The sequence below is a fragment of the Argiope bruennichi genome, chromosome 5 (genome assembly GCF_947563725.1).
Source record: "Argiope bruennichi chromosome 5, qqArgBrue1.1, whole genome shotgun sequence".
Taxonomy (NCBI): Eukaryota; Metazoa; Arthropoda; class Arachnida; order Araneae; family Araneidae; genus Argiope; species Argiope bruennichi.
In genome coordinates this window covers 73,875,843-73,947,931 of record NC_079155.1, presented here as the reverse complement: position 1 = coordinate 73,947,931, position 72,089 = coordinate 73,875,843, and the positions used below count along the sequence as shown (strand labels likewise).

The 72,089-nt window shown below is 29.1% G+C and overlaps 2 protein-coding genes across 3 annotated transcripts in view; both read left to right on the top strand.

Moving 5' to 3' along the window:
- Nucleotides 1–440, top strand: part of LOC129969461 (histidine-rich glycoprotein-like) — a 5,545-nt gene extending 5,105 nt beyond the window's left edge. For both annotated transcript variants that reach the window (XM_056084038.1, XM_056084039.1), the window contains one exon: nt 1–440. This exon is cut by the window's left edge and continues 848 nt beyond it. In XM_056084038.1, the coding sequence (XP_055940013.1) occupies nt 1–110 (110 nt within the window). In that variant the 3' untranslated portion in view covers nt 111–440.
- Nucleotides 441–14,533: 14,093 nt separating this feature from the next.
- On the top strand, nt 14,534–48,172 carry LOC129968544 (kelch domain-containing protein 2-like). Its single transcript, XM_056082543.1, has 10 exons — nt 14,534–14,866; nt 19,582–19,658; nt 20,346–20,576; nt 23,330–23,411; nt 24,417–24,485; nt 30,969–31,108; nt 32,571–32,683; nt 34,104–34,264; nt 38,012–38,064; nt 42,207–48,172. The coding sequence occupies exons 1-10, from the start codon at nt 14,762–14,764 to the stop codon at nt 42,328–42,330; spliced, it is 1,155 nt and encodes a 384-aa protein (XP_055938518.1). The 5' UTR covers nt 14,534–14,761; the 3' UTR covers nt 42,331–48,172.
- Nucleotides 48,173–72,089: the final 23,917 nt, after the last annotated feature.

The following is a 72,089-nucleotide window of genomic DNA, read 5'->3' as shown; positions in this document are numbered from 1 at the left end:
GTCATCACCATGGTCATCATCACCATGGCCATCATCATAGAAGAGCCGACATTCTTCAAAAGGGTCTTCATGATTTCGATGGTCTTCTTGGATTCCATTTCCGTCGGTAAAAAGTTGGAAACTTTGCCTGTTTCTTGCTATAATACCTTTTTCTTAAAATGTCTATCATATCTTTATTGCCAATGGAGTTAGGGGGTTCAATGCCTTCCCTCAGTTTTGTTGTCTGAAATATTTTTCTGGGGTTGCATTTCTAGTCAGTAGAAATCTCAAAATGTGAAGAGAATTCGGATTTTCTCGAAAAGACATTCCAAGATATTTTGAGTTTATCTATTGCATAATCGTTTTCAAATGTTTCACTTCTTTTTAAAAGTGACTGTAATTTTTATTTAGCCACTTTTAATATATTTATTTAGTTGAAAGTATAATTTATTTTTCTCTATGCGAATGTAATGTCTAAGATCAGAAATAAAAATTTTTATTAAATTAAAAATATGTCTAATTGTTTCTTATACCTGCAGTGCTCTCACTCATAGGAATTATTGAACACCCTCAGATGTCGATTAAATATTTATTCACAGAAAATACAGGGATATTTTTTTCCAAGTATGGCTTCAACATATTCCGGCATTTGAAAGCCCATATATTTTTGTAACTGAGTACCTGCTCAATATTTGATTGTTGAAAGTCACTGTTCAGATTTTTTCTGTAGCTTCATCATCCAGCCAGAGTTATAGCTACGTGAAGATAAAAACAATACCAAAATTCCATTCGCACTCCTTCACAGTGCATCATCAACACCACATCCGTTTATTTCATCCTTACATCTACAAAACAAGTTAATTTATTTTTCTCTTATGCTGTGTCAGCTAAACGAATGCATGGCATCTTTCGCGTTTTCTGATTGATATTAAATGATAGTTTATAACTTTTCTTTCGCTTCCTCCCCCCTCTCTGAAATCTTACAGAGTTTTCAAAGAGTGACTTGAATTATCAAAAATATTGCATGGACGTTTTGGAAACTAGTATCAAACTTTTATATAATTTGGAACAAAAAAAAATTATATTTTCATGAAATGCTACAAAATGCATCCTTGGAATTTAAGCTTCAGGATTTTTCCCATTCTTACCACCAAATTTGTCAACAAGCTTAATAATTCAGTTCATTTTGCGATAGTTTTGTAAACTGAAGGGTGTTGGGGATGTATTTAGTAAATAAGAGCTTTCCTATAAAATAAAAATTCACGATATCGGTACAATGGTAGTGGTTGGGAGACAATATTAACGTTCTTTTCTCTACGTAATGTATAATGAAGCAGTGTTTTGAAACTAGACTGAAAATGGAGAGTAATGGAGGGTACGCGATCATTGGTGATGCATCTAAAAGTTATAGACTTTCATATAAAATAAAAATTTGTGAAGACAGATCAGTGCTTCGAATCTGGGAGTTGTTTCTTCGATTTTTCAGTCATTTTAAATATATAGATATTTTTAATTCTTGATTAATTATAGGAACAATAGAATTTGAAATTTATTAAAAAATGTTGAAAATATGACTTTTCTAATATTTATTTCCAAAATCTGTTAACTTGCAAACGAAATAAGATTATGCTGTGCATTGCTAATTAGAAAGGGTATTAATTAATAAGTTAATAGGAGTAAATATATTTTAATAACTTTCCTTTTTAATCATATATTATTTTCAGATTTAAAGTATTTGAAACTCTCGTTGCGTTTAAAATTTCGGAAAAATTATACAAAATTAATAATTAGAGTTAAATAATTAAGTTATAAAATTTCACTGATTTATTTTAAGCACAGAATAGATGTTATGCAATAGGATAAATCTGTATTTTTTTAGGTTTTAGACCTTTTTGAATTGTTAAAGGTCAACTTTAGTTCAAAAAAAGAAATAAAATTCTAACGAAAAATTCAGTAAAAGAATATTTTCAAAAATTAACTTCGAAATGAACTCACAAAACAATATACAATTTTATTCCACATACACTTTTATACGATTATAATTAAAAATTAAATGAGAAAATTAAAAATTAGTGCCACTTGAACATTTCAGTTTTATTTTAAACTGGAATCTTTTTAATTTTTAAAATAATTCAGTTAAACAAAAAATTTTAGAAAATATTTATATTCAAATATATGTCTACAAAATTTCGTCACTCAAAATCAAAGTTAAAAAAAATATTAGTAGCATCCATCGTCCCTTAAAATAACTAAACACTTAATAAATACGTTCGAAAGGAAGATGTGTAATTTATAATGCGACATTAAGAGAGTGGTGAAATACCCTCTCCGGTTAACCCTAAATAAATTCTAAAAATAAAAGGCGCCATTTTTTCGTATAAACATGCCTGACGTAACAGATAAACATATTTTGTAATGAGTATTTTGAACTGCGTGGAGGTTGGCTAATGTCTTTCCCCTCAAACAAAGAAAAGGTTCAAGCGTCAATACCCGCCTTGGCAACTTCCCACTCGGGAACTGGAATTTTTCCAGGTACTTTCAATTCAACGGAATTTAAAGTTTAAACTGAGCTGCGTTGCTTTCGTTCGAATAGTGCAATCTTTTACTTGCCATGCAGTTGGAAAAACTTTTTTTTTTAATTTTTATTTTGAGACTCTAGGTAAGGACTCTTTGTGTGCCAACAAGTATAACATAAGGTTTACAAAACGTTAGTCAATAGTGGAAGGAAGTATCTAGGGGAAAAGATACAACCATACCATAACCGGCTACACCGACCCGCCCGAAAGCACACAGAAAAATCTGAATGATCGAACCCCCGTGACAGCAACACGGGCGGGAACTATGGTTGAGTCCTAAAGGTCATCACCGGGCACGGTACAACCCTTCCAGTTCGAAGTACGTCCTGTCATCAACAGGAGATAGCCAACCTCCATGGTTTCTACACCCACTAGGGTAGCGAGAACCAAGCACCATACTGGAAGCATCTCATGCTCATTTCTGAGGCGCCCTCCCGTTTGATGGAGAAAAGATACAAGCATAAATGCAAATCAAAAGAGAAAAGGAACAACAATAAACACAAATACTAATAAATACAAAACAAAATACAAAATTGCGCAAGTGCAAACAAAGACGTAACGTAAAGGAAGACGTAACTAAAGCTATAAAAAGGAAAACGTTAAAACATTCTTGTTAGTAATATAAATGTACACTAATAAAATTGAATTTTTATTGTTGTTTTCATATATATTGCTTACAAAATAACCATTTCATATAGAATCATTTTTAAATGTAGAAAATGAACATTTCAAACTGTATATCTAATACTATCTCTTCCTCAAGTTCCTCATATAATGCGGTGGTCTCTTAGGCAACAAATTTGTTGTTTATCAATAAAATCTTTTTTCTTTAATTTTTACAATCAAATACAAAATGTTTATTTTAGTGTATATCATTTATACAATATCAATATTCCAAAAAAAGTATTATATTAATAAATCAGAAATAAAATATAGAAGAAAAATTTAATTATATAATGAAACTTAACAGGTTCATCACAGGTTTTAAAAATAAAACAATTTGGTACCCAGTGACTTTGGCGCTTTTAAAATAATCTTATGTACAGGTATCGAATAAAAAAAATAGAAACATTAAAAAATTATGGAATAGAATTTTTTAAAAATTTGTACAGACTCATTGTTTTTACAAGCGATTTCATTTTAGCACTTAATTTTGCATTTTATATTACTATTTTCTAAAAAAACTCTAAACATCGCGAATATAGCCTATAAATTTCGTGAGCTTCCTTTTCTTGGTTCTTTGAAAGTGTTCTCATGTCTTTTGCTGCAATATGCTTTCATGCGAAAAAAATTATTCTCGTTTAGATAATAATAACATTTTCAACACGCGATTCTCAGTGTCCAACTAGCGATGAGTAAGCCAATTTGCAAAAGAAAGCTCAATTCCCGTTTATTCAATCTGTGTGCGCACGCGCTAGTAAATACGATTTAGTTTTATTAATTTTGATGGCGTTCAGTGTTGCGTAAAACAACCACTACGCTATTTTTTGGTTGTTCTTACAACATGGCAGATTGTTCCCATTTTGTCGATACAATCGACTTTAAGTGTTTTATAAAATAGCGTTCCTTCATGGGGTTTTTTTTAATATTTTGCTTTATTAATATCGATCGCTATTGTCCCTGTATCAATCACACCACTTTTAAGTGACAATTTTTTATTTTTGGAAAATTAAATTCCCAAATCTGATAAATTGTATTAATGAAACAATATATATGTCCGCGCGCATATTATTGCTATTCAGGACAGATCATTTCAATTGTAGTTAACAAATTTGGCACATATATGCTTTGAAGGATGGAAATGTAAATCTAAGAGAACTTTAAAAATTTTAATTAAGAGTTACGTTGAATTTTGGTTTCTTTTTCTTCGATAATTCTCGAAAATATTATAATGCAAAAATGATTTTTGCGCCATCTTCAATTTTTAAAAAAATTATTTTTTCGGTTATACAAATTTTGCTGCCGAATATATTTTTTAATCAATTTTTAAAAACCTTTTAAGCTTATTTTACAATAATATATTTCATTGTTGAAACGACACTCAAATTATCAATACTTCAAACTTTCATTTTTTGTTGTTGTTTTATCATATCGTAACATTCGACTCATTTTTTAATATTCAGAGGTTCAATGACAGAGTTAAGCAATTTCTGGCCCTAAATAGAGCAAGCACACTGTAAAACTCCTTTTTTTATATATAAACTATTAATCAGTATATATTTAGGAATGTAATTTATCTGAAAATATCATGGGAGAATTGACAAAAATAATAAAATTCTTGAACATAATTATCTGTTAAAAAAGACTTGCAAATAAAAGCATTTTATTTTTATGATGATTTATAACGAACTGATAACAATAAAATTTATTTCGTAAAGATTGTCAAGTGAAAAATAACATAAACAATTATACGAATATTTAATATTCCAATAAATTTATTATAAATAACTAATTATTTTTACTTTAATTAATTTAATTGAATAGTTATTTATTTTGATAATTCAATGTAAATACAAATTTCAGTCCTAATATTTTTCGAATTAGGTTCTAATTTAAAAATAAAAATTGTAAATTACAACCATTGAATTTATCTTTTATAAATTTATTGAGTTCATATCACCAGATAAAATACAGTTTCTTAATATAATGCTCGGTCCTTATTGTCGAAGCTCATCTTCTATAACGAATCTGTATTCATTTTTCGGCAACATTCTAACGATTTCATTTTACAGATTTGGAACGAATTTTGTAAAAGCTTGAAATTCGACTTTAACACCTGCTCTACCGAGTAAAACACAGACAGAGAAGCAGTGAATAAATAAATAAAATAGATCGTTTGATACGTGTATCAACCAAACCGTATTATAACCTTACCAAACGATTTCTTAATGCATTTCGATTTTTTCCCCTCTTCTACATTCCCCTTCCCATTCACAGTCGAAATAAAAATATGCACTTAATGATTCTTCTCAATGATGTCATATGTTTTTTTGTATCTCTGTTATTCTTTTCAATGCTGAATGGTATAAAATAGAGGGTATATGTTTTAATCAAAGGATCGTATTTTGATAAACAAAGGAAGCCAGTGATGTTTATGATATATTTTTTTTATCTTTTGCGTTGACGCAACTGATCATTTCTCATGCATTATAATAACAGTAGTCATAATCAACTAGTTCAAATCATTTACAGCTTAAAAAAAAGATGAAAATAAAAACTTCATATGAATGAAGTGAGCGAATAATATAGGTCGAACGATCAAATGAACAAATTTCTTATTTTTTAACTATTTATTCGGATTTTCTATGCTACTTTCCCAGTTGTCCTTTCTTTTATTTTTAAATTAGTAGTTAATTATAAAATTTAGAGAGATTGATTCTGATACGTTTTTTTTTTCATTTTTACTTTGCACAAAATTTAATTACTTTAAAGTTTCGTTCTGAATTCCTTTTAGTATTAACTATGATAGCAAGTACAAATTTATGATGTCATTATCGCAAAAGACTGAAGTCTCGAGTTAATCAAAGATTACTTACTTTTTTGGCCTTCTGGATTTAAACTCTTCCTCTATTTCTGCCTAAAATTTTAAATAAATTTGGTATCTTAATATAAACAGGGTGTTTTTAAAGAATATGAAAAAAATAATAATAAGGAGTTATAAAGAAATAATAAGGAAATAATAAGGAGACCAAGTTTCCATAAGTATATTAAATGTGTATAAGAAAATTACTCCTCGACCAAACAGCAATAATATTTCATTATAAATTAGTATCGCTTTCTTCATAAACAGACTCATATTAAATTATTCGGCTTTCATAGATATTTTAAAAAAACTATATATATTTTTTGTTATACAAAATGAGTCATTTTATTTTATACTAGATAAAATTGCTGGTATATGAATATCTTATTTTCAAGTGACACGAAAGCATTTTAAGACACGGTATCTATTTCTAAACCGTGATTAGATGACATCAGCAATCATTTTCCAAACTGCCCTTCGCGCCTCCCCCCCCCCAAAAAAAGTGTATTTTTCTATCTATAGGTTTAATGGATACGACGTGGTCCTTCTATTAACAACTGGACAATTTAATTTCAATCATCGTGTCAACGAATGATTTTATTTTATTTTTATTTTGATAAAATTGTAAAATTATAATGATTTTATTTATTTTTTTAATATTAAACCATGTAAAGGGAGATTAAAGCCATTTCAATCCTTAGAAAATTTAACCATAATGGTTAATTAATAATTTCTTGCTTACAAATATAAAATAAGGGAATATCTAATTATGAAAGATTTTTAAAAAATAATAAATTTCCAAAAATGCAATGTTTTAAAATTATTTCACGGATTTATCAAGTGAAATATAACATAGCGATTTAAGTAATAATTAACAGCTGCATGATTCGCCTCTGATTTACACTTACTATCTAATTAGATTCCGCGTCATAGATGTAAATTATGGCATTGAATTTGTTCATATTATAATATGCTATTAAAAATTCATCGCGGTGCCCCGGAGGCCTGGAGGCAAGCTCTCGGCTTCGGAACCGCAGGTTTCACGTTCGGGACCCGATTTCACCGAAGAACCAACATGTAAGCGTTTAACATGGTTACCGCTAAATCTACCGGGGCCAAACGCTCTCCCGCTTGTGGAGGGAAGTGGAAGCGTGTAGCACCATCTCAAGTTCGTCCTCGTCATCTAACCGTGATTCAAAATGACAAGGTCCGTCCCAAAATAACCCTAGTGTTGCTTTAAAACGGCACATTAATATGACTAACCTAAAACTAAAAATTCATTACTTATGATTTAATTAATGATTATAAATTTTTACGCATCTGCAATTGTAATATTTCATAATTTTAAAAAAATTATATTTCCTACAAATTTATTTATTTCGTGACTAGATTAATAGCATACTTGCATATTTAATCAACTTACTTGCTGCTTCTACACTTTCAATCCAAGCGAAGATTTCAGTATAAGCAATGCTTTCAATAATTTTTTTTTCCTCTTACGTTCAAGATATGACTTTATAATAATTAAGCAACGGTGAAACATTTTTCAAATGCTCTAAAGTTTGTTTTTGTTTTTATGCTGCTGCTCTTCCTTGTGATATAACTGGATATATAAAGACAAAAAAATTAAGGAAACACACATTCCATAATGAAAAAAAAAGCAATGTACGGTTTCTAAAATAGTTGATATACCTATCGGAATTTGAAGTTTACGAATATTTTGTTAAGGAAGCAGGTTGATACTAATTTACAAAGACAAAATGTTTAATTAAAATTTTTAGCAACCATTGATCTCAATTAGCCAACCGGTCGCCGAAGGAAGCAAATATGGGTGAAAATGAATTTATGGTTTAGCGAAAATTAAATGATACATCCGAATAATTTTTTAATAGCGCTAAGATGTTATGGAACTATATTAGAACGTTCTATATACATAATGATCAAAACTAGTGTAAAATTATTAAAATAGCAAAGCTTTAATATCAGTTATAAACTGAAGCGTACAAATACTTCGTTAATGGAGTCATAGACATCAAGTTATGCATTAACATTACACACAACTATATTCCGAGAGAACGAACTGATCTCCAAAGGCGGATAGTAAAAAATAATTTTTAAAAAGTGAGAAAAAAATATACTTGTAGGCACAGCAATCTGTCAGATTTAAATTGTATTTTCTGGCCTGGAGAAGTGGGAACTGGAGTCGAAAATTCCATACTCTATACTTCTTAAAGCTCCATGTGTCAAATACCATTTCATTTCTTGCGGGTCTCTTTGTACAAAGCGTGTTCAAATGAAAAAGTACGAAACGACTCTGTGGATATAAATGAAGACTTTATTCAAAATATACATCATAGACCTGAGCACAACGATCCCATTGATTAACTAGCAGAAGGATTCCTTGTGCCCAAAATTCATGTGGCCGTGACGAGACCCAGTCTTTCAAAGCTTCCTTGAGTTCGCCGTCTAAGGTCCGCTATTTGTTGAATTCCTTGAGCACAGAAGAACCATTAACTCCAATGTGTATTGTGAGACACTCTGAAGACTACGTAGGTCCATCAAGGACAAAATACCGGGGCTACTCAAGGAAGGTGTTGTTCTGCTCCATAGCGCGCGTCCACACGTCTCCAGGGTCGCACACGCGATACTGGCCAAGTTCAAGTGGAAGCAGCTCGATCATCCACCCTACAGCCCGGACATGTCGCCCTGCGATTTTTATGTATTTGGTCCCCTGAAAAAACATCTGAAAGTGAAGCGCTTAAACTCGGACAGGAATTATGGGAACAAGAATTCCTTCAGCTCGTTAATCAATGGGATCGTTGTGCTCAGATCTATGATGTAAACTTTGAATAAAGTCTTCATTTATACCCACAGTGTCATTTCGTACCTTTCATCCTATTATTCAAAATACAAGGGATGTATTATTCAAAATACATCCCTTGTATTTTGAATAATTAGTGCCTTTTTATCTTCTAATTATTTGATATACTTATTCTTTATATATATTTATTCTTAAAAAGCGCACTCTGATCAAATGAAAAGTTATGCGTAATTCATCAGCTAAGGTTCTATACGTGTTTCTAATATCATACCCATTACATAACCCATTTAAAAGTTTACTTTAAAAAGGATGGTTTATTATTCTTGTAATAGTTTTTATTCATTTATGCTGTAAATAAATCTTAAAATAATCATAAAAAAGCTTATGGTGAATAAACATAAAAATCATTGCAATATAAACACACAAAAAAGTAATCGAAAAATATGATTCGCGTTCATCAAAAGGAAAAGAGATAAAACCATAATTAATTTAAAAGTCTAATATTTATTTTTGTTCAAGGGAATGAAAGCTTTAAATTATCTCTAACGATTTTTCTTGCTGTTTTCTTGCACGTGACTACAGTGTGTATAAATATAAAAATAAGAAATCAAAATCATTTCATAAGACGCTCCATTAATATGCTTTGTTTCTTCTTACAGCAGCTTTTAATGCAAATAACGATATATCCATGTTAAAAAAATTATGATAAATAAGGTAAACAGGGAATTCTAAATGCAGTTTAAATTATTTTTGTGCAATAAATGCTCTGCATTAAGGTTAAAATTTTGATGAATTTTTAACATTAAAGTTAAACATTAAAATTTTAATGAATTTTTCATTTAGAATTTTATTAAAATTTTGTGATCTCTGCCCTCTTTTTTAATGATGGTTTCTACCCAGAAAGTAACTGCAAATTCCACGATCAACGTTCGACTAGCAAACGTTTTGAACCTTTTTTTTTTCTTCAGTGTAACATGATGCAATGTATAGATAGTATACTTGTTAACTGCAATTATAATGTTTTATAAAAAAAGAAATTTCTTCCGAAATGCATCATAGTCACCTAGTATCAATTAATGTTTTCAGATTGGCAACGGTGTTAAAATAACTGTGAACTGATGATCCAATGTGAACTTCGCACCATAATATCAGAATTCGACTAATTTAAATATCGTTTTCAGCTTTATTTAAGGAGAGAACGCAATAAATTTAACTTTTGTTTTAAATGAGAAAACAAATTCAATGAAAGTGAGGAACCACGCCACAATTCCAAGAAAAAAAAATGTTCTTTTATATTAGGAAACAAGCGGAAGTGGTCTCCCGAGACTTTCTATCATACTCTCTTTTATAGTAAAAGTGTTATCCCAGAGAACGCTGTAAATGGCATTGGCATATAATAGTTATGAATTAATTATCTTTGCAGTGAATTTAGTATATTTTCTGAATATATTGCGTGATTTTTTGGCGATTTATCGCCGCGTGCAATTAATATTTTCCGAAAATCGAATCTGTGTCTGAAACACGTGTTTGCCAATTTATTGAAATAAAATTTTGACACAGAACTGTGCTTGTTGTCACAAATTCCCATAACAAATTTGATAAATTTAAGTCTTTACTTTTTGAAAGTCATTGTCATTTTTAAGTCACTAAGTCAACATTATAAATGTCAAATCTATCCCCAACATTTTATCCATTTAGTTCTCTTCATTTTGTAATTATCGTGTTAATCAGACAGATAGACTTCTTCTGAACGAATTTTTCACAAAATTTAATAAAAACATATAAATTTCGAGTGAAGATAGCATACCAAATTTTATCCTTCTAATTCAAAGTGTTTTTCACTTATCTTGATCACAGATAGACAGTCATATTGCCAAAATAGAAAATTACATTTTTCGAATTCAGGGGAGAGGAATTTTCATTAAAATTAAAAAATAAGAAAATGTGTACCCTCTTTTATTTACTAATATTAGAACACTCTCATGTTTTTGACCGAAATTTCTTCCAAATCTCTATTATTTGTACTTAGAAAAGTTTACGTGTCTATGTGTGCTTGTCGCAATATTTCACAAAGCAATATCCATTTCACGAAATAAAAAATAAATAAATAAATAAAAAACTTGTAAAGCATTATTTTTTTTTTAGTGTTAATGTTTGTTATAATTTGATAGCTTTATTTTATGTTTTCTGGCTTTGATTTTACTAGCATTCATGAAGCCACTGGTAAAGCCGTACAAGTGCTGTTAGTAATCTATAATAGTAGTTAGGAAGCTATCTTAGAAATCTCAAATAACACTTGCAGATTTTCAAGCATCGTTATTAACAGATTAAATATCAACAGGAATAATTTTGTGCGTGACAACGAAATAAGCTTTTTTAATTTTGTCAGCATTAGTGTACCAATATGTTCTAATACTATTCTTTCCTCCGATTCATGTACCATCTTTGGTCATATTGGGGTAATCTGGAAGGAAAAAGAAATATTTACAATCTTTTTTCCAGCATTAGTAAAATGAAACTTATTCCAGGCTCAAGCAATGCGCTTGAAGAAGTTAAATTTTACATTTATTTTGTTTGAGAGAAATTGTTGGAAAATAGGCTTAAAATATTTGTATAAAAATCGATTAAAAATATAAAGTAAAAAACCATAATAATCTTTTTTACTCCTGTCGTTTTGGGTGTTTAAGTTTGTTCGCCAGAGATATCGTTTCCTTTATTTCAATTAAATCATTTCAATATAACTTCGTATCCGTGATACTGTGAAATTACCAGATAGTAAAGATGTGTTACTTTAATTATGTTACATAAACTTCTCTCATTGTGTATATGAAATTTTCTAATGGAGACCAGTCCCATGACATCATTACGCTATTAAAAATATAAATGTATAGCTTATCTATCCTTTAAATTTCATGTTTTTACACTTTTTCGTAAATCATGTAAGCTATACATATTCTAAACAGAAGCTGTCTTTATTAATTTTCAACAATGGAAGAAGATCACGCAATCTGATAATGGATGGAACAATGAAGATGGTTTAAATTTCGCGAATTCGCAAATTGTACAGACTAACTCTATCGCAAAGGATACCGACGTGCTCTGATTGGTTTAAGCCTTGGCATCTTTTTGGAAATGTTTGGCACTCATAATAGTATAGTTATCGCTTATTTGGCTCAAAACTGTGCCAAACTGTTTCCGGTCTTTGTTGATATTCTCGAATCCATTCCTAAAATATGTGTTACAGAAATGCAAGCAATAAGTATTCAAAAGAAATGTATAAACTATTTATATATTTATAAATCTTAATATTAAGTTAATAAAAAATATCAAGGTTAATAATTAGATTGTTAATAACTATATGAATCTAAATATCTTAACAAATATAGCACATTTGCAGATAGACATCTTATGGTAATAATTTGTATACGAAATTAATAAATACCTACTTATTTTATTTTGCATGAATATTCAATAAGAATTATAATGATTTCTATTCCGTTTAATGTCGTCTAAATATCTTAATAAATATAGTATATTTGCATATAAATATTTTATGGTAATGATTTTAACGTGAAAATTTAATAAAAAAATTGGCGGATCATTTCCCGTAAAATAAAAGCTTAATTTTCAAGTCTTATTTTAATAATACTTCACAGAAAAATTGCTACCTGTGCTAATTCTTTATTTACAAGATCTGAAATACGAAAAATAGCTCTATTCTCATCAATCTCAATTATTTTATAATTGTATTTCTCTGGAAGATTTAATTCCTCCATTTTGAAAAATGGCAGGCAAAAAAATACGTTGAAAACAAACAATGCAACAGGGTTGCAACAGACAGCATAGAAAGTCTGTGCGAAAGTAATCGACCAATCAGAGCACGTCGGTATCCTTTGCCATAGAATTAATCTGTAGAATTTGCGAACTCGCTTAAATTTCAAGGCAAAATGTAATCTATTGTTTAAAATTAAACAAAAACTATTTTTAAAAAAATTGCCAAAATTCACTAAAAATTTGCGGGAACATTAAAATAGTATCTTTAAAATTTCATTTAATTTTGAGACAAAGTAAAATTTATTTTTCTGCAATAACATTTTTTGAAGTTACCTCTAAAAAAATACCAAAATTTCCCTTAATTTTTAATTAATTTGTATTCTAATTATTTTTAAATCACTTTGAGATGTCCTCCATGTTGTGTCGCAAATCAAAAATTTCAAATTGCTTTTATATATACAATCGTGGTATGACCTAATCCATTATCAATTTTGAAACCTTAACTAGGTATTCTTTCTTTGAAATCACAATATTGAGATTTCAGATACATATGCATATATAATGACAGAGATAATTTGCAATGGCCTTGTGGAACAAAATCAAGGCTTCGTGACCAGTAGCTTAATGGGTTCAAGATCGAAGATTCCACTGACAATACGTTGTGTGTATGGGAATGGTCTAAATTTGCCGTCGAAAGCCTTGATGTCGAAATGTTCATCGCCTTGATTTCGAAAAATAGTTGAGAATGTGATATGTTTTTGAAGCTGTCTTTGTTCAAAACTTCTGGGTTCATTTCAAAGTCCCCTAGTAGCTTCATAACAGAAAATTAATCCAATTAAATTTATTAGTACTACATAATAATATATTTGAGCAAGATTGTGAATACCGAATATCAATAGTATCTGACAATATTAAAGAAAGACTGAAATATTTAAAAATATTGCTATCTTAAAATTTAGGCTCAAAAATGTCTTTTTGAGCTTAGTAATTTATTTTATTAAAGCCTTATTTCAAAAATTAACCGGAACAATTTTCTATAAAAAGAGATACAGAGGAACTTCGTTTGATGATAATTTGTTCATGAATCTTACTTGTAATACGAAACACTCGCTAAGAGATACAATTTTTTTCCATAAAAATCCAGAAGTAAACTAGGACAATGTATTCCATTAAAAAATATATAAACATATAAGAATGTAATTCATTATTTATAATGCATGGCCTTTTTACAAGAATATTATCTAGACATTTTTACTTTGTCTACGTTTTAAAAGTTGCCGAAAATGAGACACAGCATTATCATTAAATGAATTTGTAGCGCGTACTTATGATATTTCTCAACATATATATAATAATTTCTCCTTTTTTTTTAGCATCTTCCTTACGTCATTGGAAGGTTACTGCTGCGCTACGTCTACTACTTATTCCTCTCCTGATCAAATCTTCTCTACGTCTTTTACTGTGACACAGAATGTAGCTCTATAAGTTTTTTGGTAGTTTTGGCTATGTTCGAGCATAAGATCTTCCACTAGCTCACCGGTTTCATTGCCATCCATCTCTAACTCTTGGCCAGAGACGAAATCTCGTCATTTAAGGCTCCATAGAGCCTTCCTCAAATCTCCCAGAATTTGCTTTCCGATCAAAACTTCTTACCTTAAGCAGATTTAAGGATTTTCTTCAAATAACTGAACTTCAACTAATAATAATTCAGATTGATACAAGCCAATCCAGCATGTGACGCCATTATGTTTCCTCTCCACTCGCTATGCGAAACAACACTTATTCAGCAAATCACCTTTTTACATTTTTTTTTTTTTTTTTTTGCTGGTTATTCGAATCACTCGTTATGGGAGGTCCTCCTGAAGGCACCTCTCATAACGAAAAAATCGGCAGAGAAATAAATATTTGATAAATGCAAGCTGGCAACAGATTTTTCGTTTCTGTTTAAAGCGGTTATGGTTTTGTCAGAAAAAAAAAGTAACGCAGTGTCTGTTTTTGTTTGTTTCTGAAGGCGCTGTTGAGAAGAGAATAATGCGAGTGGTACCTGCTTTGTGTTATGTTTTGGCAGCTCATTAATTTGCCGTAAAAATGGTGCTAAATACCCATGGTACGTTATGTGGTACACCTCCTGGAAGAACTGGACATGTTGCTGTTAGTTACGAAAAATATATGCTCGTTTGGGGTGGTTATAGAGTAAGTTTGAACTATTTTCTTTAAAATTAAAATTTGTACATATAATTTCCAAATTCCCTAATTTGTTTTTTACGCATTGTACATTCGTATATTAACTATTATTTGGTGGTATTTACATGACAAAAATTGAGAACACATTTTAATTGATTTTTGGATACGAAAGGTAATTTGACAACCTATTCCGTAATACTAAAACGTACCTGTAAAAAACAACAACAAAAAAGACTATGGTTTTTTTTTGTTTGGAATAGTTTAAATATATTACGTTATGGTAATCGCTCCTTTTTTTAAATTTTTGTTTTACTGAACACTATTTTTACACATTACAAATCTAGTTTTCAGTTTAACTCGGTGATTCAGTTTTTAATTAAATGTTGTTTTTTTTTAAATTTGAAATTTCAGATAAATTTCGTTGCATGAATATTTAAAAATATAATAAATATTTGGAAAGGCGGATTTGAATAATATAGACTTATATAAAGATAATTTTAATATATATAGTAATATTTAATTATATTTTTAAAACCTTCAGAGATATTTTTAAAAAGCCTGGTAAATTTGTGTTGTTTTAAAACTTTTTTTTTTTGTCTTTATATCATACATTACATCATCCTTGGAGATCTTTTTGCTGTAATTGAGTATAAATGCTGAAAGTCTATCGGTAAAAATATTTTATTTTATCCTTTATTGTAGTCTGACTCTATGACTTGTTAATTTGATAGTAAAATGTCCACTCAAGAACAAATTATTCACTTGTGTTATTACTGAAAAAAATCCAAAGAAGCTTATAGATTAGCTTGAATTTTAACAAAAAATACTTAGTCATTTTGCTTGAAGCTGCATTTTTGTAATTAGACTCACTTTGAAGACTGTAATTATACTCTCCTTTTACTATATAGTAGATTTTTTCCCCTTATATGTCTTGTAAATATTAGAGCAAACAATGCTTCAAATCTGTTAAGATGCCAATTATCTTATAAGAGATAATGTTTGTTCTTAAATCATCCTAAGGATATTTTCATTCTTTCCTTCCTAAACATTGCTTCATACTGAGTTAATTGTTAATGAAAGAAGATGTGAATTGAAAATGTTCAAAAGAAGTAATGTTTTCCAGTGATTTTGAAAAAAAAAAGGGGGGGGGGATTTTGTTCTGTTTGTTATTGCTCACCATTTTTAAAAGGGGCAATTTGAAATTTAATTCCTCTGTCAGTATATATATTCTCAGTGTAGAGAACTCTTTACTCTTATATAATAGTAAACTCATTATTTAGTTTTTGTAGATGACATTATGACTTTCTAATTTTCATTGAAATCTTGCATATTTTAGTCAATAAGCTTTGAAATTATATGAATTCTGTATCCATATATTTATGCTGATTGAAGGAAAATAATAATAAATTCTCCTGTGATCTTTTTTTTTTTTTTTTTTTTTTTTTTTGAGAAAAATTCTAACAGAAACATAAAATTTAATTTAAATGTATACTATTTTCTGAATGAGAAATAATCTTAGTTTGAAGTAATTTAAGTTTCCTGAATTAAGAAGTAGGATTTATGCTTTTATAATGTTTTAGCTTTGTTTAGCATCAACAAACTGCTATTCAGTAGTATATGGTGGTTGCAAATCTTTTCCTTGGTTTAAAAAAAAAAAAATATTATAAAAAATCTATTATGATTTGGCATACAGTGTTTTAATTTATTGTAAGACATTTATAAAGTTCTTGATAAACTACTTATGTCAATAAATTTCGAAATATGCACACTTGGTAATTTGAAGAATGTTAAGATAGTATTTTAATTCTCAGTACAGTATTTATAATTGATACAATTTAAACTTTTATTATTTATAATTGAACATATTAAACTTTTCCCTTCATTGATACTATTTTTACAACTCAAATGCAAGTTATTTCTGAATTAGTTGTGCTATCGGATTAAAAATATTCAATAACACGACTATTCCATGATAAAAATTTTATTGAATTATAGTTAATGATTCTTTTATAATATTTTTTGTTTTTATATTTAAGGAAGGATTTTATATTACATATGTTACACAGAATTTGATGATCATAACATTTAATTTTAGAAGGCACAAATTGCTCACAAAACTGTTTTTTATTCTTTACCACAAATACAGATTTGGGGAAACAATTTTTAAAGTTTAGTAAGGTTAGATTTATTATGATATTGATGCAATATTATCGTCCTGATAATTTGGAGTCGTATTAATTTTATGCTTGCTTTGGCAGTTCTTGGTGCAACTGATAACCCTCTAAAATTAAGATCTTGTAAAAAATATAATAGCTCATGAAGCAATTTATTCTGTCTGTGTCCACTGTAAAGCGATACTGAAATTTGTTAGTATCGCGACAGGTGTAATTATGTATTGTATTTTATTTAAAAGAGCTTGAATTCTTTTATTTGAATTTCTTATTGCCACCTTAACATTAATCAAACTTTTTTTCCAATTCATTTTGAAACTTTATCCTAAGAGTTTCTAAAATAAATCTTAGAAAGTTTACAAAAGAGCATTTTAATAAGATTTTGTGTAAGGTTTTGCTTTATGTTAAAAAAACAAATATATATAGTAATAGTATTCCAGTATCTAAATCAAACACCAAATATAGTGTGTTCATCTTTAAATTTTTAAGCACTTAAGTTTAACAATACCTAAATTTGTCATTGAATATAGCAGAAACTTTATGTGGGAAAAGTGATGAAAAGGTGCTGATTTCTTCATATTGGGGTATTGTGTGTGACAAACTTGCAGCTGTTTCTCTTATTTGGCAATTATATTTCTTGTAACTATTTTATCTAGTGAAAACTGTTCTGGAGTTAATGGAGAAGTGGCATGTTTTCTTTTGATGCTGACTGGCATTTTAAAAGTAATTTTGAAAAGTTATTGTTACTGTCGGTATAGTTTTTTAAAGGGTTCTAAATAGACGAATTACTTACTTTATCAAAATAAGATAATTTCTAAAAGCTTTTTAAGCCATGCCATCGAGAGAATATGGAAAATTGGAAAAATACAGGGGATTTAAAAATCCTCTGAAAACATGGGAAAATGCAGAGAAATTTGAACTTCTCATAAATACAGGGAATTATTACATTATTTTTTTCCAAATCTCTAAAGATTGCAATAATTATTGTAGTCATAGCTTCTAAAAACAGAAGAATACCATTTGCGATTGTGTAATGTGGAAACTCGCCTTTTTTTTTCTGTATAGATCATTTCAGTTTCGATTTGCAAGACAGTTGTTCTTTTTTCTTGAGATTTTAAAATTGTAGCTAATGAGCATGCATGAGACTTCTGTAATTCTGTGAAAAATTAGAATATATTTCTCTGTCAGGATTAACAACATTCAATCTGCGGAAGCAGTGCAGTTGCTTAATCAACCATACATTAGTTTATTGAATGGTTTATTTATTGTTTGAGAAACTGTGAGCTTATTCAAAGTAGATTACAGAATTTTTTAAACAATAAGCTGTTCAAAATATCTAATACAAATTGTAATTGTAAAATATGTAATTAATACAAATTGAATGGATAAAAAAAATCAATCTAGATTTTGCTGAAAAGATTCAAAGTTCCACAAAATTTATTTATTGCGTATTGCTTGTTTTACCAGAAGATATAAACCTAAGTAATATGGGAAAACAATTACTTACTAGTCATACTAAAAGAGGAAAATATACAAGATTGTGTGCCAGTTCAAAATAATCATCATTGATGTTGGACTTCGTATCTTAAAGGAATGATTCATCAGATTCCTAAAACCTCAGATTTCATGTCCAAAAATAAATCAATTTCTAGCTTTTTTGTTAAAGAACAATAATTTAAAGCTGAATTTTTATGAGCATTAAAACTTGTCAGATTCATCCTGTAATGCATTCAATGATATATCAGAAATATTTTCACTGAAAGTGATATAGTTAAAAAATGTTTGTTAGACTATACAGAAATGTTGTACCTTATTTGTTACGGATTATGTTCATTAACTCCATGAAACTGATGGATGAAGAATCTGCAGAAATTGATGCCAAATATTCGGCAAAATAAATAAATAAAAGTAGTAATTTTGCTTGTAATGTTTTTGTTAAGTAATTATTAAATGATTTATATCATGGTAATAAAATTGTTTTATTTATTATGTGATTTACAATGAAAGAGCATGAGAGGTAATATATTCTCCCTCTTTAATATATAAATTTTGTCTTTTTAAGTTCTAGATAATAAATAAAGAGAAGTTGATTATTTTTTTTCTGTATGGAATTATGAACTTGTAATTTACTATTATTTTGAATAATGTTAAACTGTTGCTTCTCTTTCCTTGCTTTTTTTCACTCCTTAAAACCATATTCTATTATAACTAACACAAGTGTTGTTTGCATATTTCTTCTTATCTTAAATATACATACTTGGGAAAAATAGGAATTAAAAAAAAAAAAAATCAGATTTGAGTGCCAACCCATTTTAAAATTCCTATAATAAGTGTTGAACAACTGGGAAAAAAAATTAATGTGTTATAGAAATGTTTGCTATAGGATAAAATTTTTACTGAAATATTTATTGTATAAATTCTATTGTGTATGAAATATAGATATTAATCATACTTTAATCCTTAGATATATTGCTGTTTGTCTATTAGCTTTTCACATTGAACAATTTGTTTTTATGTTAAGAATTAAAATTATTATTCTTTATTTACTTTCAGGAAAATCCAGGAGCTTTAGCTAGTACATATTTTAGTGGTGAAGAAATATGGATTTTTAGTTGTATTTCTGAAAAATGGTAAAATGATTGAAATCTGTAAGCTTGATTTAATTAACTGATATCTGAAAGTTTGATATTTTTATGATTCTGCATATAGTTTGATTTAACATGCAAGCTTTAATATCTGCTTTTTAATCACTGGAGCAAATTTACAATTGAAAATAATTTTTACATCAATTGTAGCTATTTCAACAATTTATTATTTAAATTATGGCGTGTACTAAATAGAAAGAAGTATTGTGAAATAAAGATCTCAGATAATGATACTATTGTATTCTTACTAGTGATTTTATTTATGAATGATTTACATTAAAATGCAATACATTAAAAATTTCAAAATAATACATTAAAAAATGTGGGTACTTTATCAGTAGTTAAACATGAGCCCAAATGTTGGTACAAGCTAAATCAGATAATAAAATTTCAATTCATGTTTAGGGTTGCTGTTAAGTTGATTTTAATTTCTGAAATATTTATAAGAAAATGGTTTGTTAGACTTTTGCTTTGTCAGATGATTTCTGCACATTAACTTAATGAAAACCCAAAAGAAAAGTTCATGTTTTATGATAATTTAATAAGAATTAATCTTTATTAAGGCACATTGTTTTTAATTATTTCAGGTTATTTTTAGCACCTATATATCAATTACTTGATTCTAAAATTAACTATTTACTTGATAAGTTTAACTAAATTTCTCTTGTGCAGGTATTTAAAGACAATTCATGGAACAGGTCATCCTCCTGGGATGTCTGGTTCTACAGCAGTTGTGATTGATGATTCCATGTATTTGTTTGGTGGCTATGGATATAATGGAGAAGGCTGCACAAACCGCCTCTATAAATTAGACTTGGACAAATTCCAGTGGCAATTACTGGAGCCTTCTGGTACACCACCTATTCCTGTAGATAAGATGGTTGGATGGACGTATAATAAAAAGTGAGTGTTTCTGAAAAAGAAAAATAGACGAAAGAAATTTTATTATTCTTTCTATTTTGTTTTTAACACTTTGATTTGATTTACTTGATTATGTAAGAATAGAATTTTGTTACCAATTTTCCCATTCATTTTCTTATATGCTAAACTTTTGGTTTTGAACATACTTGCTGATAATGCACTTTAAATATTGTTAGTTTTAATAACATTTTAATTCCAAATTAATAGTGCTAGTTTTAAGTTTGAAAAAAATTAAGATTCTATTATGCTTCTATTAATAAATTGCGAATTGAGGTGTAAAAATTTGAAAATAGTTTTTAAAAGTGTACTTTTTAGTACATTTAAAAAATTGTTTAATTCTCCCCCCCCCACCCATTTTATGATTGCTTAATTTTTACTACAGTTATAAACTGTAATGCATTGTTATAGGGTAAGAGTGATTTGAATGAGATGTTACTTTTTTTGCTAAAAATAGAAATGAATTGTGCTGACCGACTAACTTTCTAAAATACTGTTTACTTCTTTATTACTTCTTCCAAATTATTTTTATTTCATTTAATTATTTTTGAATAACAGTGTTAGCTTTTAAAGGCTCATTTTGATATCTGGAAAATTTCCTTAGTTTCTGAAAACAGTATTTTGCTTTTTATGTTTTAGCGATATGTTTGCTCTTAAAGTTTTGCTTTATTTGTTGTTTGTAGTTGCTTATTGTCTTTTTTGATACATCATTTAATTGACTTAAGCTAAACAAATTTTAAAACTTAGATAAGCAATGTACAGATGTGAAATATATGTTTGTTGATACACTTTTTGAAATTTCAATATTTTTTCTTTACTGGTGTGACAGCCCCAAATGGGCCTTGGCCTTCATCAGGATTCCAATTCATAAAATCCTATTCTTTGCTAAGGTTTTTCAATTTGTCACCTTAATAGTTTTATATATATATACATATATTTTTTATAGCCAGTCAAACCACCTAAGTTTTGATCTTCCTCCTCTTTTTGGGTGTCAGATTGCTTAGCCCAAATATATATTTTTCGTGTTCAGTTGTCATCCTGTCTTATACTTCATTATTTAGTAATTGAAACAATAGTAATCTAGAAAACATTTTCTAATCAAAATCTGAAAATATTCTTTCATTATGGTGAGTCATTAATCAATCATTATTCAATCATTTCATTAACCAGTCTTGTAATTTCTGGTTTTTCTCAGAAGTAACAATTATTTTTTATACGTTTTATTTTAATTTTTTTATTATAAATTTTATAGAAATATTATATTTAATTTTTTAAATGCTGTCTGTGCATAGTTAAAAGTTTATTAGACAATCTAATTTATATATTTAGAAATTGGGAAGTAGGATTTTATTGAATTAATTTAACATTTCTAATCTAATTTAACATTTTCTGTTGGCAATTTCTTGATAATCGTCTTATTTTAATATCTTCTTATGTGCTTTTGTTTCAGAAAATATTTAAAAAAACTAATTATATAATCGAGGTTGCATTTTCTCACATTGTTATTTTGCAATCTTTTTAATATTTTATCCTAAAAAATATTTTGTTTGTACTATTGAAATGCATATGTTTTAATTGTTACTTTGAAAATGTCAAATGTTGCATGCTTTCTATTCAAATATTAGTTAGACTTGTAGATGAGTGAAAGAACTTAAAGTAATATTTTTAAAAAAAATATTAATTGTAACTGTGAATGATTTGTAAGCTGTTATTGTTTATAAAGTATTATAACTATTACTTACAAATACAGAGTTATTTACCTTTAAATATCAATCTATTGGTACTGTTTTTTAATCATTAAACTTTGCTTGATGTGACCTATCTCAAACAGTAAAGCTGTTTGGGAAAAGTTGAAGCTGATGTGGGGAAAAATTCACATCCACCATTTATTATTATGAGGAAAATAAGACTGTCGTGCCATCTTTAAATAAGTATGTACTCTATCATACCAAGGGAGGGAAGCAGTGCTCATTTTCCTAGTGTATGATACAAACAAGAAAAGAGAAATGTTGCATCAAAATTGCTAATATCTAAAAGTCAGTAAGAACAATCTCAAGAAATCAATGTATAGAGAAATAAATTACATCTTACATAGATCTTTCATCTCAATTGCTTCTCTTATCAATTTTTTTCAGATGTCCTTGAAACTTATGTATAATTTCTGAGTGCATTGCATTTTTGTGTTGCAGTGCTTACTTCTTTTAACATCATTGCAGTAGATCTGCTGCTAATTTTTGCATTAAATGGTTTAAATTATATTAATTTGGTCACTGGTTAACTTGAGCCTAGCTTAGAAGCTGGAAGGTTGTGGGCTGAGAATCCTGTCATAGGTCTAATGCATGTAAAATTTGTCATTGCTGTCCTGTTGATATGATGTAGATGTTTAGAAAGTTGATGTTTCTTCAAATGTCATTTCATGGACTAATGCCATCAAGACTGTTTAAAATTCTGAAGTCTATTCCACAATAGTTTTTATGTTGCCTTGAAATAAGACATTAAACAGAATATAAAATGGATAGAAAGAGGAAAAGGGCTAAAGGAAAGTAACTGAAATAAATAAACAAATTGAATAAAATTGCTAAGATTCATTATCTTAACTATTTTAAATTCATGAATACTATTGTTAAATTTAACTGAATTTTTCTCTATTTATGTGAAGACACATAGAATATATTGGTTTTGTCTAATGACTCAATTAATATTTTACATTATTCATATTTTCTTTTTATTATATATAGGTTTTATGTATTTGGTGGTTTTGGGAATCCTGATTCAGGGCCACCTCACGATTTTCAGTTTGTTTTTTATCATTTGTTATGGGTACGTTGTTGATATTTTTCATTATTCTAAAATAATCTAATGAGTAAAAGTAGTTGCACATGATAAAAATATTTAAATAAATGACTGAAAAACTAAGTCATATTTCAGACATAATTTTTAATATTTAAACAACGTCACTTTTAAAATTTTAACTTGCAACATTGGTTTAATATATTATATTGAATGTAAATGAATTTTGATATAGGATTTTTAGGTTGAGAAGTATAAAGCCATTATTTTTAAGTAGTTATGTATTAATTATTATGCATTCAGTAATATTAGATAAATACTTTCTGAAAATGGAGTGCTATTGTAAAATTTCTAAATTTGTAATATGTAGTTTAGAGAGATCATGTGTACGTTCCAAACTAATTTTCTTTGTGTGCTTAAAAGTTATTGGAATAATGAAAATTTTTAGTATTGAAAAGTAAGCACTAGAATTAGTTACATTCTAGATTATCCCTCAAATCAATTTTTTTATTTGTAAATTACTTTTATACTAATATATATATAAAATTATTATAGTTATGGATTGTATGTGTTGACTAATAAGAAAACAAACACATAAGATTAAAAAAAAAAACATTAGGGAAAAGATCTGAAAAAAGACATGGCATTTCATATTTTGGTGACTCCATTAACATACATTATAAAATTAAATTATAAATTGGTTTTGATATTTTTGTTAAGATCTATTCAAGAATTTTTGTGGCTGCGTGAATGATAAATGATTTAGAAATTCAGATACCCTAATACATTTATTAAGTGATTTTTGCTTTCTGCCAAAATAAAAATACACACAGGAAACCAGAAAGTAACAACCATGCTGTATTCTTTCAAACTTTTTGACTAATGGCAGAGTTCTTGTAATAATGGAATGATTATTAAAATTTAATGGACTAAGGATATTATTAAAACTGAGTTGATTAGTCATTTACGTTTGGTAATGACATTATGACTTTATTTATGCATTTTGTTTGCTTTCACTAATTTCTTTATTTCTAGCGTGGTTGGACAAATCAATTCTTTGAATATGATCCTGCAAAAAATCATTGGAGCAGGCCATTTAGTACAGTAAGTTACATTTCATTACAACACTAGACTTTGCTTTTATTAGCCTATATTTTGAAATGGATTTTTTTAATTTAAAATATTGGCTAGTTGATTTTCTAATTTCCATAATGGTTTATAAATGAAATTTTCTGTTTATTTTTTTATTCTAATTATAATGCTACTGGTAAGCAATCATTGTTTCAACAGTTAAAAAAAATTATTTGAAAATTAGTTGTACATTGTAATTGCATCACATGTGAACTTTTGATATATCATATTACGAGATTTATTTTTCTGTGCATGAATGTTGCATGTGTATAGTTATGTGCTCTAAGCAAATATTTATATTTTAACAAAATCAATTTTATTTTAAATAATGTGGTAGTTCTGTTATAAGTCAGAAAATATGTCATATAATTTTCTCAATTAGGAAATATCATTGTGGAAACTTGTAATTTTAAAGAATGGATTTTTACATTTTTTTTTTCAAAAATACAGTTAAGCATCTTTTGAGAAAAGAACATATTTTGAAGAACAAAAAGACTTTTAATAAGTTTATTTTATCTAAAAATAACTAAAATGGGAGGGGGGAAAAAGTCTGCCCCAAAGTATTCATTGGTGCATTAACCTCCATATGTTTTCTTTTATCTGAAAATTCTAATGATATAAAATAATAAAATTGAAACAATTAAATAAAAAGTATACAATTAAATAAAAGGAAAACAAGTTATATAAATTTTTAAAGGGATATGGTATTTGGGAAACAGCAAATTTCCTTCCTTCAAAGAAATAAAAGTATATTAAGAAAAATGGAAAATCTTGCCTGTGTCAAAAATTTTATATACAGGGTGCGTAGCATCAGGAAAAGTGCGTAAATTTGAAAACAATTTTTAAGTACCTTAAAAGTGCCTAATTTTGAAAAAAGGGTCCTTAAAAAGTGCTTAATTTTCTCCAGAAGAGCATACAGCCTTTTGTTTCTGTACTCATTAAATACGATAGTTCGAAAGCATAATTGTAAAAGATTGTTTATTAGATGCATCGAGAAGGAGGAATTCTGACAGCAGATCCGCACATATTAAAATTCCTTTTTTTTCCCATTCTTTCTTTCCCCTTTCCCCTCTTTCTTCAACAATGTGCATTGCCATTTATTGAAATATTGAAAGTTATCTGAAAGGGGCAGTAAGAAATAGTGTTTGAGATACTCAAGAATTGATTTAAATTTTATCTGATGAGTGTATGTTTAACCTTTCATGTGTTGTGTGTGAATGCTGCTAGTCTTTTCTATTAAAAAATGTTTTTTAAAAACTTATTTAGAACATGGCTTTGATCTATTGTCAATTTCATGATATTTTTATCAGTCTTATATTGGTAACCATTCTGGAATGCTTAGCTTTATAGGAGTCTAACTAACATTTTTAAATTTAGTGAATTAATGCAGGAGGGAATTTACATATTCTATCCCAGCTATGTTAAATCTTATTTGTTGCTGCATATTTAAAAATCAGTATAAACTGTTTGGTCATGGCATGTTTCTACATCAATGGCAGCATTTTTAGAAATGATTATCTATTTAAATAAACTGATAGTTTGTTATTTTAAGAAATATTAAAAATTATCACAGATCTTAACTGTTAATATTTTAAAAGTTGATTTAAATTTTTGGCATTGATAGCTTTTTCATTTTTATGATACTTTTTAGTTTTTGTCAAAACCAAAAAGACATAATTTGTTTTACAATAGAAGACTTGCAAATACAAAATTAAATATTAAAATTTAAAAAATACACATTTAAAATTAATAAATTTTTTTAATAAAAATTATGCATTTTAAAAAAATAGAAAATAACTTATGCTTAGAAAATGCTCAGGCTTACGTATGCTTACATGTACAAATGTGCTTAATTTTTTGGGGTAAGGTGCTTAAAAAGTGCTTAAAAGTACTTAATTTTGCAACAATTTCTCACTACGCACCCTGATATAGTAAAAGAAATTTCTTTTAATGTGTCAAATTTCTGAATAATTTATTATTCTTGTATATTTGAGTAATTAAGTAAAAAGTGTACTTAATGAAAATTCATTATAGATTTAAACAATTAAGTTTATACTAGTTATTGCAAACTTGGTAGAAATCCAATTGCTCAAACGTAGGCATGGATTGTATTTAGAAAATTGCATCTCCTGACATAATATGGAATCAGAGATAACATTGAGCAAATGTCATTTATCAAACATTTATATATATTTAAAACTTGCATAGATTCATTACAGTTCAAGAAATATTTGTTAATTTTGTTTAAAATTAATTTAAGTTCAAAGATGTTATTAAAATGAAAATATATACTTATACTTATTGGAGTATTCTAGTTATATTCTTGCTTAAAAACAGTCACAGATTTTTGATTTGGTAAACTGGCTAGTTGCCTCAAGCTGCTAGACTGGGGAAAGGGGCACAAGCAGGTCAATTAAAAAGATATTATTAACAAAATATTTGAATTCTATGAACTGTTAGATATTAGATTAATATCAACATTTTACAAAGTGTAATTGTTCAGCTTCCTACCTGTTTCGCTATTTTTTTTATAGTTGTATTTATAAAGACCAAGCAATCAATATATATTCAACTAACATTGTGTTGAAATGCAGATGTCACATTGTCCTAAAACTTAATAATGAATAAAAAACATGCATTTTCATAAAAGTTATTAAAATAAAAAATAAAATGAATCATTACATAAGTTACAAATACATTCCAGCATGATATTAAATGGACCAATTTATTGAGGGAGGGGTGGGAGATAAATTCATGATGTGCACTGTCTGATTATATACAGATTCATTATTATATGTAGAATTGATTTCCTTAAATTAAAATTTACCATTATTTAATGACGATAATGTATCTAGGAAAATAGCACCATTTAAAGTCCTTAAAAGCTGCTTATTTTTTATAGTCCTCATGTAAGAATCTTAAGTGCTTATTTTTATCTTATTCTTCTGATGGGAAAAAAAAAATCATTACTACTTGATTATAGGCTGTTTTTTGCGATGTTGGATCGTTCAATGTTTAACAGATTTCTGTAACCAGAGTTCATTAGAATGTGGTTTTTTTAAATCTCAATTTATGGAAAAACTAATAGAATGGGGGTAAGATATCCTATTCATTTAACTCTTTTTTTCACTTTGTTTAAATAAGGGAAAATATATTCCTTTCATTTACTTGACTTTCTTTTTGCTTATTTAAATAATGGGAAAATCCTTTCTTTTTAAAGATAATTTTATATATTCATGTAAAACCATGAGTGTTGGTTTTTAACAGTGACTTCAGTTCATTGTATCTTTTCTACATTATTACTCGTTAGCAGAGTATTTGTAATAATTCAACTTCATTTAATGACTCTCCATCAGTGAATTATTTAAATATTTTTGCTTCAAGTATTTTTGTGTAAAGGTTTAGAATTTTATAACATTATGACGGAAAATGTGCATTTCATTCTCACACTGAATGAATCAAAGGTTCTAAAACTTAAAATAAAGCAAAATGTTTATGATGCTTCATAGTTACTTGAGCCAATTGTTATTCCTGCCAAAATATATCAAAAATAAGTTAATGCTAATAAAATTGTTTTTTTTCTTTTTTTGTACTCAAACTATTTAAAGAGAGTTATGATTGCCAGAAAATTCGAACACAAGATTCTGTCCAATCTCCATGATTCAATCTACAGAATAACATATTTTTGGAATTATATCTGTTTATGAATATGATAAAACTGAAAATTGCTTTGAGTTGGAATGTCTTAAAATCAAATTTGCAGATTTCTACCAAATTTTGAATGAAACTCATTTCTATGAAGCATTTTTTGCGTAATTGTCTGAATACAAATGAATAAGGTAACTTTAAAACACAAAATGCTACATTGATAATTCAGAATTTTGAACCTGATCTGTCAATGAGTTGATCATCTAATGTTCTGTATATTTCAAACTGTAAAAAAAAAAAAAAATGTAGTTGTGTCATAAATTTTGGATTGAATTAGCTGCCCCAAAAGTTTCAGAGTAGCTTGATTTTTTTGCTAAGTTTTTTTCTGGGTCTCTGAAAATAAAATTTATATACTTGTGGCATTCACAGCTTTACTCAGGGTCCCTAATTTTTATGCCAGAAGGAGAGTGATAATACCTATAATAAGGGGTATGCAATGAAACATTCTCAGCTTGGGGTATTAAATAAGGGGTATTGAAACATTCTCAGCTTGTTTTAAATGCATTGCAGAGAGTATTAGGCTATTTATTCATATGTATCCGAGAAATAACACATTTTTACCTTTTTAAGCATTTGATTTGCATAAATTAGTAAAAAAAAAAAAATTGTTTTTAAAAGTTTTGAAAGAAAATTTCTTAGTTGAAATTATTTTTTCAGTAAATTGCTAATGCTGGTATAAATTTTGTAACAATGTATCTTATTCTGCAATTAATAAAATGAGTGGAGGCATAAGAAGGAACACGTTATTTTTTGCATACCATAAAAACAATATGCAATAAAGTTATATGCTTTCAAGCATGATTATTAGTAGCCTGTTTTTTTAATTGTTGGAATGTATAATGAATAGAATTTCATTAAACATTTCATCAATAAGAAGGCTTGTTTTGGCAAAGAATAAGAAAGTGGGATAAAAGAAATGTATTCTTTGTTGTCCTTTCAGCAGAAAGGATAAAAAGATTATTCTCATGGAGTTTATAGATTTCCTAGTCAAATCATTTTTACTCAATTTTGATATTTTTTTTTGTTAGGAAAATGAGACTGGGTGAGGGTTTATTATTATTGTTTGAAGACCATAAAGTTGAAAAACTATAGTTTTTTTCTTCTTTCTTTTTCATGAGCAAGCATTTGTTGAAAAAGGATTCAATATTAATTAAAATATTGAAGTGAAAAATTTGAATTAAAAAATTGCATGTCTCACCGTATGTATTCTATAACTGTATGTATTCACTCAATAAACATTACTAAAGAATTAAGAATGTTAGCAACATCAGCCCATTTAAAATATTGCTTACTTTTATAACAAATGTTCTACCAAAATCTGTTTATAATTGAAATAGGCATGAAAAAAAATAATTGTCAATAGCATAAAGGAAGTTAGACTTTGATCTCTTTACAGAAAAAGTAATTACCTCTTATAAAAGGATATTACTGCAATTGAATATCAAGAAAATACATTTGTCAGACAAAATGGAAACTTTTCATTACTAACAAAATCTAATGAGTTGAGAAAAGTTATTAGTGAAAAAATTGAACAAATCAAATTGAAAGTGTTTGGAAAAAATCTCTAAAAAGAAGCATTTTATTTACACATTTAATAATATCTTATCTAATTATATAATGGTGTATTATATCTAATAATTAAATTATTTCAAAATAAATTTCAGATTGTTTCAAATTTTCTTTGAATTTATAAAATTTCCAAAATAGTAAAAAATACTTAAAAATGCATTAATTTAATCAAAATGATTTTATATAAATCACCTATCTTGTCAATAGCCGAGCATATCAATATAGGCTGGTCTAATACTACAATATTAAGCATTTGTGCTTTACATGCATGCATTATCGTATTTAAGTTTTGATTTTTTTTTTTTTTTTTTTTCTGAGAGCAGCTAATGTTTATTAATTAAAGCAGTGATAGGAAAACTATGATACACATAGAGAATCCATACACTTAGCTAGATATTTTAGTCCTTTATTTACTGAATTATCTTGCCTTCAGTTTTTTCATTTTATTTTTACATCATCAATCAAGTTTTGGTGCAGAATTAAGTTCTTTTTATAATTAATTAAATTAATAATTGAAGTTTTTAAATTTCTACCTTCAGCTGATATCTACTTCTTGCTATTACACTCTTCATGATCTTTTGAATACTGTCAGAAAAAGTAGTCATAATATGAAAATATCATTTTGATTTAAACTGCTATTAAGTATTGTTGGTAAATAAAAGGCTAAGATAAAAGAGTACAATAATTTAAAATAACAATATAATTAGCAGAATCTAATTTTGTTCTGAGTGTGAAAAACTTTTAGAAAAACTGTCACAGCTAATGCATAGTGTTAGAATTCAAGAATTTTTTTATATGATGTATATTTTTTTAAAATTCTGATTGAATTTTAAAATAATAAGTTTTGCACTTCCAAAAAATAAAATCTCTGGGCTGCTTCTTAAAAAGTTTGCAAAACTTACTTTTAAAAAATCATTTATTGGCATAGTAATTTTTGAAAGTAATATGTATTCAAATCTAGTTTCAGAAGAATTTTGGGTAGAATGAAATTCACTAAACATTATGAAATAATGTTGTAGTTCATTTGATGTATGTTTCAAGTGCTTTACACAGAAAAATAATTAATTCTCTTTCATTCTTTTGTTGCTGTTCCATAGTTTTAATATAAATTAACAATATTGAATTAATACTAATTACACAGATATTTTTCATTTATATATTTTTTGGGTTTTTCTGTAGGGTACATTACCAAGTGCTAGAGCTGCACATGCTGTAGCAGTTATGCATGGAAAAGTATATATATTTGGAGGACGCCACGACGTGTTTCGTATGAATGATTTACATTGCTTGGACATGACAACAATGAGTTGGAGTGGAGAGTATGAGTGTTTTTAAATCCTGATCCTTTGCCCTGTGAATAACAAAATCAAAATTTCCATTTAATAAAATATCTAAGCAAAAAGTGAAATATACTAAGTTTTATACAATGCTGAATTAAATGATTTTGGATTAAAAATATTGTTATAAATACATATGAATATTGGTGCATTTAATCGCTTCATCTGCCTGATTTAGTTAGACAAATTTTCTTTTAGTGTCAGGTATGTAATGTCAAATAATAATTATTAATTTTTACATCGTATATTATAAGTTTTTAAAGCATTGTTGTAATTTTTAAATATTTTCCATTAACTCATTGCAATAATATTTTTGGCTGTTAACTGTAAATATAACTCTATTTGTTGTGTAAAACGTGCTGGCGTGCGGATTGATTCTGCCGTTGCTGTAGTAATCTGTAAGACAGTGGAGTCAGCAATTTACTGAATAATACTTGGAATTTAGCTAAGAAATAGTGGTGGGAATTATTTTTATTCTAATTTATATTGATTCCAGATATATAATGATATAACTGACACATAATATGATTACCAGTTTTCAGATATGTTTATGCTTTTAATAACAAAGGAATTATATAAATTTTTGAAAGGATGTAAGCATCAAAGATGAGAAGATTTTTATAAAGTCAAATTGTAATAATTGAATTGGAAAATTAATTTAATTATTACATTCTGTTATTGCATTGAGGTAATGCTTCTAAAAAAAATCTCAATTTTCAGAATATAGTATATTTAAACCAGATTCTTCCTCTGTGTGACTTTGTTGCATTTAATGATTAAATCAAAATATTTTTTAATTAATGTTTTTCTAGCATTTTTTGTAATGCTGACAATGCTTGGAATCAGAAAAAATGCACATATTATATATTGGTGTATTCAATTTATTATTTTATTTTTGTGCAAGTTATAGCTATTGTAGAATTTAAAGGGCTGAATATATTATTAGAACATCAAACTAGTCAAAATGATTGGTTGATATCTGATAGTTGTAGTGTTAAGATGACTGTAATTTGATCTAAAATGGTGCCTAACAAAACTTTCTGTTTAATAAGGATATTTAACATTAGAAATAGAGTTACTAAATATTATGTATTGTTGATTTTCAAAATATTGAAAGGATCTTTTTAAAATAGAAAATTTTAGTGTAAAATTATTTTCAATTATTAGAATATAGCCATACTTTTATCCTAGTCTGCATTTTGTTATTTTTCCAGTTATATGCAAGATAAAAATTTTTGCATTTTAAAAGAATTGGTGATATAATTCTTATAGAGATGAAACTAAACTATGTGACCTTGGATTTATATGAATGAGATGGCTTGAAATCTATTTTATCTATTGTAATTTGAATGCAAGGTTAAACAATTTTACTGATATTAAGTATTATCATGACAAGAAAATTCATTTAAAAGTATTTATTAAAATATATTTCTTTTAATTCTAGAATGGCTGTGAAAGGTCCTGTACCTGTTGGTAGGTCCTGGCACAGTTTAACAGCACTAGCTGATCAGTATTTAGTTCTCTATGGTGGTTTCAGTCAAAATAATGTTGCCTTAAGTAAGTATTTTTTCATTGTCTCAGTCATCTTATTATAAAAGCTATTTTTCTTTAAATGTAATTTACAGAAAGAGTAATTTTTATTTTGAGTGAAATTTTGTGAACACTTATCTTTAGAACTCAATTAACATATGGAGAAGGAAAGAAATCTTCAAAAAATCTTTTGTAGGAAAAACAAGTAAAGACTGCAAAACAACCATCTTTGACTGATATGTTTAAGCAGCATATTTTAATACTTTTCTCTTATGCTTTGTGTTTCATCTGTTCTGAACTGCTCACAAGTTTTCTCATGTGGTGCGTCCCTTTATACTTGCTTCATAAATAACGAAGTTCTGATTGTGAAATGTACAAGTTTGCCCAAAAATGTGCAGTCCCGGACATATGTCGGTATGGTATGGCGTGGGGAGGGGGGTGCCAGCTCAGGTGTCGTCCTTGTCATCTGACTGCGGTTCTGACTAATCATTTGAAGAAGAGGATATCTGATCAAACCAACCTTCTTTTTTCCTCTTTAACAGTTAGATAATATCTGAAGCAAAAAATATTTTCCACTTTATTTTTCACCACGAGAATAATATTTTTCTACATTGAAGGTCATATTGCTATTCAATTTATTGTAAGCAAATTTATTCTATTATTAATTTAATATTCTATCTATTATTCTATTATTAATTTTATAATTTTTTTTTTTTTTTTTTTTTTTTACATTTACTTTTCTTTTTTCTTCCCAAGCTCACCCTTTCTATCATTTCCCCCTTATTCTTTCTTTTTCTGTCCCTTTTTGCACTCAGTATATATTGTCTAATGTCTTTGTTTCTTATTTTACCTTTCAAGGTTTATTTTTTTCAGCAAAATTCTAATTTTTATTTAAAGTATATATTAATGAGATCTTTACCAGTGGCACACACTATATTCATTAGTCTTATTTGTCACATCGTGTTCATGGATGGATTTCTCCAAATGAGACTATAAATTTTCTATAACATTTAAGTTTGGAGATGGGAGTGGTTATTAAGCTATTGCTTGATACAAAAAGTATAACAGTCTTTGCAGTATGCTTTATATCGTTGTCTTGCTGATAGATGAAATTTGGAACTGGTCACAATTTTATGCCACTTTTTGCCAGGTTTTTTTAAAATGTCAAAATATACCAATCTATCCATAATGCCTTCAATGAATACTCCTACTTTATTTGTTCCCCCCCTCAACAATGACGAGTTTTGTACAATATTTTTGCAATTCTAGAAAATATTTTTACTAGTTCTGTGAGCATTCTATTAAAATAACAATTTAATAAAAAATTAATTAATTGCTTTTGTTCTTAGTTTTTACATTTCATTTTTTTATTATTATAGTTAATTTGTTTTTTTTTTTAACTATATGTGTTATATTTTTGTGACACCAGAAGTTTCTTTTTTTGTAGGTGATTGCTGGTTGTTTGATACAAAAGCTGAAATCTGGATACCAGTAGAATTGCCTTTTCAAAAACCTCGTTTATGGCATTGTGCTTGTCTTAGCATATTTAACGAAGTTCTTATATATGGAGGATGTACATCAAATATCTTGGATCTTGATAGAACACCTGTAAGGATTTTTTCTTTAATTTTTTTAAAGAACTTTTTCTGAGATATTTATATTGTGCCAGATAAATTTTGTTCAGAAAATATTAATACAAATACAAATATTGAATTGGTATTAATATTTTCTGTTATTAAGATATTATTGAAATACTTTCCCCTTTATCCTATTGTGATATGGTCATATTACTGTAAAAGATGAACAAAGAAAGGGGATATACCAAAAAGAATGAAGAATAGTAAGTTCTTCAACAAGCTCATTAAAATAGTAATCTCAATAACTCAGAAAATTTTTGTCTTTCATACTGTTGAGATGAGAGTTCAAGAATATTTTTGAAGATTTCAAAATTATTTTTATTCTCTGAATGCTTAAAAGGAAATTATGTTTACCGGGACAAAAGGGGAAAACATGTCTTATGGTTTTGCAGTAAAACAACATAAATAAGTATTTTTTTTTATTTTCCAATATAAATAATTAAATATCCATAAAAATTAGTTATTAAACAAATATCATTCATATTTTCCTAATTGATAGTCAATTTATGAACAATTCAAGTAACAAACATTGCCTTGTAATAGATTATACTTATTAATTATACTAGATTACACTAGAAATTATTAATACTACTATTAATATTACTGCTTCATGTTAAAGCAAATTGCACTTCTAATTTAGTTTCTAGCTTTGAATATAAAATTCATGTTATGCTAAGAAATGTATTTTTATATTTCATCGCTAGTTTATATACATATATAATATAATAATTATTTACCTATTTTCTGATGCTGTGAAATTTCTGATCAACAGTTTTCATATCATTTTTTGCTCCACTTTTCTAGATTCATTTTCTAGGAACTTGATTAAGCTTGTATGAACTACTTGTATTTTGTAGATAAGATCAACATACTATATATATATATATATATATATATGTGTGTGTGTGTCCTCTGAAACTGAGCAATTTTTGTCTAGATTTAGAAGGCTAAAAGAATAATGATTAATATGAATATATTTATTTGTATTCATTTCTTGTATTTTTTTAAGGTGAATATTAGTAAATTTTGGGACATTTCATCTTATATGAATAATGAAATATTTATTATAAATTAATCATAATACTAGAAATTAGCTTCTGTGTGTTCCAAAAATGTGCATTGTTAAAACTTTAAATATGATTGTAAATAAAATATTTCTTTATCTCATCTTGTTTGTGAAGTTTAATAACCAATCCACTGTACTTGTTTTTTTTTTTTTACTTTCATTTTTATACAATTATTAGTTTTAAATTTAAGGTTTTTTTCTATTCAAAATTTAGACTTTCAGACTTATTAATATAATGATTGTCTGGTGAAACTTATTCAGAATAATTTAAATTTTAATTATTGTAGTTTCAGATTCATCTAGAAAAGATTAATGAATTTTTTATTTATAATTTAAAGAAAAATGAATGTACACTGGTGGACAAAATTAAGAGATGGAAGACATTTTCCCAAATATCTCCAAAAATACTGAATATAAATAAATGAAATTTGGTATGGATATAGCTTATACCATGATAATAAAGAATGCAAAACAAAAATGAAAGTGCCATTCACTGGAAAAGCCTATTGCCAATAAATACAATGTAGTCTGAACTTAAGGATAAAAGATGACAATAAAAGTGAGGCTTGTACAGTGTGTGTTGCCTCTAGTATGGTGTATGGTCACCCCTGACAGACAGACAGCATGCACAACGAGTATGCATGCTGTTAATAAGGGAGTTAAGGAGGGGTTGTGGAAGACCCTCCCATTCTGCCACCAGAGCAATTTTTAACTCTAGAATGGTTCTGGGGGGAGGTTGGCGCATCACAATAGCTCTCCCAAGAGCATCCTAAGCATGTTCAATAGGATTCAGGTCAGGGGATTTGGCTGGCCAATCCATTCGTTGAATGTCCTCGCTTTCCAGATACTCATCAACCATGAGAGCCTTATGTGGTCGCGCATTGTCGTCCATAAAAATGAACTCAGGGCCAACAGCGCCCCTGAAAAGACGCACATAGGGCTCTAGGACCTCCTGCCTGTACCTCTGGGCATTCACGGAACCATTGTCAAACACATGGAGCGGTGTGCGGGTATCTTGCATGATCCCTGCCCAAACCATGAGTCCTCCACCAGCATAATGGTCCCTTTCGATAATGTTGCTAGGATGGTATCGGGTTCCAGGTTCCCTCCATATCAATAACCGTCCAGAATCAGGTTGTAGACTGAATCTGGACTCATCGGTGAAGAGAACATTAGCCCATTGAAGCTGTGTCCAATTCTGATGTTGTCTGCACCATTCTGCACGCGCTCTTTTGTGGGAGGGAGTGAGTGGGATGCAAATAGCAGGCTTCCTGGCATACAGCCCTCTTTCATGGAGTCTTCTGGAAACTGTCTTACTCGAAATTGATGTTCCTGTAGCAGCCGCGAGGTCCCTAGACAATTGAGTGGCTGTAGCCGTCCTCTGGCGCTTAGCTGAAACGAACAAATACCGGTCTTCATTGGCCGTTGTAGCCCTCGGGCGACCTTGTCCTGGTCGTCTGCATACTATCCCACTAGTTTTAAATTGACTCCACAAATTGGAAATGACGCTTGGTGTTATATCCAATTCCCTAGCAACCTGAGCTTGGGACTGGCCTGCCTCAAGTATACCCATAATTCTCCACCTCATACCGTCGTCTAAACGATGATGTCCACTCATTCCACCTAAAAACCAGCAAGAAACAACACGCTTATTCAAAAAAATGCACTAAAATCTGCAACTGTGTTGAAGAGTGGAATGAGCTGAACAGCTCGATGCGGACTTTTATACCTCCTTCTGGCTTAGCAACGCCCACAAGAATACGTAAACTTATCTCAGGGCCAATAGCGCTACAGTGACCATATATGGCAATCAACTGTCCTGGTTTTGTGCGGTATTTTTAGAGAAATGTGCGAAAATGCTTTCCATCTCTTAATTTTGTCCATCAGTGTAGAATCCAGAAATAAATGGTTAGGATGATAAAGATAGATTGTCATAATATAAATATATGTTTGAAAAGACTTATTACTGTTATCTTTTTTTAAGAATTCATGTAAGATAATTGTGAGGTTATAATATTAATATGAAAATGCAATGAATACATTTTTTTTTCAAAATATGTTTTTTAATAAGTGAGTGAAACTTTGTCACTAGGATATTTAGCTTACAGTATATATTTAAAATTTAGATTCAGATATAAGATTTGGCAGACATGAAATTTTACAAGAAATCATTAAAAATTCTTTTGCTTAAGAAATAGAACATTATTCGAAGTAGTGATTAGTAACAAGTGATAAAATGGATACTTTAGTTTCTCCATAATTCAAATATATATAGCTTTTTGGTATTTATCTTCTTTTTTATGTTTGTCTTAATAAAGCACTTTCAATACTTTTTATATTTAATAACTTAATTTAAGCCAAGTATATAATTTGTTGATGATCAGTATTAGTTTTTTTTTTCTTTGTTTAAAAATATTTGTCTTTAAATATTTCTATTTCTGTTAACCAAATATTTTTTATTATTGTTATATCTCTTATAAAATTTTAATACCTTGTTTATTATAATGCTTTTATAATGTTTTCCTGATAATAAATTCATTTGTATTTTTTTTTCTATTTTTATTTCTTTTTATGATAAACTTTGAACATTAAACATTATTTCTTGTATATCACTTTCAATATTAATTGTATCTTCTAATATTTACTTTTCAGGAACAAGCTACTGACATAGTTGAAATAAGGATAACTCCCAAATCACTCTACAGGTATGTAGAATATTTAATTTTTGTCTGCTAATTAATTTCTAATTGAAGTTAGTGATAGATGTGAAATTAGGATTATCATATTTTGATATTGCAACAAGCTTTACACTACGTTACAATTTTTAAGAACTTTTTTAAGGCATAATTATTTCAATCTGTTGCATCTACTTGAAGATATTGAAAAATAAGCAGATTTCTTATAATAAATTCAGACTTTATGAATATATGGAAGTTATTATAGCAATAGTTTGAAGCAGAAAGTGTACTGAATACTCTGTACTTTGATTCAGCTGATCTATTCAGGATTAAACAATAATCAGTATTATAAATTTTAGTCCTAACTATTATATGAAATTTGCTTTTAAAATGCATCATAGCATATGGGTAATTAAATAAATAGTAAGTCAGAAGTCATCATAAAAAGAAATTTAATACTATGGTTACAAATGATCTATAAATAGCCTCGGGTGAGAAGTCCTAAAAGAAGTGGACACCAGAGCTCTAAATTCAAATTAAACAGAATGCAGATAGCAATCTTGGAACAATGAATTGTGAATGTGAGCTCAATATACAAGATATAAAGAAGGAATTGCATAGTGTTGACTCCAGTTATGATGATCAGTGGTGTTAACAGGGCGAACAGGAAAAACTGGAAAAATACAGGGTATCTAAAATTCATGTAAAAAGCAGGGAAAATTTAGGGAAATTTGAAAATATCGTAAAAATGTTAAGTTTTTTCCCCCCCCCCCTTCTCTTTTTTATGTACAAAATGAGGATTTCTAAACTTAGCAAGTTAAAAGCTATAGCTCGAAAAAAGAACCAACACCATTCACGACTATGTACTCATGGAAATTTACCCCTTTTCTACCGATTACCTTTTATTTCTAATAGATCTGTCCAATTTCAATTAGAAAGACAATTGTTCTTTTTCCATGTGATTCTCGGATTGCAGATAATGTGCGTGCACGAAACTGCTATAGCTGCTTGAGAGTATAGAATAAATTTGCTAGGAAAGCAGCATTTAGTGTGTAGGACCATTTGGGTGGTTTCTCACACTTGACATTATTGAATAGTTTATTTATTATTTGAGAAATTGTGAACTTATCCAAAGTAGATAAGTATTTAATACAGCATTGAATGGAAAAAATATCAATCCTGATGTTGTGGAATGGGTTAGAGAAACTCCGTAAAATCCATTTGCAGCTTACTGTTTTCTCTCTTCGGCACTTACTAATCATGCCAAAAGAGGAGAAATGCACAAAATTAGATGCCAGTTCAAAAAAGTCATAATGGATATTGGACTTTGTCTCTAAAAGAAATACGGGAGGAGATGGCATGTTAAGCCTGAACACATCAAATTTGATGTTGAAAATAAGTCATTTTCACATTTTTTTAGTTCAAAAACAATTATTTAAAGTTGAACTTTTATGGACATTAAAACATGTTGCGTCATATTCGTCCTTTAATGCATTCAATAATTTATCAGAAATAACTTTCAGTGTGTTCACTAATAATGAAATAGCCAAGAAATGCACACATTAGACCACATAAAAATGTTGTGCATTATTTATTACAGATAACTCCATTTTTCAACAGTCTTTAAAGAATAAAAAATTTGTTGTATGCTCTGATGAAGTTTTGAATCAAATTTTACAAAAATACCAAATGGATCTTATTGTAAGATATTAATATGAATCGTCCAGTTAAGTCTTTACAGCATATTGGAATTCAATATTTTTAAGGCATACCACTACTCAAAAACTGTTTGAAAATTTTAAAGTAATTATATCAAGGTTGCACACACTTTCACAAATTAGTATGGATGGACCAAATGTAAATTTAAACTTTTTGAAACACGTGAAAGAAAATATTTTGAGAAAATGAGTAACATTTTAGATTTAGGCACTTGTGGACAACACATAATAGATGGAGTGTTTCAATCTGGATATAAATCCTCTGAATGGAAAGCTGATTCTACTCTAAGAGGAGTGTATAGAATATTTAAAGTTAGTCCAGCTAGACATGCTAATTTCCTGGAAGTTACAGGTTCTTCTGAATTTCCATTGAAGATTTGTTTTATCTACTGGGTAGAAAATGTCAGTGTTTATGAACATACTCTAAAAGTGATGGACAAAAAAGAAATACATAGATTTCAGTAAAAAATCTATGCCTCGATCTTCCACAAGTGATATTATAAATGCTTGTCAGAATAGATTCTGGCTAAAATTAGCTTCTTGTATATTGCTAATATTTTTCAGCCATTTCTTTAAAAGAATTTGACACCTGAACCAGTAAGGCATTTCTTATATTAAAATCTTTTAATTTTTGTGAAACAGTTATCGAAACATATTTAAAAAAACAAGCATATGTTTAAAAAAATAAGCATAATTGAAGAAAACAAACATTTTACAGTTTTTTTTTTTTTTTGATAGAGTTTGATGAACTTAAAGCCCTAGGATTGAGAAAAAAAAAATGTTTATATTGGAGTAGTGACTACAAACTACTTGATTTATTAGTGGTGCTACTGAAGTTATAAAAAAAAAGTTTTATATTTGTGAAGAATAGTTTAAAAAAAAAAAATTGAATGCATGTCCTGAAAAAAAAACTAAAAAGCGAGTGCAAAGAACTGCTTAATTTATTTAATGAAAATTTTGTTTAGATGATTTTTATTCTAATGTTTTGAAGTCCAAAGAGTTTAATGATTTGGGGGGGGGAGTTGTAAGAATTATTCTTGTATTATCACATGATAATACAAGAATAATTCTTACATTGCTATGGAAAGAGGATCTAGTATCAATAAGAATATTCTTTTTGAAAATCTGAAAGAAGTTTCTTTAAATTGTCCAAGGCTAATGGTGTCATAGACTTTTATGGAGTTGCTGTAAATGTTTTAGTTTCAAAAGATTTGGTATTCTGAAAGTAAAAGGTGAAAGGGATTCTGAAGCTTTAGAAAGGAAGAAAAAAGTTAAGAGAAAAGAAAAGGAAAGAAGCTAAAAAAATGCAAGCAGCATTGCTAATGAAATTGTTGCAAAAGAACAAAATGTAACTGATGACTGAAAAATCTGTAGAAGCTGATGCCCAAATATATGAAATGACGAAAATAAATGTTTATGCTAATTATGTTTTTTGTTAAGTAATCATTAAATGGCTTGTATTATGATAGCATAAATTTTATTTTGTGTTTTGTTTCATCCAAATCCTTAAATTTGTGTGACTAACAATAAAGAGCATGATAACCCAAATATCTTCCCTCCCTCTTCAATGTGTAAATTTTATCTTGCTAAATTCTAGGCAATAAATAAAAAGAAATTGTTTTTCTTTCTTTGTGTAAATGTACAATTCTTTTAATATATGGTTATTATGAGTAAGGTTGTTTTCTTTCCTGGCTTTTTCCTCTCTTTAAAACTGTGGAAGATTGTTATTCCACTATAACTAGTACACGAGTGCTATTTGCATATTTCCCATTAAATTGCATATATGTATAGGGGAAGTACAGGGAACTTCTTTTCCAGATTTGAGTGACAACTCTATTTAAGGAAGCATAATTGGGGTCAAGGAGAGAGCATTGTTTCTTCATTTTGATGTTTTGTCTTAAAAAATGACTGAACACTCCAAAATTTATTCTTCTTTTGGCCTTTGCTTTTTGATAACCCTTTTCCTCTTCCTCACCCCCAGCCACATTTCATTAATGGAGAAGAAAATAATCACCCAAAAAATCTTTGGATGATTATTTGTTGAATGTTTTTCTGACAATGTTCGGAAAAATATGACGTATTCAAGTAGGAGTCTTCAATCATTTCACTTTACAGTCCAAACCTTTTATCTATTTTTTTTTTAATTTAGTAAATAAAAAGTTTTGAAAATGCAATGATTCCATTCAGACGTTAACCTAAAGGAATTGGCTCAGCCATGCTTATCAAAAATATTCCAGGAGATTTATGAGTACCCTAGTGTCCGATTACTACGCATTTAACCTCGTGAGATGAATGTCTCTAATTACTGTGAAAAATTTTCATCTACGTTTAATTTTTAGTCTTTAAGATATATTGATACATAGTTTTATTTAAAGTTGCTTACATGTGTAATTATCATATCAAATTATACTAATTAATTTAATAGAAATTAATATCTAATTTCTTTTTCAGATTATCTGTGGACAGAGTCTTACAATTTCCTCATTCTTATATTCTTAATCATCCACTTCCACGTAACGTACTTCACCTACTTCATCTTCGTTCAGATTTGTTTAGAAATATAGATGGTTCTTGACAATTTTTTTTCCCTGTAAATAGCTATGGCAATTCTGTACAGATCGAATAGATCCAAGAAATTTTTGTGTATTCATCTGACAAATAAGACTTATCATCTGTATGTCCTCATGATAATAAGCAAGTATAGTGGAGGCCATTTTTCCGCAGTTTCATTGTTACATAATCATTTGAATAGGAATCATTTATGAATTTGAAGAACATTGTTAGGAAACTTTTGGAAACTGAAAGTTAAAATGTAATAAATACTGTAACCTTTTGGGAAAAAAATTTGTAAATAGTATTTGAAAAATCTTAAATTTAACATAAACTCTTTCAGTATGTAGCATTTGAAAAAGTTTGGTTACTGTTTCAATTATTATTTTTTAGAACATTTCCTCCTAAATTTTAAGCATTTTCTTAGATATGCTCTCAAAAACAATAAGGTAATTATTTCACAATATACTATGTTAATTTCAATTCAAAATTAATTGGAATATATTTTTCTTTCTATTGTAGTAGAATAAAGTACTTATAAAAGTAAATATAAAGTCTTTTTTAATATCTCAATTTATAATTTTTATATTGTATGTATGATGATTCATAAATCTTTCTCTCATTCCTGAATGAAAAATGTAGTATATGGATTGTTGTGCAATGCAAGTTTAAAATGTGAAATAATTATATACAATATTAATTTTATTTCTGTAAGTTTTGCATTTCAAATTATTGACATACATTTAAAAATTTATAATTATAACCAATGAACTATTGGTTTTTATTCTCATTTTTTTAAAATTATCTGGAATGTTTTGAAAATTCTTTTTAACTCAGTAGACTTCTCAGAAATATTTTAAATATTGTATTAAGCAAAAGATTGCTTACTTTTCTTCCCCGTGATCTGGGCATCCCGGGTTCAAGTGCCGGTTTGGGCATAGTTGTTCATCTGTGAGGTGTGTGAATGTGCCCTCCTGTAAAAAGGGGTTGTGCAAGCGAATGTGTGAGTTTCATTTTCATATGAGCTAGAAGTCAAACTTCTGCCCTTGGGTGCTCAGGAGTCTACCCTCAGAAGCTACTGCATCCCCTTTCGGTGATAACGTGGACACATCATCAGTGCTTACTTTTATGGAAATACATTTTTCTATACATTGTGTAGATTCATTAAATAATTTTGATTTCTTTGTTTAACTTGTATATTTAGTATTTTCTTGTGTGATATTTTCCAAAATTGTTCAATTAATGGACGACTTTTTTTTTGTGGGAATTCATATTTAAATATGAATTTTAAAGTTATGCTTTCTGTATTAGTATTTTGTCCCGAATTTAGGTGCAATTTAGACGAAATATCTTCAGTCAGCAAAGAAACACCTGGCATTTTTTTTTTAAATCCATGTGAGAACATGATGTTGTTTTGCTTAAGTGGTTTGAAGCTCGAAATCGCGTAGCAATGAATAAAGCATAAATGGGGCATTTTAAGCTTTCTCCTGATGAAGCCCTGAAAGCCCCATAGTAATCCTATGGATTAATTAAAGACCCCCCCCCCGCCTCATGGAGTCATCTACTATGCAGGCTCAGATGGTTTTCGTTATATCTGTTAAATTATGAGCTAGAGACATGGTTTTCACCATAGTAATCCTACGGGACTAGAGAAGATCCGCATCGTGGAGTCATCTGCTGCGCATGCGCAGATGGTTTTCATTATCTCCCAAACTATATGTTAGAGACATGGGGTTTTCACTTAGAGGTACCCCGGGGAGTCCTCTAAGCCCCCCAAAAGAATTTTTTTTGGATCCATTGCGCATGTGCAGTACGGATTTTGCTTAATATTGGGCAAATCAATGTCGGATCGATACCACAGAGTTATGTTGGGTCTCGGAATGTCGATATGAACTTTCGGTCAGAACGGAAAACGTTATATCTCGGCTTCTATGCAACATAGAGACAAGTGCGACCTGTCTAAACACTCCTCTCGATGAGTAGAGTCGAATGACGTTGTTACCGATACTCGGGTCTCGAAATTTAGAAATTCGAGTTGCATTGCATTTGCTCGTATCGTTGTATAGTACTCGACGAAATGCAAGTAACGATACGAATTTCACGCTGCTACTCCAAGTGGTTTGCGAGATACAGGCTCTCAAAGTTGTAAAAATTTGAATTTTCGAGCGAGGTTTTCGACCTCGTTTTTGCACAAAATCTCCTTACGACTAGCATCGATGCACTCTATTTGATGTCCTCTATCGAACGATACCACATTTAAGTCGCTTTCGTTATTAGGAGCCGAAAGAGGGAAAAGAACGCGACGGGGCGGTTTGAAGCTCGAAATCGCGTAGGCAATGAATAAAGCATAAATAGGACGCCCTAAACTTTCTCCCAATGAAGCCCTGCAAAGAATAAAAAGGAAGGGAACGAAAGAGCAAACAGTGGCCGGGACGAAACCTTCAGAGACAAAACCTTCAATCAACAAAAACGAATGATGAAAATTTAAAATTTAGAAGCTGATCGAATTGACCATGAACGTAAAATAGCTTTACAACGGGAACGAAGAAAGCGTAAACGTATGCAATGTGTTGCAGATTCCCACAATCTGCAACACACTGCATAGTTGAGTGTTACGATTGCACACAGTGTAACGTGTAAATTTGGATTCTGAATTAGAACCATCAACGTTTAACGCAAAACGTCTTCGTTTTGATTCGGCCTTTCAAATATCGCTTTCTAGCTATAAGCAATTCATCGGGAAAAAAAGAAAATGTTCTCACATGATAACTTGAAATTTGCGATAGGATTCAATTTTCTCTTTCTTTTAATTTTTTTTTTCTGATCACTGAAATTTACAGAAATGACATATTAGTTACATCTGTTGATGGAGGTATAATCTCTATAAACTATAGTTATTGCTCAAAATATGGGGATTTATTGTTATATTTTGGCCTTTGAATAACGTTTAATATAATATCTACTTTGAAATAGAACAGTGAATATAATGATTTTATTAAAATTATGCACTGTTGTATACTTTTTAAAATAATGTTTGGATTTACTTGTAATTTAATTAATAGGTTACATTTAGATGCTCTGGTTGAATACTTTATACAATGCCATTACTGTGAACTTCCACCTGCATCAAGTATTTAATATTCTTGGTATCTTATCATTGTGTTCTGTTTTTCTATAAATGTATAAATATTAAGGAATAAAAAGTCATCAAAGGCATGCACTTAATGATTAACTCATTCACTGCCATTTGCAAGATATCTCGAGGAAACTGCTGTAAAATTAAGCTTTAATTAATTTCTCTGGCAATGAATGGGTGGGTATCTAAAAGTTTTGCTTTTTTTTGTAACTGCAAATAATATACTTAAAATTTTAAAAGGAATTATGGATTTATTTGTTAAAATCTTTATTTTTGTTTGCATTGAAAGGTTAATTTTAGTCATTACATTTATGTTTCAACTGATATTTCAAATAATGTTTCATACAGAAATATTAAATATCTTGTCTAATCATGGCGCGATAGCTTATTAATTAATTGAAAGAAGTTTGCATACACTTCCATTTGAAAATTGTTTTAGAAAATAATATTTTATGTTTGCTGCAATGAAAGTACAACTGATAAAAATTAATTCTAAATTTCTTTAGTCTCTTGATCTTATCCATCATTTTTCTTAAAATATTCTTGAGACCCTAAAATTCTAAATGTACTCTTCTACTATCAAAACGGACCGAGTTATGAAGCTATAAATTTCACTTTTTATAGTATGGAATCGCAACATGTTGATTGGTGAATTTTCCTTGAAGTTGCCAATAAATTGGTTTAGAATAATTCTATTGAAAGGGCAACTTGATCAGTTTTCTGAAGTAAATTAATGCAATTTTTTATATTTTAAATATTATTGTTAAAAATATTTAAATAAAATGGCACGCGACACAATATTTTGGGCACACCGCCTATCTAAATGGTTTGCATTTTAGTTCATAATAACGAAGCTCACGATGAAGCATAGGGGTAGTCCGGCGTCCTGGCATAGGGGTAGCGCGTCTTCCCCGTGATCTGGGCGTCCCGGTTTGGGCATGGTTGTTCGTCCGTTTTTCTATCTGTGAAATGTGTGAATATGCCCTCCTGTAAAAAGGGCTTGTGCAAGCGAATGAGTGATGCGTGAGTAGCAAAGTCGTACTTTTGGCCCTAGTTGGCGCTACTATAAAAACAAGAGACGCTCGATTCTTGAATTTCACTACATGATTCACTAAAAATCCTTGTGTGCTAAGAGTGGTTTAACATCTCTTGATAACATAATGGAGTTAGTCACAAAAATAGACAATCTCATATCGTCGCAGGTTTTAAATAAGCGAAAGTTTAGTGCTTTGTTGAATGAAGTCATTTCAGTATATAATGACTTAATAAATCAACAATAATAATTTTCGCTGGTTGAGCAGCGGGAACCTGTTTCAAAGATTTGTTGACTGCTTGGAAGAAATGAGACTGTTTCTGCAAAATCATAGGGATATTGAACAATACCCACAATTGTTGGATGTTATGTGTCTTTCAAAATTGATGTTTTTTACAGCCAACATTTCGATGAATTGAACATAAGGCTTCAAGTCATAAATAAAACAATTGTAGTCATGGTGGATCTCATTCGCGCTTTTGACGCTAAATTGTATGTTTTCAGAAACGATATTATTACAAGGACTTCACTAATTTGGTTTATATATATATAATATGTGTGTGTGTGTAATGAATTTCGAATCCTGTCGGCTGAATGATATGTAATATTATTTTGTTGACAGCAGACGGCAGGTTTAAAGACATAGACGAGACTTTGTATTTTTAATTTTGTTTTATTCTTCTTAATATCCATCTCGGGAAAGCAATTTATTTACAAGCAGACGCATCGCGGCACAAAAGCAGAAGAAAATAAGCGCGAAACAAATGATCACTAGTCTTATATAACACTATTTCCGGCCACGCGCCGATGGAATACATGTTTTGACCTTTGATAAGGGCAAAAGTATCACTTTCATTTGATACGTAGTACTGATGGTGCATTATTTTTACAAAGGAATTAATTAAACCGAAAGTGGAATTAGATCACGAAATAAGAGAATATTTTTAGAATGAAGTTACTATGGGCTAAATTAAAATAAAGTTTTGGAAATTAATTTGGTTAACTTAAGAGTTTAAAATATCATTACTTATATATCTCAAAGAATTAGATGTGCATGAGAAACTAGACGAAGAAAAAGTTACTGAAGAATTTATTTCCGTAATTGATTCTTCAATCAAGGAAGATTTCAGAGATTTTTTTTCAGTTCAAGGAATTATCGGAAACGCTCAAGTTTGTTATGTACCCTGATGTGACTTCATTTGATAAACTAAACTTTTCCCAATTCGATTAGAATTTGAAATGCAGCTAATTGATTTCCAGTCTAGTTCAATATGGATTCAAAAATTTATTAAAACAAGGAAAAAGTTGGAATTGATTCAAACAGAAAGATTAACAAGAAATATAAGTAAAAAGGCCAGTAACAAAATTTTGGAAATATGGGATTCGATTCAAACATTTAACTGTTTGAAGAAACTGACTCATGCTATTTTAACGATATTTTCATCTACTTATGCCTGCGAATCGTTTTCAGAGATAAATAACATTGATGTCACGCTTAGAAACTGTTTGGCAGATGACTCCAATTCAGCATGCATTCTGCTAAAAGCAACATCTTACAATTCTAATATAAGTTATTGGTCATTTAATCTGCAACAACAAAAGTCATACTAATGCTACTTTAATTTGAATTACACTTTACTAAAACATTTACTACTATGCAGTGTGGCACGTCTGTACCTCATTAAACATTTCTGTAGAGCAATAAAGGTTCGCCACCTCTGACGTAGATGATGTTTTTGCATAAAAATATAAATTTCATAATTTTTTTAGCTTAGATTGATTGACTGAAACAACATAAAATGTACTATATTATAGCTATTTACAACGTTTTTCTACAGTTCAAAGTGCCTGTCTTCTGTAAAAGTTTAGAAATTAATTTTTGGGCTACAGTTCGTGTGGACACCCTATATATTAGAAATTATATTTATTATTTTTGTTATATTTACTTTGCAAAATTGTGAATTTTATGTAAATTTATTATTCTAAAAATATATAATATGACGAGTACACACACACAAACACACACACACTAAGTTAAACACTTTGGTTTTATTAGTTTAATCATTTTTTTTTCAGTTTTGGAAGCATTTATTACTTTTTTTTACTAACGAAAAAGTATAATAATATTTCAAGACTTATTAAATTATAACATCCAATATAAGTTAAATTTAAATTTTTTTTGCATGTTTTTTAATTTTTACTGTTATATTGCTTGTTTTAAAATACTGTTTTCTTCACAACATTTAATTTAATTCTTTTTATTTTTTATGAAGGATAGTTCATGTAATGTATTATATTTGTTTATAATCCAAATATGCATTCATTAAAATATTTGAAAATGAGAAGTGTTTTATGATCTTATTCTTGGCAAATACTTGTTTTTATAATTTTTTTATTCCTTTAATTGTTTTAATATATAGTTTTACATTTTTAGTGGTGCCATTGAGTTTTGATGTGAATTTTCAAATCTAAAAGGTTTTGGTACATTTAGATGAATCATTTGAAATTCATGTTTATTTTTATATTAAATTTGACAATTATATTAAAATAAATATTAATGAATTTTATCACTTTGCTTTCATGTATTTGAAGTTACAAATATGTTGAATTCTAACACCCTTCCCCTTGAGATGATGCAAGTGTTCATAAAAGAAGCAATTCAAAGCTGACGTTTAACAAGATAGTATGGGATCATAGACAAATAAATGCTTGTTTTTTATAAAATTCATGTTCTAAAAATTGTACTGATTATATTTGCTGATTTGCACACCAATTCTATTTTGGACAGAATAGAATTCTTTTATAAAATACCTAATGACAACAAAATAACTTAATGATAGCTTATGCAATATTTTAGTTTTTAAATGCCAGTAAACTATATATATTGTTATTAAATTAATCGCTTAGTTTGTAAATACAAAGTGATGTTACCAATGTTTATTTTCTTATAATGTATATAGATTTGTTTTTTGTGTTGATATACGATCTTCCAAGAGTATTCAACAAATTAGCATAAAATGATTCAGATAATCCAATGATGAAAAAAAAAATGTTGTTTTATTACCCTATGTCTTAATGATGAAGAATATCTCAGAAAATAAATGATACAGTGTTGAAAATTTTTAATCCTATGAATCACGTGGCAATTGTTTAAAAATATTATTTGGTTTCTTTCTAAGCCTGAAAATTGGGTTACTAAAACTTTGCCAATCTTCAGTAACTTGTATTCTATTACTTTTTAAAATATAAATTTTTAAACTGTATTTTTGCACATTTTTTGGAATATTTTTGATTAATATGCATTATTGATTTCTCAGTATTGTGCTAATTGTTGAAATTAGCTAAGTTTTATTTTTTTTACATGAATGTTTTTCGTTTTTGGTTGGTAATATATTATTTTGATGACAAATATTTAACATTTTCTTTTGTCTTTCGATTGTAGTTTGATTGTCATAAGTTTATTTTGATTGTCTGCTTATTTTCTCTTTAACATTAGGTTGGCATATTATCATTTTGTATGTGATTGTTTAACAAATCCTGTCATTTGTATTGAATTTCTTTAGATTAAATTTTAGTTCCTGTTGTATAGCAATTCATATATTTATTTCATGTTGTATTTAACAAGCAATTTCTTGTTTTATTTTAAAATATTTTATTTGTGTCACTGTTTTTATAACTGTTATTTAGTTTTGGTTATGATTTCTTAAGATATTGCCTTTATTCTCTGACATATGTTGGATTTATTAACCTCCCGAATGCGTGTAAGTTTTATCTTTAAAAATAAAGGTTTTGAAAATTGTAGGTTCTATTCTCTTATATTTTTTAATATTCTGTGTAGATAAACATTAGATATGGTGAGGTGTTAATCAACATTCAAAATAGGATAGTTTCGCTGTACAAAGGTCTAATTAAAAGCTCGGATAGATTTAAAAGAAGAAAAAAGAGAATGGATTTATTATCGAAAACTATGTACAAATATAGTTATTTTTCAGATTTATTTATTTAAACATAGATTCAGGCATTTGTCATATCTGTGGGTAAGAGTTCCCATCCATTTTTCGAAGAACATTGCCGCCAATGCCTTGAGATGGGTCTTAAAAATACTTTAAAGTTCCTCATTATTTTGGAAGCTTTATCCTTCGATATAATTCTCCATTCCAAAGAAGATATGAAAATTACTGATCCCTAAGCAGCGTTCTAGGTAAAAGGGGCGAAGCAAGGATGCATGTCTTTCGCAACAGACCTTGTTCAACAAACTGAAGTTTCAAGGAGTGGTTCGAAAGAAGCGGAGATGCTGGAATCCTAGTATTAAGGGCCATGGTGGCAAGATCTCGGTTTCGGGAACCGGAGTGATTCAGATTTGAGACCTGGTTCCACCGAAGAACAGTCGTATATGCGGCTCTAGTGCATGTTAAATCCGTCAAGGCTAAACGTACTCCCGCTGATGGGATGCTGAAGTGAAGAGCGGAAGGTGCAAGCTCAGGTGTCGCCATCGTCATCTGACCGCAGTTCAGAATTACGAGATTCGTCCCAAAATAGCCCTAGTGTGGCTTTTAACCGTGACATTAATATAACTGAACTGAATTGAATGGCTGATCAGCATGCCAAAATTAGAACTTTCTTGAGGGGGGAGGTTTATATATTATTCCATATTCTTTCCATATATTGTTATTCCATATTCTTTTCAAAGCTTAAGAATTTCTAAACTAATGAGGAGTGTTAACCACCTCCCTTACTTCACCTGTGGCAGTGCTCTTCGAAAGTGGGGGGGGGCGATCTAAAATTGATTTGACCGATAAATGCTTGAAGCTTCACGGTATTTATGTCGGAAAATAACCATGTTTGTATTTAACTTGTGGTAATAAATTCATTTTGTTCCGTGTTCTTGTCTTTTTTACTTTTCTGAAATAAGAAGTATACTAGGAGAAAATATTGTAATTTTCAAAAAATTCTAATTCGAGATTTTGAAGAATCTTTACATTTTAGATTTCTTTGATATTAGTTCAAAAAACATATTTTTAGAATTGTCTGTCTGTAAATACTATTACTCAGGGTCGCTTTGAGCTTGATGGGTGATATTGGTCATATGATCTTTACACTGTAATTTTGAACGAAATCCATTTAATTTATCTGTGCGAATACAGGATAATTCTATAAACTACAAAACGAAGAGAGCTCGATAGGTAACATTTGATACGTAGGTTTGATATTAAAGTGTAGATATGTATTCAATAATTGACCGTCCTTCGTTGTGTACTTTGCATGCATATAAACACAATAATTCAAAATGTAACAACTTAAGTAATTGAAGTTTGGTTCAGAGTTTTAATGTCTGAAGTACAAATCATTATCAAATTTTAAATCGCATATGTTTCCGTTTGTATGTCTTTGAATCGCATATCGTATTTCAATCTGTATTTTCACAAGCATGTAAACTGGATATCTCAAAAACGTAAAAAATTTAATGAATTAGTATCGATATATGTAATTGGGACAATTCACAACGTAAAATGGTATCAATCGGTTGGGAAAAAAGCAATTATGTTTTCTTGTTCTCTGGTATTAAGCGCTTCCTATAGCTATTGATTACCAAAGATTACGCGCTTACTGGCTTTTTCGCTACTGTTGTACGTTCGCGATAAGCAGATAATGATACATAATTGCCACTTTTTTTGTATATTACAAAGCACACAATTTGCATGTGCGGGACACACTGAAAATAAAAATTCGACCACTCATGGTGGTTAAAACCTTGTTCAAGATTTAAATGGGGTTGGGAATGGGATAATGCATTCAGTAGAGAAAATACGTAAAAATTCGGGGGGGGGGGGGACCACTTACTGGCTTTTTTAAGTTAGCGAAGTGCATTTTCACATATACTGTGTAAGCATTTAATAATTCCATTTTAGTCGTTTATAAAATCTGCAATGATTTGATTATTATTATTTAATTGGAAAGATTTTGACTTCACTCTATGGCAGATTTATCCATTAGTTTTTGTCGTAATCATCAAATCGAGGTGGCTTTCCTCTCAAACACCATCCAGGGAATCGTCCTTGAGGTCGGTAGTCGTTTTTCCACGTGTAGTCTTGTCCATAGATGCTTTCACATTTGCGCGGCTGGCTGTATATAGCTCTTCGGGGCTCGTCGAATAAGTCGGGCATGGTTTGGGCAGTATAGGCTTGTGCTGCAATGAAAAACATAGTTTGGATAAAGCAATTATTTTTGGTTCGGAGATTTATAATAAAATATTAATATATATATGCTCAAAATGGAATAGTGCGTAATGATACTGTTGCTACTGGCGATAGGCGAGGATCGAACTCGCAACCTTTGGGTTCGTAGCCGAGTAACAAGACCACTAGACAAAAGAAATTTCTCATATCTCGTAGCTGTTATCTGGCTTATAAAGCGTCACCACATTACTCCCCCTCCAGTGCGTCGGAGGTGAGACGAACGTTTTTTTGTCCTGTTTTTGCTGTTATTAGTGGTGATATATTGGATGTTGCGCCTTATCCATCATTTTTTTTTTGTTGTTGTTGTTGGCTGATTATTTATCAGCTTCATTTTTTTTATTGGCTGATTATTTATCAGCTTCATTTTTTTTTATTGGCTGATTATTTATCAGCTTCATTTTTTTTATTTATTGGTGGTAGAGGGCGCCACAACAGTTGTATGAAGGTTTGCGTAATTTGAGTCATCGGGTCACCAATGTTGCTACTGGCGATAGGCGAGGATCGAACTCGCAACCTTTGGGTTCGTAGCCGAGTAACAAGACCACTAGACAAAAGAAATTTCTCATGTCTCGTAGCTGTTATCTGGCTTATAAAGCGTCACCACAATACCATAGTAAATGATCTGTAATAAGGGAATTGTGTCGACTGAACTAAGATTGTGTGCGATGCTTACCGCAAATGCTAATACAAATACGAGTTTGATACAGTGCATCGAAATCCGTAATTACTTAAAAAATTAAAAATCATACATATTTATAATTTTAAAGTTCAATACTTTTCAGTTTCGTATTTTTGGCAAGATGAAAATAAGTCATTTAAATTCAATGGCGTGGAATTATGGCTCTATGCTTTATTATGATAACGACGGCTATGTTTAGGATTAATGTACGATCGTCGAAGCTGAATTATTCTGAGGCCAATTCATAAGAATTTTTTATTGCACCCTAAAAATCCATTTGTTACTATTTTTGACAATTATCAAAGATGGCATTTTGGCGAATTTTTAGGCGTTTGACGTGCTTGGCGAGAAATCGTACATTAATCTTATGTCTTACTGTAACAACGGCTACTGAAAGGCATTTGATATCATGCCTGAAGATATCATGCATCTGAAGAGAAAGGCACATCTCATGGGCCACAAATAGTCTAGAAATTCGTTTCGTTATATTAAAGTATATGATTACCTTTGGAGCCCTTTTTTGAATTAATAACAATTTAAAGCACACGTTTGTAATTACAGTGGAATATCAGATTTCCAGGGAAATATCAATGAACATTTTAATAACTGATATTATAGGCAATTTTTAGTAATTTTTTTTTGTGTGAAATTTGCATTTATACCAAAAATTCTGTAATAAATTTCAAAGAAAATATTTTGCGAATTTTTCAATCACACATAACCAATACATTTGTCTGTAATATGAACTAAATGATGTGCAGAAACTTTGTCTTGGAATTATTCCCAATTTTGTATTTAATAAATCATTTTCAAAAAAAAAAAAAAAGTGGTTGAAATAAGTAAAAATAGAAAGAAGTGTTAGATTTTGGTTCATATCCCAATTAGAAACAAATTAAACATTTTGGAAACTTCATTTCAGTAAATAAAAAAATATTTTCCACAGTTTTGTTTACCATAAAGGAAAATGACGAAAAATGCACTAAATATTTTCATGCAGAAAAAAATAATAATAAATAATTCTAGACTCTTTTAAATCTTAAAACTCGCTCTATTTGTATTCAATTAATATTTATCTTGATTTTAAACTAATTTTCTTTTTATTTTATTTCTGAAAAAATGTGTAGCAAGCAATGACTAACATCTCTATATTAGAATTCAGTCATTGTCAATTACCATGTTGTTTTCGGCATTGGCGGATCAATTGATATTTCTAAACATTTTCGAACAGGTAACAGTTCTAAATAACTGTAATATATGAACCTTTTACTATATATGAACCTAAAAGCAGTTTTGTTCTGTGGAACAAAAGCTTCTTTTGATAAAACTGTCAATTAGATGTTAAATTTTCATTATTATTCTGCCAGGACTTGTAGATATTTCTGAACAATTTTTTACTGCAAATGGTTGAATAAGTTGGTTTATTATTTTCTTAACTAGATTTTATAAACTCTACTTTTTTAAATTGTTTTTTTTTTTTTTTTTTTTTTTTTTTTTTGTAAATATCATAACAACTCTGTAACACGGAGGTTTTATTTGAAAAAGTAACAACATACCAAAAAAAAAAAGCTGCTATTGTAATAGACTTCATGTTTTCTAGCCTCTCAATATTGTTATGAATAGCACTTATGCATTTAATTTTGTTATTTGTCTATTACTTCATCATTAATTTTGCCATTTTCTCTGAATGCACTTATTTGAATTTTAATGTAAATACGGTAAATCAAAAATTTCAAATTTCATTTGAGCGCTTTTTTTTACACAAACAATACACTAAATTTGTTTTTGAGAAAATAATTTGCAATTAAGAATTTTAATATTTCAATTTATCAAAATTTCCCACTTAAAATAATTTGATAAAAATTAAATCAATAAAAAATTATTTGGATTTGAGGGAAAAAATGAAATCTCAAAATTTGCCTTGCCTTAGGATCTTAGAAAGCTTTATCTGTTCTTGTTTATAAAGTGGATAACAACCCTTTACAGAGCTTTCTCGTAAAAGTTTCGATAGAATGGATTTATCCTTCGATTTAAAAATTTCATGAATAAAAAAACAAAGTATTATTAATTTAGCTGAAGCAGAAAATTACATATATTCTTTTTCAATTGATATTCATTTAAACTATCTTCTTTTCATGCATTATTGCAGTCCAAAAGAGCTGAAAATCTATCTTTCCAAAAATTCTATCTTAGTTGGTGATGTTTTAAGTTTAAAATTGCGCAAAATTTAAGAACAAAAATCCATTTATTTGTAATATAACTTCTAGTTAATGAACAAGCGAAGAGTTCTTTACAAACTACAGCTCCATTTCACTTATCTTGCGATTAAGCAAAAGGCTCCATTTTCATCAACCTTGAAAAATTAATTTTTTATGCCCAAGGAACGACAATCACAGTAAAATGTAGAAACAAGGGAAAATAGATCATGTGTATATGTATCTAAAGTATATGTAGCTTCAAAAGAGAATTTCACTCTAATTTAATTCAGCAGTTATATAATTGCTCAACGAAAGCAATCGCTTTGCAATGTGCAATCGCATTTATTTTGTATATATGCAGATATTTGTTTAGTTTTCTTTACGCTCCGTTTTAAAACACCATGAGGACTACTTTGGGACTGACCTTGTAATTTAGATCTGTAATCAATTGAGGAGAACTACATTTGAGACGGCAATCCTCTATTCCCTACAATAGTCCACTGATTTAATGGTTGGTTGTCTTGATTGAAATCTATTTTAGTTACTCTTACATTTCACTAAAGATGACAAGAAGTTAGATATTTGCTAAACCAATCAATTTTGTGAAAGCAGTCACCGAAAGGATGTTAAGGGAACTAATCCGTTTTATTATTTGGATTGCCATATTGGCGACAATTTCAAGGGGTACGTTATTTGTATGAGTCCAATTTGTGTGAGAATTCATGAGCCTCAAAACCAGGGGTAATATTTCGTGCATTAAAAATAAATGGAATAGTTGTTTTTTTTATATGAAAGGCTGGTCGCAAATTATCTTTTATTTCCAGACTACAACTACGCGCTCATATCAGGGCTTTGTCGAACGTAGGGATTTGGGGCGAAACCGTGCTCAAAGGGTGAAAGTGGAAACCCATTCTTTTTACAGATTTCAATTCTGCTTAGAATCAGAATGAGAGAATATTAGAATTATTATAGATCGAACAAATAAAAACTTACTTTGAAGTGGTGGATTATGCTCCTCGTCGCACCATTTTCTGCAGACGTAATCTGTTAACTGTTTATTTGGAAATCGTTCTGGGAAGTAGGTTGACCAGATATCGTACTGAAATATGTAATCTTTGTGTGTCATCGATCGCCAGTCTTTCGTCCACGACTTTTTCAGGAATGGCTTAGCGTAATATGCATGCTGCAATAAACGTCTTCTTTCTGTGATGGAGTTTAGGAATAAAAGGAAATTTAAAAGACAAAATAATTTGTAAAATACAAGGATTATAAAATTTTAAATGGTAATTTTAACATGATAAGGCTTATAGATTGGCATAGACTTTCCGAATGATGCTACAAGTACGATGAAGATGATCGTAAGGTAATTACTTCTTGGATATTACTTTAACATTAGGAGTAGTGACCAGTTTCTTGTGAAACATGACAAAATCGTGCCAACCGCCCAAAATCACGCCAAAAGTCCGCCATCTTGGGTGATTACAAGAAATGGTAACAAATATATTTTAGGATTACTATAAAAATTGATAGAATTACATTTGTCGATAAATAATCCCAAAATAATTCAGCTTTGAAGACAGGATATTAATCCTAAATCTAGCCAAATTAAAAAAAATATATTTAGATATTTAAATGGAAATCAAGTTGAAATTTTTATTTTTTTAGTCAATTTCGCAGCAACATGTTATTGAGCAAAAATAAATCACTTTAAAATTTAAAATATATATATATGCTTTTAAGTAATTTCAAGTTTATTTCCATTTACAGTGGAATCGTGATTATCGAGTATAATTCACTTCTGAATTTAACATTTAATGCGAAATACTCGTTAAGCAAAAAAAAAAAAAAAAAATCATAGAAATTTATGTAAAATAGGACAGTTCATTTAATTACTAAAAAATAATCCAATATATTTATAACTAAGTAATTTGTTATTTGTAATGCGCATTATTTTTATAAGAAAGCTCACTAAAAATATTTCTATTTAGCTATGCTTCAAAATTTAGCGAAAATAAGCCACAGCATTACAGCTAGTAAAAAATGATGCTACTTAACGTATGATGCAATAATTTGTCAATGCTTTCAATTTCCTTCTTTTCATTGGAAGGTTTTTGCTCTACTGAGGCTATTATTTTCTCTTCTCCTGACCAAAACTCATTCATAATTTTTTGCTGTGGCAAAGAATGCAGTTCTGTAACTTTTGGGTAGCTCTTGTTATGATCCTGCATTGACGTCACGATGTCTCCTCGTCGCTAGTTCTGCGAAACATCGTTCATTAAGAGAGTTATTTTTTTGCATTTTTTTTGTTTGTTATGCGAATTACACGTTATGGGAGGTGCGTATTAACCCAGCAGCTGCGTATCCCACTATTTCCGAAGTTTGGCAATCAGTCCATTTTCTATTGAATAGCGTTTTTCGCAGTTTAGAGTGTTTATTTTTACGATTACAGAATTATATTATATTATATTATTATCATGTAACATATAGTATTAGTTCACTTTGTTTGAAAAATATTTGAATTCATTTGCAAACATCACATCTAAATAGTGATTTTAAAGAATTACGCAGCCAGAGGATTAAGCGAAGTGCGGTTGCATTTATTCTTTAATTTTAGCAAATTAAAAAAAAAATAAGTATTATTTTTTACTTCCAAGTATGGCGCCAGTTTTCTTTTAGCTCTGTAATTTAACAACCAATAAATATTGTTACGAAGTAACTACTTTCCGTTAAAGATAACTCACCAAAATATTTGCAAATCAGCCAAATAAGTAAAATTTTCCAGTATTTGTAAAAATTCGTGTGTTTTATGACACAAATTCTTACACTTGGCAGAAGATCTACTTCTGCTAAACTTAAGGAAAAGTTCTTTAACAATTTAATATTTTTTTTTCCTACAACATACTCCTCTCCCCCCTCAAATGAAGCTATTATTAGGGTTAAATCTACTTTAATATGCTTTTTGAATTTGTCACCAATATGGTTGCCTAATCAAGCAAAAGAGAGTACTTTTCCTGGTAATCATATTATTGAATAATCGGACGTATTGTTGATCTGTTTGCTAATACGTTTTTTGTTGGATTGTGTACTTGCTATTTTTAGCATCTTGACATTATTGGCATCCTTGACTATGTGAAAGGACAATTAAAGTAGATTTCAACCATAATTTTATATTCAGTTATATTCTCAGATAAACAAATGATTGAATGGCATTTAAGTACTACTCGCATGCTTTTGCCGAACTTTGAGCTTAATCTATGTAATGGGATTATATGGGCTTAATCTATGTAATTAATATTACATCTTTAGCGATTAATCACTGGCATGCGATTAATACTCAAGTGCCGACTGAATTAAACATCTTTACGGGTTTCTGTACCTCTTATTTCAAGTCTTTGATGTACAAAAAATTAGTGTAACTACGCAAAATGCAGCCTCTGTGAAAGGCTTACGAATATAATTTAAATATAAAAAAAAATTAAGAATTTTTTCGAATATATAGCAATTTTGTTAGGTTTAATAAATAAGTTAGGTTATTTTATTGAACATTATAGCATTTCAGTTCATTCTCTTGAACTTATTAATTAATGGTACCAAAACTCATCAAATGTGTCACCAAAACCAAATTGGTCTTGCAACCCTATGAGCTTGCTTGAGGTCTCTTTTAACTGACGAGAAGAAAACAAGCATCGGTTTACGCTGCTTATACAAAGTTTACAGAAAGACAATTGTATTTATTTAAACGGAATGTATTATTTGTTTTCGTCAATGAAATTACCGCCGAGGAACAAAATCTTTCAACGTTAATATGTACCCATCTCTATATTTAAAATAATTAAACAAAGTAGAGAACAAGTCACATATCTCCAACTACTAATTCGATTTCGCCAATTTTTGCTTCAAATAAAAACTATTAATGACTAAATATGCTTTCAATGGTCTGTAAAGTTTAAGATTATTGTCCTGTTTTTCGCCAAGCGCATCAAAGTCATGCCAATCGCCCCAAAACGCGCCAGAAGTACGCCATCTTCGATGACTATCAAACGGTTCTTAGGGTTCAACAAAAGATTGTCACGATTACATTTAATTAGAAATCGCCCTAAAATAATGCAGCTTTGGCGATCGGACATTCATCTTTATAACCGTTGCTTGTCTTGTATCGACCACCATTTTCTAAGAAACTTTAAAAATAGTACTGCACTGTCCATTCTTAATAGAGAAAAATTTTTAACACTAATTACCAGCCATATTTACTACAGTAAATAGGTATATATACCGATTTGGCAAAATAAAGATTCTAGATTAATCGAAAATTCATTAATGATGGTTATTATTTATATTGTCGGCGATATTAAAATGGTTTCATTTCACAAATATATATGAAATTTTGTTAAATTTTGTTGATTGAATTTCAGGTTCCAGTGTAGATTTGGGTGCCCCTTCGATTGGCGACGAATTTCAGAGATGAACACTACTTCTCGTTTCCATAATGTTTTGTTTTCATTGACGTTACTGTTGGGTTACCGAATTGGCTCTTGCCGTAAAAAAAAATCGCCAAAAAAATCAAGGGACACCCAATCGTAAACTTTTACAGCATTTCATTTCATTACCTTCTCCATCAGCAGCCCAAATACGTTCCAGTAAAAGTGGTGGCAGTGGAGCATCTTTGGTACATTCGAAGCACTGACATTCTTTGGGAGTGTCAAATATTGTTTCCATTATTAATGATTTTACTTTGAGAAATATTTATTATCTGAACGATTTTGTAAGAATTAAGAAATTTGAATTAGTCATTGCCAGATTTAATTTCCTGATGTTGAAAGATGTATAAAACAGTCGCTTGTGACACTAAAGTTTTGAATGAAATATTGCATCTGAAGTGGCATTTTCAGGCTTGAGAATTAAGGATTTCTGAACTATAACAACGCACTTTTCAAAATTGACTGCTATTAAAAAATTTAAAATAATAAAAACTATAGTTAGGTCGTTGATAGTCCATTGGAAGAGATCTGAATTTTGCATTCCGGATCTCAAAAAAAAAAAAAAAAAAAAAAAAAATGTTCATATAATTTTGATAGTAAAGCGTATTTTTAAACATATCTATAATAAAAAGCAGGAACACAGAAAAATTATAAATTTCAGAAGCTCTGTAAGTAATAATTATGATTTCGGTATAATATTCATAGATTCATAGGTTTATAATAGAAATCTTATTCATTCAAAGAACATCTCAGTTAGAAGGAATCTCCATTAAAAAATCAATCTGATGTAAAGAGATGGATGGAATGAACCATTCATCTAAACCCATTTGAAATTAAGATGCATATTAGAACTTACATTGGTGGCATTTCTGCATAAAAACTCAAAAGTGCTGTCGTTCATAAATTAGATACGTGTCGGTTTCAACGGCGACCAAAAAGCACCAAGAAAAAATTTCATCAAATTACAAAAATATACTCTAGTGCATAAATATATACCGGGTGTCCCATAAATTTGTATATATTTTAAAAATTCATAAAAATTGAAGGATTGGTTATATTTGAATGCGGTTTGCGAAACTATTATTCTCATGAAGGAGGATTTTTTTTTGATACAGAAAAAAAAATAATTCAAAAATTTATCAATAGAGGGCGCTGCATACAAGCAAATCAGTGCTAATATGTAAATTAAAGTCTTATGAAAGGCAGAGTGAGCGATTGGCACATCATTTCTAAAGGTTTGCATAAGGTTTGTATTAAGATTTTGACAAACCTTATGCAAGGACCTTGGATAAAGCACTATTGGTAACGTTGTTTTATGTCAGCAACGAATCGGCGGCTGAAGCCTTACGAAAGTTTAGGACCCAGAAAAGATTGAAGAAAGGTTCAGGTCCGATCACACCTGCTGGACATGTTTCCCTAGTACGCCGTTTCGAAGAAACTGGAAGTTTGTGTCATCGGCCACGCAGTGGTGCATCTCGTTTAACAACAGTCCGTACCCCCGATGTCTCTTCGCAAATGGACACGCTAAGGGAACAGTCTACAAGTGCAGTCAGTAGCGCACGAGAAGTAGCACGAATAACTGGTATACCAAAGACTTCGGTGTACCGTATCCTTCATGGTGTATTGCAATTGTACCCATACAAATTACAATCGCTACATCAGCTCTTACCAAATGATACAGCTAAGAGATTGGAATTCTCAAATTGAGCTTAGGCGAAAATTGAAGATGATCTGCGATGGCTGCTGCAAAATTATGGACAGATGAGGCTCATTTTGCTTTGCATGGAGCAGTTAATACCCATAACTGTAGAATATGGGCACATGAGAGTCCACATGCTTACACTGAGAAACCCCATGCATTCACCACGGGTTACTGTTTGGTGTGGTTTCACTGCATCCATTATTGTAGGCCTTTTTTTCTTTGAAAAGCCCTGCAAAAAGCAGGATTGAAGACATGTTCAGTTAATGGAACCAGTTACTTGGAAATGTTACAGAAGGAAGTGATACCGTCCTTATTGGAACACGATGTCCTTGACACAGTGACATTCATGCAAGACGTGGCACCTCCTCACATCGATACCGAAGTGAAGGCATTTTTGAGAAGAACTTTTACTGAAGAACGGATAATAAGCCGTCACTTTACATATGAATGGCCCCCACGCTCACCAGATTTAACACCTCTTGATTTTTGGCTATGGGGTTACCTTAAGTCTTGGGTGTACCGCCATAGGCCAACTTCGTTAGTGCAGCTAAAGAAAGCCATTCGCCACGAAAACTCATGCATTCATCCGGATATGCTGTATGAGGCAGATACCAGTGTTGTCTCCTGCTTCCAAACTGTTATTTGTGGGGATGGCGGACACATAGAACAAGTACTGTAGTACTGGTGTGAAACGCATGTAAACAATTGCTTGCATGCAAATAAAAGTATTTTTCCCTTAGAATTGTATGTTTTGCTTGTGTTTAGCACACTCTATCGACAAATGTTTGAACTATTTCTTTTTTTTTTGTATGAAAAAAAATCCCTCTTCATGAGAATAACAGTTTTGCAAACCGCATTAAAATATACCCATTCCTTCATTTTTTATTAATTTTTAAAGTATTTACAAATTTATGGGACACCCGGTATAATAAATAAATATGCATCAATATAGATAAAATCACGTACGAATTACATGCTGCCAATTGAAATCGCAAAATTGGCGAAATTTTTTTCTTGCCGCTTTTAGGTTACGGTTACAAACGATAAGTATTAATATATTATTATATTTGAATTATTATTATGCTGGAATAGTTAATTATAATGATAATTATATTGGAAATTTGTTATTTAATTTATAAAAGAAATGAAATTTTATATTTACAGTAGCATTATACCAAAATTCGATATTTATCTGAAGGAATTGTATACAATGCTTTTTTAAAATAAGCTCAATATAAACATAATAGAGTTGATCGTAATGTTTTTGTATTCATGAAATAAATGATTATATCATTGGCATATTACAAAGTGGAAGAAAATGTTATAAATTCCAATAAAATATTATCTGATTACGCCAAAGCAGAAATTGGTATTTCAGATCCGATAATGACACAGACCCAAAAAGGTGGGGTTATTTTTAACTACCCCTAAAAATGGATACTTTAATGGACAATTATATATGTCAACGTTTTTTCTCTCTTTTTTGAGTTTTTTTTCTTTGCAATTAAAGGATTAAAGACTGTTGCTAATTAAATAGCAGTTTGTAATTCTGTAGCAGAAACAGAGATGGCGCCATGATAGATTTTTTTTCTCGTGACCTGTTTAAATTCTTTTTAATCCGAAATAACTAAGAAATTTTAAAGCAAATGGCCAATGTAATTTAATTTACATTTTATATGAATATTTATTCCTTTTTATCCACCGAATGATGAAGGGAATAAAAAATAATAGTATAATTTATGTATTAGAACTATAAAAATCAATGTTTCGTTAATATGCTTTTTGACCCGGTATGTCTTTTAAGTGGAACTCCAGGAAGTAATACCTTTCTCGGCTGGCTTGAAAGCTATACGAGAAATTCTAAAATTTCGAAGAAATAGTTTATCACATATTTTTCCCCCCTTATAGTACCTTGTACCTGCATGGGGCTGCCATCTTTTGGCTGCTAAAACTTAGAGAACATTTAATTTTATACGAAAATATATACAACCATAATCACTTGAAAGTTAATAAATATTCCATTGTTCAGAAAAATCCTGCCATAAAAATTAAATAATTTTTATGGCAGACAAAATATAAATAAGGCTTATTTTTTAATACTTAGTTTAGAAATACTTAGTATCGAATGAGTTTAAAATTGTGAATGCAACTTGAGAGAATAATTTTATACTTTTATGACTTAATTCCTCCAAATTTTATTGTTTTTTGTTCAATTGAACTGAAAATAATAATAATAATAATAATAATAATAATAAATGAATAATAAAGTAAAAAAATAAGATGGAAAAAAATGTTATAAAAATTATGCCTGGAAAAAAAAATCTTTTAAAATTTTTCTTCTGATCTGCTCTATCCTCCTTACTCCACCATTCATCTTTTTATTTTTCCCTCCTTCTATCAAACCTCCGAATAATTCCTCCGCACTAAAAATTTATTATTAATAGGCTTAGTTAGATTAAGAATCAAATAAGATTTAATCTAGTAAAATTATTATATTATTTATTTTTGATTTTATATTTTATTAAATTATACACTTTATATTAGTTCCAGTTCGTGACAACTGAAGACAGCAATAAAGTAATATCGCATTAACTTATAATGGCACCTAACATCTAATATTCGTTACAATCAGTTTTTCAGATAGAAAACATTTTCGGTGCGATTCTAGAGCTTTCCTTTTTGCGTAAAATATTATGTGATATTTCCACAATGTAGCTCGATCTCCTGATAATATTATACAGGTATCGTAACAATGGTTTTGGGTATTTTTTGTTAATAGCCATTTCATGGTGGTTTTTACAAAATTAAAATGGAAAGAGATGTAATTTCATGTCTGGAACTGCAACAAGCATATTGTAATATTTTCTACCATATATTCTAATAGCTCAGATATTATATGATATCTGTCAGATATTGTCCGATATTCTGAATACAGTGTTCATTAAAAAAGTATGTCGGTTTCATCGTGTTCGTGAAAGGTATTAACTATTTTAGTGCTTTAATTTCAATTTTTTTTTATTTTTTTTACTTCTACTCAGTAGGTTTAACATTTGTATTATCATAACTTTTCGAATTAGGAGGAATTTTTGTATTACTGTCAATTCTATGATTTTCTTTTCATTTTAACCTTATCTTTTGAATTTTTCTCCTACTTTCACATGCTTCTAAATGCATCTACTACTTATGCTTAAGGAAAAGTGCATTACATATTTGATTTAAAATAAGATTTCCATTTAAAATTACCATTTTGTATGATATATTCGAATATCACATGAATGATTAATTATTTTTCCTTTCTATTTTTTTTACCTATTCTTTTAACACATTTTACAATGTATCCACAATGTTATTCGATATTCTGAATGCGAAGGTTATTCGATATTTCGTGAAAATAACATAACAATGCTGTTCGGCATTTTGTGATAAGCTGGAATAATTCAAAGTAAATATTTTTTAAGCCAAAATCTGGTTCTAACAGCACATTTACTATCCATAATTTTATTAAATCAACATTAAAATGTTTTCTTTAAATATTTGGAAACGTCATACATGATTAGAATTTGAATAAATAAGAAATACATGTTTTACAGTATGTTTTATATAAAGTGCTAGTCAAGAACATGATTCCTTTCTTAATGCAATATAATATCATTTGAAAAGTAAATGGAAAAATGCAAAAACAATTGTCTTACATTTATATTTAATTGAAACATTACAAAATTATATTTTATTTTATCAATTTATTATTTTTCTTCTTCATTATTTTGTATATTAGCCTTCGAATTTCAACCCCCCCCCCCCTGTTTTTTGTCAAAAGTTACATTAAATATGAATTTTTCTGTATATATATACAAAAATTTAGTTTAAAAATTAAATATCGTTTTTTTGAAACTTTTAAACGTTATGTTGCTGGAAGTTAGATAACATACTTGTGCGTGCTGCCAGCTATATGCTACCTTTCAAGTTAAAAGCTTTTTCCTTCATAGCCTTAACTTGTCTTATTTCATTAAAAAAAAAAAAGGCAGTCATCTATAATTAATACCAATTTATTGTTAGCAATTATTATTTGTTAATTACTTGTTAGCAATTAGTTAATTATTTGTTATGGCAATGTTAATTATTTGTTAGCAATATTTATAGATATTAGAGATTTTAGAGCCTGGTTTGAATTTTTTTTTCAAATATATTGAATTTCATTTGTATAATGCCTTAGAGAAAGATTATAAAGCAATAGGAATAAAATAAAAAAAGCACAGTATTTTTTTAAATTTGCATTTTTATTGTAATGTTTTGACAATATATTGAATAATAATATTGTTATGATATTCTGAAAATATTAGCAGCCATTCAAAATACCAAAAAAAACTTCATGGAAATATTTTTTAATGTCTTTAAGTAAAAGGTTTATGTATGTAATCTGTATCGCATTTAAATTTCATTGTCTCCAAAAATACCATTTTATGACTAATGACATGTCTTTGACATAAAGTGAAAAAAAATATGCCAGCGGTTTATTTGCTATTAAAAATATGCCAAGGTAATGATAAAATGGCTAATGAACATTATAATTTATTTGTTCCGATCATTTCAATAATCGTATGAATTTAAACTCTGTTAAAATAGGGATTAGCATCCGCAATAATAAGGAAAATTTACTATAATGAATTTTTCAATTTCATTATAGCAAATAATTTTTCTCTCAAATTCATTATCAAATGGCGTCTTTCATATGAAATCCAAAATTAAATTAAAATTATTTTCTTTGCTGATAGTTAAATTATGACAGTATTTACATAAAAATGTTTTTTTTAATACTCTAATATATTAAGAAGTGAGTGAAAAATAAATTGCTTGATTGTTTTCTCACAGGTCTGAAATTTCCCAGTATGAAATAATCCAAGTTAAGTAATAATTTTTGAGATTGAAATTTTGAGGCTTGAAAATGAAATAGATTTATACTATTTTCAAAAAAAGAAGCGAATTGAAATGCATTAATTTGCTTGATGTCCATATGGGATTTATCACTCAGTTATACAGAATATATTGGATAAAATGTAATACCATGTAGTATACAAGCTACATCGGACATAGAAAATTAATTTATATAGAAAGAATATTTAAAAAAAAGAAATTTATCTTTTCGGAATCAGAAGCAAAGATGCAAGCACTTCAAGCTGAATTTTAACTGTAAAATATACAGACTACTAAAAATCTAATAATCCAATAAAAAGAGAGTTTAACATTATTGGCTAAGATTTATCAAAGAAATGTCGTTTTAAAAGCTGCATTTCATTTTTTAATACTTCATTGAATTTTTCACACTTTGCATTTTACTTGCTGGATTTCGTAATAAATTCAAAACATAATTTTTTACATCTGTATTACTTTTATTTCATAATTTAGTTCACAAAATTACTTCTTATATTTTCCTTGCATATGTTGTGTAATGGTAATTATGGCAATGGCATAACACGTTGTATGATGCGCAATGCCAGAATTCATTTATGTGATATTCCGTTTCACACGGGCCTATAAATCTACTAAATTAGATGATTGCGCATGATTGCGATGTATTGTTATCCTGTTAATAAATCTACTAAATTAGATGATTGCGCATGATTGCGATGTATAGTTATCCTGTTAATAAATCTACTAAATTAGATGATTGCGCATGATTGCGATGTATTGCTATCCTGTTGATAAATCTACTAAATTCGATGATTGCGCATGATTTTGATGTATTGTTATCCCGTTAACAATATCTTAGATCTGATGATCGTAGATTAATTAGCAAAAGCTGAAACAGGAAATCTCATGTTCATTAGTCGAAATTTTAAGATATACAAAAAATATTAGTTGCAGTATTTTTTTAGATGTAAATATATAATAACATTAGAAATTTTATTGATATAACGCTCACGAATACTCAAATCCAAATTAATCACTAAAATCAGATAAAAGCAAATAATAATCGGAATGCAAAATAAAAATAAAAGCTGAAAAAATATTAGAAATAATAATCTTTAATTTAAACCATGAAAGAAGAATATAATGAATCAGCAAAAATATAAAATAATAAAAATTGCAGTCCTCAGCTCATTGATGCTTGTTACTTATTCACGCTCAGGCTCATTCGCAATTCAATAAGCCAATAAAGCAGTAATTTTATTGATATAACGCTCACGAATACTCAAATCCAAATTAATCACTAAAATCAGATAAAAGCAAATAATAATCGGAATGCAAAATAAAAATAAAAGCTGAAAAAAAATATTAGAAATAATAATCTTTAATTTAAACCATGAAAGAAGAATATAATGAATCAGCAAAAATATAAAATAATAAAAATTGCAGTCCTCAGCTCATTGATGCTTGTTACTTATTCACGCTCAGGCTCATTCGCAATTCAATAAGCCAATAAAGCAGTAATTTTATTCATATAACGCTCACGAATACTCAAATCCAAATTAATCACTAAAATCAGATAAAAGCAAATAATAATCGGAATGCAAAATAAAAATAAAAGCTGAAAAAAATATTAGAAATAATAATCTTTAATTTAAACCATGAAAGAAGAATATAATGAATCAGCAAAAATATAAAATAATAAAAATTGCAGTCCTCAGCTCATTGATGCTTGTTACTTATTCACGCTCAGGCTCATTCGCAATTCAATAAGCCAATAAAGCAGTAAAAAAAACCTGTTTCAGTTTCCAGACGCAAAAACAGAAATTCGGATTTCACATGAAAAAATGAGGCATACTATAGATATTTTGAGCTTGGATATTTTGAAACTCTGTCCAGCTTTGACGACTGTGGATGATTCTTTATACTGGTTATCCACATTTACAGACTGCACAATCCCACAATCGACAATTATAAGAAATAAGATCAAGGAATAAATTTGCATCGTTCATAATCTCACATAAAAGTTACACTTTTTAAATTGAATTCATATCTTTCAGTTGCATCAAATAACAAGGCGAAATCTTATTTTTTAAATGTATTCCATAAATAATTTGGCAATTAAAAATTATCTGGACGAGCAAACTAGTCGTCAAAGGCGGCTAGTTTGAACTAATGTATTTATTAAATATCAGAAATTTTTTAAAAACAAATAAAGATAGGACTAATGTTTTATCTTGAAAGTGAACAGTTTTCAATGAGCAAAAACATCAGTCTTTTATGTTGTTAGATTTTAAGTTACATGATTTTAAAATTTTTATTCACTTTATATTTACCAGTTCATTTGAATTTTATATTTAAATTACATTATTCAATTATTTTTTAAATTATTTCAAATAATTCTATTAATAACGTGTATAATTACATATGCAACTAATACTGAATTTTTGCTTTGTCTTCTCTGTTCTAATATAATTGCTGTTGAAATTGCGCAGAATAAATTACCAATGAACGGCTAAATTATAATCTATTTTAATAATGCATTCTTATGTGCTTTTTATTTTAAAAAGTTTCTATTAATAGTTGTTCATCAGAAAATTCGTTTATTTGAAAATAAAATCATCCTTATTACTGAAATTTATTAAGTTCTTTAACAATAAAATTGCCACGAAATAATTTCGAAATGAATAATTAACTTTTCAATAGTTTTAGAAATATTTTTGAATTGAAATTGTCTTATAAACTTCTACAAATTTCTTTTGTTAAGACCTTAACTAATACTTAATTCGATGCAGTAGAATTTCTGTTAATAAATAAGATAATGCTAAATTTAATTAAAACAGGAATTTTATTTTTATATATACATTACATTAATCTTTGTTCTATATAATCGAAATAATTCATTCTGCCGAACTTTCAGACGTTTTAATGAAAAGAATTTTAACAAGTTTTATTAGCAATCTCTTATCGGATTGATTAATTAATAAAATAATTCTTATTAATGGAAATATTCTATTTATAAGTTTCTAATACAAAATAAATAGTACAAAAAGAAGAAAAAAAAAGATGTAAACATTGTGCACGAACACCAAAGGCATTCTCATTATACTCTAATCAAAATATTAAAACCAACATTTTTATGCTTACTTGCAAGTTTAAAAGTTTGGCAAGTGTTTTTGTTAAACATTTTTGAGAAGAACTTTTTAATGAAACAAAGAAAATGTACATTTTATAGGCTCTCCTCTTTTTACTATATTGTTTGATGATAAAAATTAAAAAAAAAAAATGTAAGCTTTAAAATCACACTAACACAACCAAGCATACTACGTTAAGAAAAATACACCCCTTCGATGTTGCACATGCACATATCTTCCGCTTCCGTTATAAATCTGTTGTGTTGCATCCCAGCATAGTTGGTTCCATGGTAAGAAAGATAGTTTTACGGAATTTCTATTGGATGCTGATTGGATGCCGGATCAGTGACTACTGGTTTGGCGTCAAACTTGGTGACATTTGGTGACTTTGGCGACAAAAATTGATGATACTGGAATCTTCAAGAATTTTGGCTATAGGTTCAGTAGGACTCGATTTATCCTTTTCTGCCTCTGGAGCTATAAAAGACTGTGAGACCAAGTTGTCTCATTTGAGTTCAGTGCAAGTTAATAGACGACCAAACACAGTTCAAGTTCTCTCCCTGAGCGCTTCAAACTGCTTATCATTGTCGTGCTTCTTGCGTTCTGCTGTTTATTGCTTGCGTACGTCTTGGCTGTGTTTGGTCGTCTTGACGTTTGGTGTGTTCTTTCATTTGTTATTGAGACTAGTTGAGTGTCACCATACACCCACTGCCGCGAACCCGTCGAATTTAATGGAATAATTGCCATAATACTACAGTACACACACACACACACACACACACACACACACACACACACACACACACACACACACACACACACACACACAATTCAAATATATAAAATATGTATAAAGAAATTAATAATGCAATAAAAATAGAGCAAATAAGTAAAAATGAGCACTAATTCAAGTCAATTGCAAAAGAAATGCAATAATCTTCAGATTTTCACAGTAGTATCTGAATAGCAGTTCTTGCACATTTATTATGTATGTGTTATATTCTTTCTATTTTTACATTCTTTATTTATTTGATTAATTGTTTTCTACTATTATTTTGAATCATTCTTACTTGTTCTGCTTACATTTTTCACTGTCTCTTTCACTGATTATTTTTCATTTGGCCCATTTTAATTTATTCTATCCATATTTATATAACTACAATAATGAATTTTGTTTCGTAGAAACGTTAAGAATGAGAGAAAGTTTTTCATTTCAAATTAAGTCTTTAGAAATGAAATGAATATGATTCTTCAAGTGAATAGTTGCTTTCACTCAAAACTGAAGGTTTCGAAAGCCATTTCATGCCCATTAAATCCTTTTTATAATATATACTTAATATAACAATTTCATTTATTTTCACTAAAAATTACTGCGACACTATTTTCTTGAGTAAATAAGTGTGATTTTAGAATATGAACCTCATCAAAAGTGAAATTCATTGCTTAACATGTTGTTTTGAAGCTAATGCCTCCAAGCTGTATTCTTTTCTTCTTTTTCTGGCAAGATATTTTCTCTTTTGAGTTTAGTGTTTGTCTTTCAATGAGTTTGCAATTGTTTTAATTGTGTGCTTGTTTTTTTTTTTATGTTTTCTTTTTCTGTTTCGAAGAATGAAAGCAATCTTACGTAAACTCACAGTTTCAGTTTAAATGAGAAGATAGAAATTAATGATTCCTTTAAACAGTTTATAGAAGTTGTTCACACATTTTTTTTAGAATTCTGATACAGTACAAATTCAGTTTTGTATACAAGACAACTCACTCTATTAGTGGTTCAAAATTCAATTTCTAAACATTTAGAGATAGACATACACTTCTAATTAGGAAGCAGATTTTAAATGATGGATAGAATTACAGTTTATTATTATACACACACATACATCCATCGAGACAGGCCAAAGACATCTCTAAAAGAATATCTTAGTAAAAGCACTAAGGGGAAAACGTTTCTCACTTTCATTCTTGTGCCTTTGATTCCTGTGCACAAAGAATGCCCTCACATGAAAAAATAAATTGAAATTTATTTCAAATTTGTCTTTCTTTCAGGCACGCATCTGCAAAAATATTTTATACATAGACTCATACACCCATCGCACGCACACCCACATTCCTTAAATGATGGTAATAAAATAACATTTTAATAATATAAAAATATTTTTTACATTACTATCTATACGCCTTAATTTTTATTTTTATACTATTTGAGAAAGGATTAACAAGCATAAATTCCTTATTAAAAATATCTTTAAAGGCTTTAAGTGAAAATTTGAATTTTTTAAATCCTCTTTT

Bases quoted from the DNA above. Each gene is read 5' to 3' on its own strand.
- LOC129968544 (XM_056082543.1), top strand. From the start codon at position 14,762: ATGGTGCTAAATACCCATGGTACGTTATGTGGTACACCTCCTGGAAGA. The intron at 19,659-20,345 runs GTAAAATGATTG...TCTCTTGTGCAG, and splicing joins AGTTGTATTTCTGAAAAATG to GTATTTAAAGACAATTCATG. The intron at 24,486-30,968 runs GTAAGTTACATT...GTTTTTCTGTAG, and splicing joins GGAGCAGGCCATTTAGTACA to GGTACATTACCAAGTGCTAG.